Below are 72,089 nucleotides of genomic sequence, written 5' to 3' on the forward strand. Positions count from 1 at the left end.
CGTATTTCTCCTCATCCATGGTTTACGTCTATTTTGATGTTCAAAGTCAAAAGGTGTCTCTTTGAAATTTCTCTTTTACAGGTAGAGATTTCCCTAAGTTCAAACTCCACTTCTTTTTTGAGACTGTGGTTTATTTTCAAACTCCGGGTGAGTACAAAATGTATCCAATTTTTTGACACCATCTTCAATTTCAATGGTGAGAGATCCCAACATTACTTTTTCCTCCTCTATTAACAAATCCATTAGCTTTTTTGAATGCCTTAAACACTCCTTATTCCATTTCTTTAAAAACTCATCTCTTTTAAAGTGTGAGGCTGGGACTGAAATAAAATCCACCGTGAATGTGAAATAAACATTTTTTGTTAATTACATTTTTTTTATTGTTAAAATCTTAAAAAAAAAAAAAAAAAAAGTTGCCAAGACATTATTAGATTACTGTCTAATGCATACAATTAATTTTCACTTTGCAAATTTATTATCATTAAAGTGGATTTCCAGTCCCATAATACTGATCACATATTAATGGCCAGTGGATAGGCGACCAGTCGAGGTCCGACTTCCGGCACCCGCGCCGATCAGCTGTTTTAAAGGCATTCATGGCTCCTACGAGCGCTGCTTCCCCTTCTTTTCTACTGCTCGTATTGTGAATCGTTAACACACTTGTAGCGGCGGTTCAAAGTATTACAGCCTTCTCCTATCGAAATGTGTGAGATGGCTGTAATACTGTGAACCGCCGCAAGTGTGTCATGAATTTCACAGTGTTAGCAGTAACAGGAATGATCGAGAAGCAGTGATCACTGGAGCGCTGCGGCCCCTTCAAAATGGCTGATCGGGAGGAAGTGCCGGGAGTTGGACTCCCACGGATTACATATTGATAGCCTATCCGAAGGATAAGCCATCAAATTTATGGGACTGGAATACCCCCAAAAAGTTATTTCATCAGGAATTAAATGATTTATTCGTTACTCACCACCACTTAACAGTAATATTATTTATGTGTAAAATATATGAAATAAAGCAGTTTAAAAGCATGTACATAAATAGTACAATGAGGGAGAATAAATTGTAATTGTGAATAGTATCAATAATTAGGTTAACTATACCAGTAATAATATTTGAATGCAAGAAGAACAGCAACTGATTCCGGTTGATAGCTTCAATTAGACAAAAATGTATTTCTTTTTTGGTCTCTCTTCTTTTTCCATGATCTCTGTAATTGTATATATTCCATGTGCTAGGAACACTGCTACCAGGTGTCAAATACTTAACAAATACCAAAGTCAGGTCACATAAAAACATTAAGCATAGCCAAGCCATACACTGGCCAATAGTCCAAATACAAAATGGAAAGTTAACCATTCTGCGGGATATGGGTTCAACATAAATTTGAACTATGGTCATAATAATGAAGACCATAATAGACATTACTGTGAACTTAACAATTAATGCTATCCATTCTTTTACAAATACTCTTTTCTGTAGAAGATAAGATCCAATTTGAACTCCAAACATGTAAATTCCGACATAACCAATTATAGAGACGATCCCTTCTCTGTTTGCATTTAAAAAACCAAGTCTTGTGCCTTTGTTATCACTGCCATATAAGATAAAAGTCTTCAAATTAGTAGTTTCCAGAAATATTTGATAACTGAAAATAATCACTGTAGCCACAAACCAGATTTTTTCTGATGGAATAAAAGTAAGTATAAATGATGAAAACACCCTAACAACTGCCAATGTGAAAAAAAAGTTCCAGTGAACGCCATACTCTGATACGTGTTCATGATAATCTACGGCTTTCACACTGATAAGTCGTCCAAGTCCAAGAAAAACTAATGGCCACACTGCAATAAGTTGCTTTTTCACTCTGTGAAATGTAGATGTTTTTTCTTCATGTTTTGATCTAGCTTCTGGGGAAATAAGGGCATTTGCAAAAGTAAAACATCCCACACCTAGATCCATTACGCCAGTACCATATGTTTCTGTTTTGGCGTAACGCCTTGGAAAAATCGGAAAATCCACAGCTAAAATGGAAATTGCAGTAAGTAAATTAATGAAAACACGAAAAGTTGTAACAGATGGTACATTCCGGTGTTCAATCTGAGCGTTTAAAAAGGACTGGCAGATATTTAGAAGAGATGTGTTTTTGTGAGAAATTCTTTTTCTGTATATGATGTAAATCCCCAAGGCACACGTTATGGAAATACATACCACCACTATGTATAGGAAATCAGAGAGGATAGTGCAGGACAATACCTGTGGAAGTACTAACAGAAAAAAATCAAGAAAAAGGCAATATTTCCATGAATAAACAATTTCACCAAAGTTTTGAAAAAGGGATATAAGAATCAAACCCCTGCAAAGAATGCAAAGAGGGGTTATACTTAAGCCTAATGATATCTCTTTGATGCTGGTTCCATTGAGGTTTCTTACAAATGATTCTTTTAATTCTTTCAGATGCTTTTCAGACATCTGTAATAAAGATAATAAATTTAAGTTATGAAAAGTTGAATGCGAACTTAAAATTTCTAAAACAAAGTGGTTCTAATATATATATATATATACATATAGTACCTTTTTCAACAAAGCCTGTGTCTTCTAGCATTAAGAGCAAGACCTAAATGCATCAAACTTCAAATGCTTCCCTTTTTTTCGTGCAAGGACACTATACCTGTGTTAAGAAAAGATCAGTTGGTGGAAGCTACAGCACAGACACAGGAAAATTAAAAAAAACTTGACATAGTGGCCACATGTCAATTATTTTGTCATAGGGCTCTACATTTAAAATCTAGGCAAGACCAAGAGGGAAGAAACACACACACACCTCTCGCAGAATAAATTTGCAAAGAAACTTGAGAATATAAGATTTTTACAAGGTCACTTGCCACTTTCTTTTCTTCCTTTTACAAAGTAAAATCTTAGGATAGGGCTATACAGGGAGATTTTTGCAATTTCTTAAAAGGAACAGTGATGCTCACATTACAGGTTGTATTTCAGTGAAGTTTTTGTATGCATTTTTTGTATGTTGTTTTTTTTAAATTCAATGCCGGGACAATTTTCACAATGGACAAACACAAAATACATTCTCAGGGGAGGTATTTTGTTTTTTTCTCCAGAAAAGGAGTTAGAAGACGAACAGTGGATAATAGTATCACCCCTCTGTCTTATTAACCCCTTCCTGTCATTTGTCGTAAGTATACATCATGGAAAGCAAGCGCTTCCTGCATAATGACGTATACTTACAACAAAGAGGGAAGCTGTCACAGTGTTAAAATACACAGTGACAAAGTAAAGATGGCCTGCTATGGGGCGTGGCCTAGCAGCAGATGTAAGAGGACCTGTAGGAGCTCCCGCTGTGTCCATCCTGAAAGTACTGATTATCCCTGATTTACCCGGTAATATTCACCGACCTGGAGGCTGGAGGAGTCGATACCGCTTAGCACAGCTACAATGACCCGATCTAAGAAACCAAAAACGCTGCCGGCGAGTCCGGGGCCGAGAAGGCAAGATGGCGCCGAGGAGACTGAATGCAGGAGCAGACACATGCGGTCTGAAGCAGCAGACAGGCTGGAGAGATTTGCAAGAACCCCTCGTGCGAGCGGATCTGCAGCAGGCAATACGCCGGTGGCTAGCAGTGGGAAGGCAGACAGCATGGCCTCGGGCTCCAGATACTCCGTGCTGGGAGAGGACACGGTGAGTGAGGAGGAGGAAGAGCTGGGTAGTCAGCGGCGGGACAGGCGTGTTGAGGAAGATGGAGGCAGAACGCATCACAGGAGAGACCAGGTGAAGGAGCCTTCCCTCACAGACATACTTGCTGCGGTGAAGCAGAATTCCTCGATCTTATCTATGCCGACTGGGCAGGTGGGAGGCCTGAAGGAAGATATTCTGCTGTTACGAATTGATTTACAGAAAGTGGCAGGAAGAACCACAGTTGTTGAGGGGAGAGTGTCTGAATTGGAAGATGTTCTGCCGGAGCTCAGACGTGATGTACAGTCTCATTCCTTGGCGGTGGTAGCCCTGCAGGCTAAGGCGGATGATTTGGAAAATCGGTTACGCAGAAACAACGTGCGTTTGGTAGGAGTACCGGAAAAATTGGAGGGCAATAACTTGGATGAGTTTTTTGAAAAATGGCTGCTGGAGCAGTTTGGCCGGGAAGAGCTGTCTCCTTTATATGCTGTTGAAAGGGCGCACAGAGTACCTACCAGACCGGGACCACCGGGGAGACCCCCCCGAGACCGGTCTTAGTGAAGCTGTTACACTACAAGGACAGAGATAAGATACTGAGGAAGGCAAGGGAACGGCAGGATATCTCCATCAATGGCGCTAAAATATCCTTTTATCCGGATTTCTCTGCGGAAGTACAGAAGAAGCGGCTGCAATATTGGGACATAAAGAAGCGTCTGAGGAACCTGGCGATACCATATTCCATGATGTATCCGGCTAAATTGCGGGTGGTTGCATTTGGGACTGCTTCATTCTTTGAGAACCCCAGAGAGGCTGCCAGATGGCTGGATAGCAATGAGGCACGGCTGCAGAGAACGGCTGGAGAAGAGGATGCGTGAAAGCCCGCCTAGGCGGTGAAGTCTGGAGCCATGTTGGCGTTTGCGGGACTGTAGTGCATTATATGTTATTATGCAGTCCTTCGGTGTGTGAACACCCTTGTCTGAAACACAGCAGGGTGGTATCCTTTTAACAGAGTGGCCGCACTTGATGGCGATGTTATTGTGGGATCATTACTGGGTACCTAATGTATCTGTAAATTCTGCCGATTGTGAGGGATTGTTTATTACATACGAATAGCAGTGGGAGTCAGCGCTCACTGGAAGTGGTGAGAAAGTTAAATGGTTCAAAGGGAGATGCCAATAGGGCATGTTAAAAGTTCGCACTATGGTGCGTTTCTGCTGGATAGGAGAGACAGTACATGTCGCTCTGACCCTTTTCGGAGGGGAGGTTTTGTTGGGGGGGAGGGGGGGAGGGAGGGAACGCACGGCCTAATATCTTGACTGGAGCAGGCTGGAGTAGTAACAGATTTCTCAATGATATGGTGCCTGATGGGATCGGTTAAATGTCTATCCTGGAATGTCCGTGGAATACGGGAAGCTAGGAAACGACAGGCAATCTTTAACTGGGTTAAACAGCAAAATGCCCTGATAGTGGGGCTGCAAGAAACGCATCTGTCTAGAGAATCTGTGTCCTTATTGCAGAGAGTGTGGATCGCACATGGGTTTCACTCCTTTCATACGACTTATTCTAGGGGGGTGAGTTTGCTGATACACAGGAGTTTTCCCTTTGTTTGTCATTCGTCTTTCTCGGATGAGGAGGGGAGGTATGTGGGAGTGCACTGTACTATATATCACTGGGAGTGTATTCTAGTAGTGCTGTATATCCCTCCGCCTTATTCTAGCATTGTACGTAAACGAGTTACGGAGAAACTCTCCAGGTGGCCTGAGGTACCGCTAATCGTGATGGGGGATTTTAATGCAGTGATGTCTGAAAGGTTGGATAGGTTCCATAGGGGAGGGGGAGGGCAAAGGGGTGACCTGACTGCCTTTAGAAGAATAATGGAGGAATTGGGTTTGCGGGATATTTGGAGAGATAAACATCCAGGGGTGAGGCAGTTCTCGTGTGCATCGTCCACGTTTCAGTCTCTTTCACGAATAGACTTGGTAGCATGCTCAGCTTCAGCAGTGCCGTACATAGCGCAAATTGAATATCTACAGAGGGCGTTGTCAGACCACTCTCCGATGGCGGTGACGCTGGAAGTGGGTTAAAGGCCTACCAGGAACCCCGGGAATTGGAAGCTGAATGCGTTTTGGCTAAAATTGATGGATGGCGGGGAAATACGGGACTTGATAAAAGAATATTTTAATACTAAGTCAGTGCCGCAAGGGGTGTTATGGGACGCCATGAAAGCGTGGTTGAGGAGTATTCATTCAACATATTAAACGAATAAAAACCTAAATCTAGGCAATTGGGAGAAAGTCTAGGGGATCAAGTGACAGAAACAGAAGGGAGAAATGTAGAAGAGGGGTCCGAGGAGACACTTAGACACTGGGTTAGACAATGGCGGATAATAAACGCTTATTCCTTAAACAGAAATATTATGAAGGGGAAGCGGCGGGGAGGCTACTCGCTAGGATGGCACAGCCACATGGGAGTAATAATTTCACTCATGGCCTTAGGGGGAGGGGGGGAGGGTGGAGACAACCACGGGGCAAATCTTGCAAATATTTCAGAGGTTTTATACTGACCTATACACATCCAAAGTGCATTACGACACACAGCAATTGGACGAGTATCTGGGAAACATTAATTTGCCTACCTTGGGCCGCGATAAGGGATATGGCAAATGAGAAAGCTCCGGGTCCAGATGGGTTACCAGGGGAAATCTATAAGAAATATGGGACGGAGTTAGCGCCACACTATTTGAATACTTTGCAGGATAGCTTTGACAGAGGTAAACTACCAGACTCCCTAAATGAGGCGACGATAGTGGTTCTCCCAAAAGAGGGGAAAGACAGTCAATTACCGGAGTCCTACAGACCAATATCCTTGCTGACATCAGATGTTAAGATTTTGGCAAAGATATTAGCGCTGCGGCTGAATAGGGTGGTACAGCATGTTGTGCATGAAGACCAATCGGGGTTCATGCCCTCCAAATCGACGGCTGTCAACCTCAGGCGGCTGTTTCTAAATCTTCAGGCGACACCGGATGTTCAAGGAGGAAGGGCTGTGCTAACGTTAGATGCCGCGAAAGCGTTCGATTGTGTAGAATGGGGGTACTTATGGCGAGTAATAGAAAAGATGGGATTCGGCCCTAACTTCGTGAAGTGGGTACAGTTGCTGTATGTGGCCCCTACAGCCCGCATACGGGTGAATGGTGCATTGTCCGAGAGATTTTCACTGGCCCGGGGTACGCGCCAGGGGTGCCCACTGTCACCATTGCTGTTCGAATTGGCGGTAGAGTCACTGGCGTGCCTCATAAGACAGGAGGAGCGCATAAGAGGCTTGCAATATGGGGAAATGAAAAAATTTCACTATATGCAGACGATATTTTAATACATATGACGGACACTGAGAACACTCTGGAGGTAGTAATGGACACGATCACAAGGTTTGGGGAGTTCTCGGGATTAAATATTAACTGGACCAAGTCTGCTCTGATGCCACTTGACACGGTGAACATTGTAGATACTGGAGTGGGACCCCGGATTCCGATAGTCAATGAATTTACGTACCTAGGGGTTAAGGTGACGGCTAGGGTTCAAGACTATATGTCTTTGAATGTTTTACCACTGCTGCTCAAGGTGAACGCCAGGAACAGGCTCCCGCTCTCTGCTCTGGGGAGGACTAATCTAATCAAGATGATCCTTATGCCTCAAGTTTTATATATTCTTCATAACTTCCCAGTATGGATACCTAAGCACTGGTTCAGACGATTGCACAATCTCTTTCGGGATCTGGTCTGGAAAAAAGGGGTTCCAAGGATTAAATTGGAGAAATTGCAATTGCCTAAAGACGAAGGGGGGGTCGCGCTGCCAAATGCCTGGATATATTACCTGGCTGCCCAGAGCCAACAGTTTAAGGGGTGGGAGGACACAGAGACATGGGGCTCTAGCGCACGTTTATTGTCATATTTGGGGGGAGGACTCAACCCACTAGAGCAGGGGTCTCAAGCACGCGGCCCGCGAACCGCATGCGGCCCCTGGGGCTGTCTGCGGCCCGCGGGACACAAAGCCGCTAGTATCGGCTCTGTCCGAGACTCTGGAATTCCCCGACATCGCTGTCCACATATGTACAGCGATGTCTGGGGCTTCCCCAGAGCCGGAGTCCCGAGCAGAGTGCTGGTGTCGGCTCTGCTCCGGGACTCTGTGGAATTCCCTGACATCGCTGCCCATATATGGACAGTGTGTCAGGGTCTTGCCCATAGCGGAGCAGAGCGCTGGTGTCGGCTCTGCTTCGGGACTCTGTGGAGAATTCCCCGACATCGCTGTCCACATATGAACAGCGATGTCTGGGGCTTCCCCAGAGCCGGAGTCCCGGGCAGAGCGCTAGTACATGCTCTGCTCCGGGACTCTGTGGAATTCCCTGACATCGCTGCCCATATATGGACAGTGTGTCAGGGTCTTCCCCAGAGCGGAGTCCCGGGCAGAGCGCTATTATCGGCTCTGCTCCGGGACTCTGGGGAAGCTTCTGACATCGCTGTCCATACATCGACAATGATGTCAGGGGCTACCCCAGAGCAGGAGTCCCAGTGATGCAGGAGCACAGCTTGAGTCCCAGGAAGAGCCTACTAGCGCTCTGCCTGGGACTCCAGCTCTGGGGTTGCCCCTGACATCTCTGTCCATATATGGACAGTGATGTCAGGAGCAGAGCTGGAATCCCAGCCAGAGTGCCAGAAGCGGCTCTGCTCCGGGACTCCGGCTCTGGGCAAGCCCCTGACATCACTGGGGCAGCCTCTACAGAGGGCACTGGGGCAGCCTCTACAGAGGGCACTGGGGCAGCCTCTACAGAGGGCACTGGGGCAGCCTCTACAGAGGGCACTGGGGCATTATCTACAAGTGGGTGTGTGGCAGTATCTGAAGAGGACACTGGCATTATCTACAGAGGGCACTGCGGCCTTATCTACAGAGGGCACTGCGGCCTTATCTACAGAGGGCACTGCGGCAGCATCCACAGAGGGCACTGCGGCAGCATCCACAGAGGGCACTGCGGCAGCATCCACAGAGGGCACTGCGGCAGCATCCACAGAGGGCACTGCGGCAGCATCCACAGAGGGCACTGCGGCAGCATCCACAGAGGGCACTGCGGCAGCATCCACAGAGGGCACTGCGGCAGCATCCACAGAGGGCACTGCGGCAGCATCCACAGAGGGCACTGCGGCAGCATCCACAGAGGGCACTGCGGCAGCATCCACAGAGGGCACTGCGGCAGCATCCACAGAGGGCACTGCGGCAGCATCCACAGAGGGCACTGCGGCAGCATCCACAGAGGGCACTGCGGCAGCATCCACAGAGGGCACTGCGGCAGCATCCACCGAGGGCACTGCGGCAGCATCCACCGAGGGCACTGCGGCAGCATCCACCGAGGGCACTGCGGCAGCATCCACCGAGGGCACTGCGGCAGCATCCACCGAGGGCACTGCGGCAGCATCCACCGAGGGCACTGCGGCAGCATCCACAGAGGGCACTGCGGCAGCATCCACAGAGGGCACTGCGGCAGCATCCACAGAGGGCACTGCGGCAGCATCCACAGAGGGCACTGCGGCAGCATCCACAGAGGGCACTGCGGCAGCATCCACAGAGGGCACTGCGGCAGCATCCACAGAGGGCACTGCGGCAGCATCCACAGAGGGCACTGCGGCAGCATCCACAGAGGGCACTGCGGCAGCATCCACAGAGGGCACTGCGGCAGCATCCACAGAGGGCACTGCGGCAGCATCCACAGAGGGCACTGCGGCAGCATCCACAGAGGGCACTGCGGCAGCATCCACAGAGGGCACTGCGGCAGCATCCACAGAGGGCACTGCGGCAGCATCCACAGAGGTCACTGCGGCAGCATCCACAGAGGGCACTGCGGCAGCATCCACAGAGGGCACTGCGGCACTATCTAAAAAGGGGCTGCCCAATCTTGACATGTGTGCTAACTGAGCCGCTGGACTGCATTTAGCGACACTTAAAATTTTGTATTGCATCAAATTTGAAAGTAATGCGGCCTGTCAACTTCCCATTTTTTCTATATGCGGCCCACTTACCCGGCCGAGTTTGAGACCCCTGCACTAGAGGGTCTGGAAGCACATACCTTTAAGAGATTGGCGAGTGCTAAACCAACGTTACTCCTGATACATAAAATATGGTGGCAATGCAAACAGATCCTGGGAGTGGGAATGTGTACCAAATATACTCCCCTATGGCATAATCCGGTCCTGTGGGAATTATACCAATTAGAGGGCATGCAAAAATGGGAGTCGGCAGGGGTTAGGCGATTACAACACCTGTATGATGATAACATGCTGAGATCATTTCAGCAGTTGAAAGACCTATTTCCACTGGAGCACAGTATGTTTTACCAATATCTGCAGATCCGTCATGCCGTACAGGCGCAGGCGCATGTGGTGGACGTGACGGTTTGTGCTCTTGGGGTCCTAGAGTATGTGGGACGGGCTGACACGACCAAAGGCCTGATCTCAATGGCGTACAGGAGCTTACTGTCCAAACACCTGCGAAACCCGATGGTGCTGGTAAAGGAGAATTGGGAACAGGATGTCGGTCCATTGACCGAAGAGGAGTGGGAGGAGATATTAGCGTCCACATGTCACTTATCACTCAGTCTGGCGCAGAGGAGATCCCAACTCTTCCTGATACATAGAGTGTACCGCACCCCGTGGGTATTAAAACAGATGGGTATTAGAGCGGATGCTAAATGTCCTAGGTGCACGGAGGAGAAGGCGGACATATTTCATATGTTTTGGTCATGTGAGGCCCTGAGGACCCTAAGGGGGGAAATATTGGATCTGATAAAGCAGGTGTATGGTCGGGAATTGGCAGCAGACCCTAAAGTTATGTTGTTGGGAGCGATGGGAGAATTGGAGAGTGACAGAATGGCAAGGCTGGCAATTGCCCAAATATTATATCAAACGAGGAAATGCATTGCTAAACACTGGCTGGACGCGGAGCCACCAGGGATGAGGGAAATTGTAGGAATGTTGAATTATAATATCCTGATCTTCTGATATGCTGTAACTATTGTATACGATGTTGGAAAATTGAAATGTGAATGTCAATGTGTTATTTTATTTCTGTGTTCGTATCAATAAAATTAGATTGATTTAAAAAAAAGAAAAAAGAAGATGGCCTGCTATCCCTGACAGCAGGCCATCTTTACTTGTCACCCAGGGGGTCAACACGCCACCCCCGTCACCAATAGCTGCGATTGATTCTTTTAATTCAGACCGGCGAATCGCGGTGAAAACCAATCACTATGCCGCAGTGGAATGGTAGCGATTAGTGCGGTGTAGGACCGCACCAAACCCGGCTATGTGGGGAAGGTCTGATGGTGCCAAATCCACGATCGCTTTGATTGGTCTGTCTGTATAGATCGACCAATTGCAGCCATGGCAGGGGTTTCAAACAACCGTCACCAGTTCTGCCACCTCATGCCAGTTAGGAACACTAAGCAGAGCTGAGGCATAACTACCCTGTGCCATACTAAACCTGTATGGAGTCCTTGTGTGCTGCGATCGCTGTGTTACGCATCTGGATGTGATCACTTATTGAGTGATCATAATCAGTGCAATTTTTTTTTCTGTAGCTAACACACACACACACACACACACACACACACACACACACACACACACACACTGCCCTGTGTTAAAACTTAGTATTACACACACACCCCTAATAAAGATGTCCCAATCATTCCAAAGAATCTATTTAGCAAGAGAGGCATACGCCCACCTGGCCTCCAACACTGATATGGCCAGCGAGGGAGAAGAGGAATATTCCCGATTCCTCTTGTCCTTATCATCCACATGCAGTGATGAGGAAAACCCACAAAGGCGCCCCAGGACAAAAGGTGAGGCAACTGCCCAGATAAGTGATACCATGTGAAACCCACCCCTTGAGAATTGAGCCTCAGATTCTGGATTTCATAGGCAGATCAGGAATTCGGTTTGAGACTGCAGTCCTCACAGAAATGGACTTTAACCCCTTCTCTCTTTGGCCACTTTTGACCTTCCTGACAGAGCCTCATATTTCAAATCTGACGTGTCAATTTATGTGGTAATAACTTCGAAATGCTTTTACCTATCCAAGCGATTCTGAAAGATTGTTTTCTCGTGATACATTGGACTTTGTTACTGGCAAAACTTGCTCGATTACATTCAGTAGTTAACTGTGAAAAACAAAATTTGGCGAAAAATTGCTATTATTAGCATTTTTCTAAATTTAAATGTATCTGCTTGTAAGACAGATAGTAATACCACACAAAATAGTCGCTAATTAACATCCCCCATATGTCTACTTTAGATTGGCATCGTTTTTTGAACATCCTTTTATTTTTCTAGGACATTACAAGGATTAGAACTTTAGCAGCAATTTATCACATTTTGAATAAAATTATAAAAGGCTATTTTTGCAGGGGCCAGTTCAGTTGTGAAGTGTCTTTGAGGGCCTTATATATTAGAACCCCCCAAAAAGTCACCCCATTTTAAAAACTTCACCCCTCAAAGTATTCAAAACAGCATTTAGAAAGTTACTTAACCCTTTAGATGTTTAACAGGAATTAATCCAAAGTAGAGGTGAAACTTACAAATTAAATTTTTTGTTGTTGCATAAATTAATTTTTAATCCATTTTTTTTTGTAACACAAAGTTTTACCAGAGAAACGCAACTCAATATTTATTTCCCAGGTTCTGCAGTTTTAGGAAATATCCCACGTGGCCCTAGTCTGCTACTTGACTGAAAACACAGGCCTCAGAAGCAAAGGAGCACCTAGTGGATTTTGGGCCTCCTTTTTATTACAATAAATTTTAAGCACCATGTCGGGTTTGAAGAGTTCATGCAGTGCCGAAACAGTGGAAATCCCCCAAAAGTAACCCCATTTGGGAGACTACACCCCTTACAGGGAAGGGGTCATGAAATATTTTTATTTATATGTTTTTGCTTTTAGTAGGTTATTAAAAATAAATTTTATTTGTGTTTTACTTCTCTATGGGGGCTGCCTTTTTTTTTTTCATCTCTGTATGTGTCGATTAACGGCACATACATCCCCATAGTGAATGCGAACGGGAGCCGTTCCCACACAGACGGCGTACGCTATAGTGAATGGAGGGGCGCATGCGACATCCGGCGCCATTTTCATGTGGAGAGGTAGCCGCGGCCGGACAGTAAGATGACTACTTCCGGTCGCGGCTTCCGTCCATATGTTCAGAAGCAAGGACTAGAAGCGGAGGGAGCGGCGGCAGGAGCAGGTAAGTTATGTTTGTGTATGTTCGTGTTATACTGTGTGATTACCACTGTATCTAAGCCTACTACACTGTGCATTCGCTCAAAAAATTAACATTCAACCCCCTCCTTTCTCCTGGCACTAGCCAGGAGAAAGGAGGGGGATTGTTTGAGCACACTAGAGCGAGTGTGTCTTCTCCAATTTTGCAGCATAAAGCAATGACGTTGCTTTACCACATGCCAATGCTGCAATTTGGGGAATTGCTCCCTCTAGTGACCAGCACATTGAAATGTTATTAATTCGAATGTAATTTATAATATTTCCTGACTTGTAAAAAAAAAAAAAAAAATTAGAACAATGTGTAATCATGTATCTAACTGTTTAACTAAAAAAAATAAAATAAATTCTAGCGACACCTTCCCTTTAAGGAAATTATCTAGGGGTATAGTGAGCATTTTGACCATACAGATTTATTGCAGAAATTATTGGAAGTAGGCCGTGAAAATGGAAATCTACATTCTTTCAAAGAAAATGTAGGTTTAGCGAATTTTTTTCTAATTTCCACAAGGACTAAAGGAGAAAAAGCACAACAACATTTGTAAAGCAATTTCTCACGAGTAAAACAGTACCCCTTATGTGGTAATAAACGGCTGTTTGGACACACGGCAGGGCTTTCGGAGCGCAAATTTAGCAGGGATGGGTTGCGGAAGCCGTGTCGCATTTGCAGAGCCCCTGAGGGACCAAAACAATGAAAACGCCGAAAAAGTGACTCCATTTAGGAAACTACACCCCTTGAGGAATTAATCTAGGGGTGTCGTGAGCATTTTGACCTCACAGGTGTTTCATAGAATTTATTAGAACCGGGCACTGAAAATAATAATCCTTTTTCTTCAATAAGACATAGCTTTAGCTCAATATTTTTCATCTTCTCAATAAATAAAGGAGAAAAAGAACAACATTTGTAAAGCAATTTCTCCCGAGTACGACAATACCCCATATGTGGTCAAACTGATTTTTGGGCACACGTCAGGGCTCAGAAGGGAAGGAGCGCCATTTGGCTTTCGGAGTACAGATTTTGGTAGATTGGTTTCTGGTCGCTATGTAATAATAATAATAATAATCTTTATTTATATAGCGCCAACATATTACGCAGCACTTTACAATTTAGAGGGGACATGAAACAAACAATATCAGACATTACATAGTGACAAAGTTCATTTACAATTCAAATCTGGGGAGTGAGGACCCTGCTCGCAAGAGCTTACAATCTATGGGGAAATAAGGGAGACACAAAGTGTAATAGTGTTTGTTCTGTACAATGGTCCGGCCATTTTTATACACATGCGGTGGTAACAAAGCTGCATGAGCCGGTCACCAGCCGGTATCCGTGTATGACGGACATGAAGAGAAGGAGTGTGAGGGAATCTTATTCTGATGACCAATCTAAATGGAGGGCCATGGAAAGGAATCAGATTAGGGAATGTTATAGGCCTGTCTAAATAGATGTGTTTTCAGGGCACGTTTAAAACTGTGGATATTGGGAATTAATCTGATTGTCTGGGGTAGCACATTCCAGAGGACTGGTGCAGCACGAGAGAAATCCTGGAGACGGTAGTGGGAGGTTCGGATTATGGAGGATTTTAATCTAAGGTCGTTGGCAGAACGTAGAGCTCGAGTAGGGTGGTAGACAGAGATGAGGGAGGAGATGTAAGGAGGTGCAGCACTGTGGAGAGCTTTGTGGGTGAGAGTAATAAGTTTACATTTTATTCGGAAGGGGATGGGCAACCAGTGCAGTGACTGGCACAGATTAGAGGCGTTGGTGTAGCGGTTGGTCATAAAGATGAGCCTGGCTGCTGCATTGAGGATAGATTGGAGAGGGGAGAGTTTAGTGAGGGGAAGACCGACTAGTAATGAGTAACAGTAGTCAAGACGAGAGTGAATCAGAGCAACAATGAGAGTTTTGGCGCTTTCCGCCGTAAGAAAAGAACGGATTCTGGAGATGTTTTTGATGTGAAAATGACAGGAGCGTGAAAGTGATTGTATGTGAGGAGTAAAGGAAAGATCTGAGTCAAAAATAACCCAGAGACAGCGGGCGTGCTGCTTAGGAGTTATGATAGTGCCACACACAGAGATGGAGACATCAGGTTTAGGGAGGTAAGTAGATGGTGGGAACACAAGGAGCTCAGTTTTAGAAAGAGTCAGTTTCAGATAGAGAGAAAACATGATGTTAGAGACAGCGGACAGACAATCACTGGTGTTCTGTATTAGAGCAGGGGTGATGTCACGGGAAGAGGTATATAATTGGGTGTCATCAGCGTAGAGATGGTACTGGAAGCCAAATCTGCTGATGGTTTGTCCAATAGGAGCTGTGTAGAGAGAAAAGAGCAGCGGACCTAGGACTGATCCCTGAGGAACCCCGATATCAAGGGGAAGAGGAGAAGAAGTGGAACCAGCAAATGACACACTGAATGAGCGGTCAGAGAGATAGGAGGAAAACCAAGAGAGGCCAATAGAGTGGAGCATGTTAAGTAGGAGTTTGTGGTCTACAGTGTCAAAGGCTGCAGAGAGATCCAAAAGAATTAGGAGAGAGGATTTACCGTCCGATTTAGCCACCAAGAGATCATTTGAGACTTTAGTAAGGGCAGTTTCTGTGGAGTGTAGAGTGCGGAAACCAGATTGTAAGGGGTCAAGAATGGAGTTAGCAGAGAGATAGCGGATAAGGCGAGAGTAGACCAAGCGTTCCAGGAGTTTGGAGATGAAGGGCAGATTAGAGACTGGTCAGTAGTTGGCAGCGCTGGATGGGTCAAGAGTTGGTTTTTTCAATAATGGGTTTATAATGGCATGTTTAAAAGCGGAGGGAAAGATACCAGAGGAAAGCGAGAGGTTAAATATTTTAGTGAGGTGACTAGTGACAGCCGGGGAGAGGGACTGGAGGAGGTGTGAGGGGACAGGATCACTAGGGAAGGTAGTAGGACGAGAAGAAGAGAGGAGCCTCGAGACTCCTTCAGTTATTGGGTCAAATGCTGAGAGTGAAGAAGAGGGAGTGCGGGGGGGGGGGGGGGGGGGAAGGGGATGGATGTTACTAGGGGACTGGGAGATAATATCATGCCGGATGTTGTCAATTTTAACTTTAAAATAATTGGCCAGGTCTTCAGCACTGAGATCTGTGATTGGCGTCTGCACTTTAGAACTAAGGAGGGAGTGAAAAGTATCAAAGAGGCGTTTTGGATTATTAGATAGTGTGGAGATGAGAGAAGTGAAGTAGACTTGTTTGGCGCGGTGAAGGGCAGAGTTGTAAGTTTTGAGCATAAATTTGTAATGAAGGAAATCTGCATCCAAATGCGATTTTCTCCACAGTCGTTCGGCACATCTCAAGCACCGCTGAAGAAAGCGGGATTGAGGCGTGTGCCAGGGTTGTCGTCGTCTTTGTCGGGTGGTTCGGAGTGTAGTGGGGGCTGCTTCATCCAATGCATTTTTGAGAGTGTTATTGTAAAGTTTGGCAGCCAGATTGGGACAGGAGAGGGAAGAGATAGGGGACAATGAGGACTGTAGACTGTCTATGAGTTTCACATTGTTAGGCCTCATGCACACGACCGTATTTTTTCCCACCCGTAAATACTGGCGTAAATACGGGTCCGGTGTCACACGTATTCCACCCGTTTTGCACCAGTATTTACGAACCCGTGCTCGTAAATATGGGTCCGGTGTCACACGTATTCCACCCGTATTTACGAGCACGTTTTTGGCGGCAAAATAGCACTGCACTAATCGGCAGCCCCTTCTCTCTATCAGTGCAGGATAGAGAGAAGGGACAGCCTTTTCTGTAATAAAAGTTAAAGAAATTCATACTTTCCCGGCCGTTGTCTTGGTGACGCGTCCCTCTCTTCACATCCAGCCCGACATCCCTGGATGACGCGGCAGTCCATGTGACCGCTGCAGCCTGTGATTGACCTGTGATTGGCTGCAGCGGTCACATGGCCTGAAACGTCATCCAGGACGTCGGGCCGGATGTCGAGAGAGACGCGTCACCAAGGCAACGGGCGGGAGACCGGACTGGAGGAAGCAGGAAGTTGTCGGTAAGTATGAACGTCTTTTATTTTTATTTTTTACAGGTTTATACTGATCGGTAGTCACTGTCCAGGGTGCTGAAAGAGTTACTGCCGATCAGTTAACTCTTTCAGCTCCCTGGACAGTGACTATTTACTGACGTCGCTTAGCAACGCTGCCGTAATGACGGGTGCACACATGTAGCCACCCGTCATTACGAGAGCTCCATAGACTTCTATGGACTGTCCGTGCCGTTATTACGGCCTGAAATAGGACATGTTCTATCTTTTTCAACGGCACGGGCACCTTCCCGTGAGAAAACGGGAAGGCACCCGTCGCCAATAGAAGTCTATGAGCCCGTTATTAGGGGTCGTAATCACGACCCGTAATAACGGGAGTTTTTACGGTCGTGTGCATGAGGCCTAAATGGCATGTAGATTTCTGTATGTCTGATACGTAGGGATGACCTGAGGAGGCAGAGAATATTTGATAGTAAAGCAGAGAAGATTGTGGTCAGAAAGCGGGAGAGGAGAGTTAATAAAGTCAGAAACTGAGCAGAGCCGGAAGAAGACCAGGTCAAGCGAATGCCCGTCTTCATGTGTAGGAGAGTTAGTAAGTTGTGACAGACCTAGGGACGAGGTTAAAGATAGAAACTGGGAGGCAGATGAGGAGATTGGGTTATCAATGGGGATGTTGAAGTCACCCATGATGGGAGTGGGTGTTTCAGAGGATAGAAATTGTGGAAGCCAGGCAGCAAAATGATCCAGGAATTGGCGGGGTGAGCCCGGGGGGTGGTAGACAACTGCCATTCGGAGGGGAAAAGGGTAAAAGAGTCTGAGGGTGTGGACTTCAAAAGAGGGAAATGTGAGTGAGGGGACCGGGGGAATGACCTGGAAAGTGCAATGTGGGGAAAGAAGTATACCTACTCCTCCACCCTGCCTGTTCTCAGGTCTGGGGGCATGAGAGAACTGGAGACCACCATAAGATAGAGCAGCAGGGGAAGCCGTGTCAGACAGGTGTAGCCATGTTTCTGTAAGAGCCAGAAGGTTGAGAGAGTTAGAAAGGAATAAGTCATGAATAAGGGCGAGTTTGTTGCACACGGACCGAGAGTTCCAGAGAGCACAGTTAAAAGAGACAGGAGAAGACATACAAGGAATAGCAAGAAGATTTGCAGGGTTTCTATGTGTGGCAGGTAAGTGGTTGAGCTTGGCAGAAGAAAAGGGAGGACCAGGGTTGGGAGAGATGTCCCCTGCAGCTAGTAGCAGGAGAATGGAGAGAGACAGCAGATGGTTCTGTGATTTATGAGAGCGTTTTTTATGTTGGGCAGTGGGATGAGATGGGTTAAGTTGACTGAGGAAAGTGAATAGTAAATGGGAGCTGTGCATGGGGGAGGCCAGGAGAGAAGGACTGATGTGGACTGTTTTTTGACAAGGCTTAAATGGGCGATAGGATTGTAAAGCAAGAGCAGCTATAATGATGAGAGCGGTGGCAAACATGTTTGTTAACAGATAGTTAGAAATCTAATATTTAGAGCGTGTACTAGTTTGTTTGATTTGGTAATGCAGCTTACCTGTCACTGACCCTGTGCAACTGCCATATTGTGAGAACCATAACGCTTTAATTTTTTCGTCTATGGAGCTGTATGAGGGCTTGTTTTTGCGAGACTAGCTATAGTTTTTATAGGTAACATTTTTGGATACATGCGACTTTTTAATCACTTTTTATTTCAATTTTTGTAGGGCAATGTGACCAAAAACTAGAAATTCTGGCATTGTTTTTGTAATTTTTTTTTACGCCATTCAACGCGTGGAATAAATAACAAAATATTTTCATAGTTTAGGCCGTTACGGTCGCGGCGATACCAAATATGCATGGTTTATTTATTTCAATAATAAAGGACTTGATAAAAGGGAAAAAGGGCGCGATTGTGTCTTATTTTATTACTTGAAACTTTTCTTTAGTCCCCTGAAGGTCCAACTGTCAGATTTTTTTTTTCTAATACATTGCAGTACCTATGTAGTGCAATCTATTAGATCTGTCAGGCATTCACTGACAGCAAGCCGAATAGGCTTCGCCTATAGGCGGGGCCTAATCGGCTTCCGTAATGGCAGACAGGAGGCCATTGTTAGGTCTCCTGTTGCCATAATAGCAGTTGGCAACCACGCGATTGCAGAGCACAGCTGCCGATCTGCTAACAACCACAAAGATGCAGAGATCGCTGCATCGAAAAGGTTAATGGCAGGGATCGGAGCTAGCTCTGGTTCCTGCCGTTACAGGTGGATGTCAGCTGTAACATACAGCTGACATCCACCGCCGATTACGCCGGCTCATCTCCTGAACCGACGCCATCTTGCCGGTGGCCACTGATGCCTTTCAGGCCCCGCCACTGGCGGGGGCTGAAAGTTTTCCATGCCAGTATTAGGCCTCCGGTTGCCAGTATTAGGCCTCCGGTTGCAATTGCAGCCACCGACACCCCGGCTATTTCATTGCTGGGGTGTTGATGAGCTGCAAACACCTTAAATGCAGCGATCGCTTTTGACGGCTGCATTTAAGGGGTTAATTGCGAGGATCGAGGCTAACTTTGGTCCCGGCCATTACAGCAGGATGTCGGCTGTAAGATATAGCTGACATCCGGGGATGATGGCAATGACTCAGCTTCTGAGCCGGTGCCATGCATTTGTCGTAAGTATACGACATTTTGCTTGAAGCACTGGCTTTCCATGACGTATACCTACGACAAATGTCGGGAAGGGGTTAAGGTTTTTTTTCTTTAAACTTTACAAAATTCTCAATGGTGGCCCACACTAATTTATATACCCAGCAATTTTTAGCAGAAAACCCCATGTCATCATATGCTAGCTGGACCCCTCGTAGATACAGTGGAGATTATGACTTTTGGGGCAGTGCGCGACATATGGGCCTAGTGAAGAAGCCAGAGATTAGGCAATACTGGAGTGTGGATACTTTGCACAACACCTCAATCTACCACATGGAAAAGACCCAGGCACATTTTGAAATAATTCTGAAATGTTTGAATAATAGTGATAATGCACAGTGCCCACCCAGTGAGGACTCCACATATGACCGCCTATTCAAAATCAGGTCTGTCATTCATCAGTTCTGCACCAAATTTTCACAAGCTTACACCCCCAAAAAGAACATTAGCCCCTTGCACATTTTAAAAGGGAGCCTAAAATGTTGCTAATGCCTGCCTAGTAAGAGGGCGAGGTATGGAATTAATGTACAAGCTGTGCGAGAGTACCTAAGGGTACACCCACAATTTTAGGGTTTATGGAGGGAAGGACTCCATAATTGAACCCCTGGAATGCCCGCCCCTGTCCTGGGAGTAGGATTGGGTGTACGTCCTGCTGGACAAGGGTTATCACTTTTACGTGGATATCTTCTATACCAGCATTCCATTAGTTAAGTGTCTTTCCACCAGAAGAACTGCAGCATGTGGAACCATACGCAAAAACCAGAGAGTACTATCTAAAACTCTGATTGGGAAACCACTAAGAAAGGAACAAAGCAGGGAACTAAACAGCGAGAACATGTTGTTGGTCAAGTATAAGGACAAGAGGGATGTCCTTATGTTTACCACAATACAGTAACGGCAGCACCCAACCAAGTCAGAGATACCACTACAACGACTCCCAAGCCAGATTGTATCCTAGGTTATACTAAGTACATGGGAGAGGTTGATCTTTCTGATCAAGTACTGAAGCCGTACAGTCATGCGGAAAAGATTGATTACTTACCGGTAATCGGTTTTTCAAGAACCTATGACAGCATCCATGGAGAGACGTCCCATCCGCTGGACAGGAAATCTGAGGATATAAAAAGGGACACACCTCTCCACACGCCCAGTCTTTAGAAAGAACTATTAACCCGTTAGTGACCGCCAATACGCCTTTTCACGGCAGCCACTAACGGGCTTTATTCTGATGCATAGGCCTTTTCACGGCACTGCATCAGAATAAAATTGCGGCGCCGTGAAAAGAGATAGCTCCCTGCTCTCAGCTACCGGAGGTAGCTGAGGGCTTGGAGCACACTCTGGGGACCGTTGTTTGCGGTCCCCAAACCGGCGATCGCCGGTATTCAACGAATACCGGCGACCGCCGTTACAATTAACGCAGCGGTAGAAAATCGCCATTTTTATCTCCTCTCACCATGAATGTTTGGTGAGAGGAGATAAAAAACTAACCTGAAGGGCCTCCGATGCCCGCGATCGTGCCCCCCTTCTCTTCTCCTCCCGCAGCTGCCGGGAAGAGAAAAAAAATGGCGCCCGCGCATGCGGTAGCTGAGGGCTTGGAGCACAGTCTGGGGACCGTTGTTTGCGGTCCCCAAACCGGCGATCGCCGGTATTCAACGAATACCGGCGATCGCCGTTACAATTAATGCTGCATTGAAATCTAACTTTTTATCTCCTCTCACCATGAATGTTTGGCGAGAGGAGATAAAAAACTACTTGTTAGGCCTCCGATCGTGCCCCCCCCTCCCCCCAAACGCCGGAAAAAAAAAAAAAAATGGCGCACGCATGCGCTGTCAGTGAAAGGCAGCTATTCTGCCTGTAAATAGAAACTGATCAGGGACCGTTATAATTGGTCCCTATCACAGTGACAATAGTCTCATATTTTCAAAATACAGCACAAGATTTGTGCTCTTTCCCTCCCTCCTCTCACTGTAGTTGATCTGTGAGAAGAGAGAGAGAGATACTATACAAATCTTGTGCTGTGTTATACTGTAAAATACACCACATACTTACTCGCCAGTGTTCCGATATTATCCGAATATTGTCCGTAATTTACCCCAGATTACCCGTAATCACCCCAGATTACCCGTAATTACCCCAGATTACCCGTAATTACCCCAGATTACCAGTAATTACCCCAGATTACCAGTAATCACCCCAGATTACCAGTAATCACCCCAGATTACACGTAATCACCCCGTTTTTTTTGTTTGTATTCTAAAAAAAAACAATTATTAGTGTGGTGAACATGAACCGCAGAAGCCGCAGAATGTTCTCTGCAGAGCAGGCATACGCCATGCTGTGCTCTAGCGGTTCCGGCAGTGATACAGACACTGCGTCAGAAGCAGAACTTGGCTCAGAAAGCGACACAAGTTCTGCTTCTGCCACTGGACCCCCCAGCCCTATGGTGGTGGACGCAGCGGTCAGCGGTGAAGCGTCAGGAGACGGGCCTAGTACTGCAGTCCCTTCCGCAATTTGGGATCCTGCAATTGATTTCTCCCCCCAAGTTTTGCCATTTACAGCGACTCCAGGCATCAACGCAGATGTCTCAAATTCTAGTCCCTATAATTTTTTTCATTTGTTTATAGGCGATCAGGTCCTGGAACTAATCGTCCAGCAGACAAATTTATACGCCAGGCAATTTGGCACCCAAAATCCCAGGTCTTGCTATGCCAGAGGATGGATCCCCACAACAGTTTCTGAAATAAAAAAATTTGGGCAAATTACCCTAAACATGGGGATAGTAAAAAAAAACCTCTATCTGCTCCTATTGGGCTACCAGCGCTATCCATAGCACGCCTGTATTTGCAGCCGTTATGGCCCGAACGCGCTATGAGACTCTAATGCGTTTCATGCATTTTTCTGACAATACACAAATCCCCCCAAGAAGTGACCCAGCCTATGATCGCCTCAACAAACGGAGACCCCTAATCTCCCTCCTAAGTGACTCATTTTTCAATTTATACACCCCAGGCCAAAAACTAGCGGTAGATGAGTCCCTTATGTCCTTCAAGGGCCGTCTATCGTTTCGACAATACATCCCCTCCAAAAGAGCCCGATACGGAGTAAAACTCTATAAGGTGTGCGAGAGCACAACGGGCTACACCTGTGGCTTTTTCATTTATGAGGGCAGGGACCGCCACCTTAATCCCCCAGGATGCCCAGAGGATATTGGCATTAGTGGGAAAATTGTCTGGGAACTCATGGTGCCATTCCTACAAAAAGGGTACCATGTGTACACCGACAATTACTACACCAGTGTCCCCCTGTATAAGTCCCTCCATGCTGCGAATACAGGGGCCTGTGGGACGGTACGAAAAAATAGAGTCGGCTTCCCTCAACGACTGGTGTCCAGGCGACTAGTAAGGGGTGAGTCACTCTCATTTGCAAGTGACCAGTTGCTCGCTGTCAAATGGAGTGACAAAAGGACGTGTACATGCTCTCCACCGTGCACGAGGACACCACAGTGGCAGTAAGAGAGAGGGGCGCTACCTCTGATAAGAGGAAACCGGTCTGCGTGGTGGACTAAAACAAGTTCATGGGGGGAGTCGATCTATCTGACCAGGTCCTACAACCGTACCTGGTCAAGCGCAAAACTAGGGCCTGGTATAAAAAGGTAGCGATCTACCTTATCCAAATGGCCACTTACAACAGCTATGTGCTCTACAAGACCCAGGGAACGCTCAGTTTCCTCCAGTATCAGGAGAAAATTATAGAGCACCTCCTGTTTGACTCCCCCGCACCTAGAGACTCCTTCGTCAGAGGATGTCAAAAGGCTCACTGAGCGCCACTTCCTTCACCCCGTCCCTGCCTCTGTGAACCAAAGATACCCCCAAAAGAGATGCCGGGTGTGCAGTAAACACGGAAGGAGGAGCAATTCCCGGTTTTACTGCCCCATGTGCCCTTCAAATCCAGGCCTGTGCAACTACCCCTGTTTTGAGACCTACCACACCGTTTCTAATTATTAATTTTATCTATAATTTAGGGAAAACCAAAAAGGGTGGGGGGGGGGGGATTCTTTTTAGGGAGTCAATTTCATTTATGCATATTTTTTTGTTTAGTTTCTGGGCTTTCCAAGGGAGGGAGGGATTCTCATGGGGAGGTTTATTTATTTCAGACTGTAAAACGAAATTTCCCCTTTATGATTTTTTTATACAATTCTTGGACAATTAAATCCAGGACTTGATCACTCACAAATGAATACAGTTTATTGTGCAGGAGCCCACATCTGTCTATTCAGAACATGGACCCCACAAGTGTTCTTGAAATAAAAAATAAATGTGGGCATTGCATTTATTAGTAGATAAATCCAACACCTGCGGCCCGTGCCGCCCCTGAATCAGTGGAAGTCGTGCATTTTAGCAATGGTTACAAGAATAAATTGGGGATGTATTTCCTTTTTCTTATGACGATGTCCTGCCACATACGGCTGTTACATTCCTAATTCTGTACCGTGATACGGGCATGATATTTTTTTTTTGGAGGATCTCTAATAATCGAGCTGTTCCTTATCAATACACCATGGGCTTTGTTACGGTTCTTCTGGAAATACTGACATCATTTTGGGGATTAGTGATCCTTTACTATTCCTATAGATGGTTTTGGACACTGTCCCTTTATATATTCTGTAGGTGATTGGTTGTTTTGTGCACATAGCGGTTCCTACCTTGCCGGGCAGGGGCCTGTTATGGTGTACCGCGTCACTTGGCACATTCGTCCCTCATAAGGATTGATGGAGCTAAAGAGACGTTGTACAACCAGTCACTGAAAAAAAAAAAACCTTGTCTTGACAGCCCTGCAGGTGTTCTTCTATCTAGTGAACAGACTCGAGTTTGCAACATAGTTGGATACATTTTCCTACATTTGTTTGAAGATATTGCCCGTCACTCCAGTACAGTTTATTTTTTCCTCTCTGACTGATTTTATATTAGGACAGAATTCTGTCCACAATGACATCATAATGGCACCAACTGCTTCTTCAGCAAGACAAAGTCATAAGTACAGGCAAATACGTCTATAGCAACATGTATCCATTATGAAAACACGGCTTCACTTCTATTCTGTGCCGCACAAATTTATTAATGTGGCATATTTCTAACAAAATAACCTTCTACCACGTCTCCTCTATTTAATGTGGAAACGTAATAAGAGTTTGAAGAAAAAACATTATATACCCATAGTGTCTGAAATGATACCCATTATTTCCTCCTTTAAAACATTTTTGGTCCGCATGCCCACTACACCACTAGATGAATACCTTTAGGGGTTTAGTTTTTAAAATGGGGTCATTTCTGCTTTGTTTTTTTATTTGTTCAGGCAGCTCAATGCCTCTAAATGCATGATATGGGGCCTAGAATTTATTCAATTGTACCCTGAAAGCCAAAGGGTGCTCCCTCTTTTTTTGGCCCAGCCACACGTCTAATAAGCAGATTGGGGCAACAATGAGAGTATTTTTGAAAACAGGAGAAACAGGGTGATAGATTTTGGGGTGTGTTTCTTCAGTCTTATGGTCGCTTTACACAGAAATCGGTCTTCAAAGTGATATTTTTATGGAAAAAGTGATTTTTTATTTTTTTTCACCTGCTATGCATTAAATTTAGCAAAAAACTGTGGGGTCAAAATACTCACTACACCCCTAGATAACTACCTTAAGGGGTCTATTTTTCTAAATGGGGTCGTTTATGGGGAGTTTCTATCGTTCTGGTAGTTGAAAACCTCTCCAAATATACAGTGGGGCCTAAAACATTTTCAAGCAAAATATGAGTTCTGAAAGCCTCCGGGTGCTCCCTTCCTTTCAAGCCCTGCTGTGTGTCCAGGCAATGCATTAGAGTCACAATGGGGGCTTTTTTGAAAACAGGAGAAACAGGGTGATAGATTTTGGGGTGTGTTTCTTCATTCTCATGGTCGCTTTACAAAGAAATCGGTCTTCAAAGTTATACTTTTATGAAAAAAGTGAGATTATATTTTTTTACGCCTGCTTTGCATGAATTCTTACAAAAAAACTGTGGGGTCAGAATACTTACAACACCCCTTAATAAATACCTTAAGGGGTGTAGTTTGCAAAATGGGGTCACTTGTGGGGGTTTCCACCATTCTGACACCTATGAGCCTCTGAAAACCTGGCTTGGTGCAGGAAAACCAAATGTACTTCAAAATGTATAAAATTATTACTAAACTTGTAAGTCTTCTAAATTGCTCAAAAAAAAATTTTTTTCCCAAAAGTGCTGCCAAAATAGAGTAAAGAGATGGAAATATATATTTAATAAAATCTACTTTTACCACTAAAATAAAGTACAACATGTGACGAAAAAACAATGTCAGAATTACTTGGATATTCAAAACTTTCACAGAGTTATTCTCTGATAAAGTCACACATACCAGATCTAACAAATCTGGCTTGGTCATTAAGGCCCAAACAGGCCCGGTCATTAAGGGGTTAAATAGTTTAGTTTATATTGTTGTTGGTGTTTTTTTTAACCAATAGTGAAATTCCCTCACACCTTTATATATCCAAAATTTACAAGAAACGCTTAAATTTAGGTTAGCGTTCTACCTTATGAGGGCTCATTTGCCACAAACTGGCTAGTAGGGTAGAAATGACAGATTCTGAGAATCCTCTTTGCCTAAGGATTATCCTTTCAGTTTCCAGGCTGTCAGATGGAGTTTCTGAATGTCGGGGTGTATTACTGGGCCCTGATATAGGAGATCTGACATGTTCGGGAGAACCCATGGTTGGTCTGAAGACATTTTCCTCAACCACGTGAACCATGGTCTCTTTGGCCAGAAGGGGGCTATTAATATCACACTGGCCTGGTCTTCTCTGACCTTCCTAATCACTCTTGGGAGGAGGCGTAGTCCTTCTCTTGACTCCAACACTGGGAGAATGCGTCTATTGCTGTTGGGTGGTCTAAAGGGTTTAGGGAGAAGAATCTTTGGGTTTTTCTGTTTTCCTTGGATGCAAATAGATCTATTGATGGGGTCCCCCATTTGAGGATGATTTCCTGAAATACTGTTGTATTCAGGCACCATTCTGATTAGCGAAGCCTTTCTCGGCTTAGGAAGTCTGCCACCTGGTTGTCTTTTCCCTTCAGATGGACAGCTGATAGGGTCAATCGGTGGTGTTCTGCCAGAAAAAAGATCTGTGAGGATAAATCCATCAGCGAGGCCGATCTTGTACCCCCCTGACGATTTATATAAGACACTGTGGTCGTGTTGTCGGAATAGATCTTTAAGTGTCGACCTGAAATTGCAGGTATGGATCTCTTCAAGGCCTGAAGAACTGCAGCCAGTTCCCTGTAGTTGGAGGATCTCTGAACGGTCCGTTGATCCCACTGACCCTGAAGAGAGTCGTAATGAGCTCCCCACCCCCAAGGACTCACATCTGTGGAAATGTTGACAGTAGGGGTTAACTTCCATGGAATACCCCGCATGAGGTTCTCCTTGTTCAACCACCATCTGAGGGACAACCTTGCTGCGGAAGAGATGTGTAAGGGCTGGTCTAAGGAGAGACTGCTCCTGTCCCACTGATTTAAAATGTCCCACTGTAGGGGCCTGGATCTGAAGTGAGCCCAAAGTACAGCTGGCATGCACGATGTCATGAGGCCCAGGACAGACATAGCTTTCCTGAAAGAGGTCATATGGCCTAGGCAGATATCTGATATCCTGTCTATCAGGGGACTGATTTTTTCTTCTGGAAGGAAGGACATCTGCTTGGAGGAGTCCAGCAGAGTTCCTAGGAATACACATCTTTTTGATGGGTTTAAATTTGATTTTTTTAAATTTATGTTCCATCCTAATTTTGTTAGTATAGCGCAAACTATTTGTATCTGTAGGGTCAAGGTTTGAGATGTTTCTGCAACCAACAGGAAATCGTCCAGGTATGGGATCAGGAGGATGTCGTTCGTCCTGATGTAAGAGGTAATTTCTGCTATCAGTTTTGAAAATAATACCCTTGGGGCTTGTGAGATGCCAAAAGGGAGGGCTCTGTAATGTAGGTGAATTACGGACCCGTTGAGTGTCACTGCTACCCTTAGATATCTTTGATGATGAAGACATATGGGTACGTGATAGTAAGCGTCCTCCAGGTCTATTGAGGCCATCACACAATCCCCGGATAGGAGATTTATAGTTGACGCAATGCTCTCCATGCAGAATTTTTTTAAGTCAGATAAAGATTTAATCTTTTTAGGTTTATAATGACCCTGTGTTTTCCTCCTGGTTTGTTCACGAGGAAGAGAGGGGAATAAAAGCCTTGACCTGTCTATGCTTGGAACCTGAATTAGGACTCCTTTTTTTTATGAGTGACAGGACTTCTAATTCTAGGATCTTTTGTTGCTCTGGGTCCCTTAGGGCCCTTGTGGGAAAAAATCTGTCTGGGGGAAGAGACCTGAACTCTAGTACATACCCAGTTTTTATGATTCCTAGAATCCAAGGATTTGCTGATAGTTTCTGCCAATCCTTGAGAAACAGGGAAAGATGACCCCATCACCATAGACTCTATGGCGTCATTGTTGGTCCCTATTTTTAGGGTCCTTCTGGGGCCTGAAGAGAGAGGACTTATTCTTCCTAGTAAATCTTGAGGATCTAAAGTCCTGTCCTCTAGGGTTAGGTCTTTTGTTATTAGGCCCTCTGAGACAAAAGGAATCTCTTGTTGGCCTTGCTTGTGCAGGGAACCTCTTCTTGCTATCTGACGCTTTTTCAAGCAGGTCGTCAAGCGGGGGCCCAAAGAGAATCTGGCGAGCAGGGAATAGCGCACAGCTTCCCTTTAGATCCAGTGTCCCCTTTCCAGGTTTTCAGCCAGATAGCTCGTCTAGCAGAATTTGACAGGGCTGCTGGCGGAAAGGCATACAGAATCTACTGAGGCACAGCCAAGAAATCTGCGGCCTTGGAAAGTGTTGGAAGGGAGGATAAGATTTGATCCCGAGGGGTCTTGTATTTTAGATGAAGCTCCAATTTTGCGAGCCAAATTTTCAGAGATCTGGCCACACAAGTGGCTGCAATGCCTGGTTTAAAGGCCCCTGTAGAAGCTTCCCAGGTCTTTTTTAGATAGAAGTTGGCCTAACTATCCATAGGGTCAGACAAGGAGCCTAGATCTTCAAAGGGAAGGGAGTGTTTCCTTGAAATCTTAGCTACTGGAGCATCGAGTCTCGTCCTCAAAGGGATACTTCCTTTTGAGAAATTTGGGAATACCTGCTTTCCTATCAGGATTTTTCCATTCTCTTTTAATGAGGTTAGTTATGTTTCTATGGATGGGAAAGGTTCTATTCTTCTTAGGTCCTAGGCCTTGAAACATTATGTCCTGGACGGACCAAGGTTCCTTAGGATCATCTATGTTCATAGTAGCCCTTACTGTTTTAAGGAGTAGGTCTATGTCCTCAGTTGGGAACAAATTCCTTTCTCCCTCATCCTCACCTGAGGAATCTAAGGAGCTGTACTCCCCTTCTCCTAGTTGAGGATCCTCCTCAGCTGAGGAATCAGAATCCATCCGGCTAGAAGAGGCAGACGGAGGATCTTTTTTCCTCTTAAGGGACTTTAGTGAGTTTGTAACTTCAGCCCTCACAATATCCTTGATACTTGTGGCTAAATTTGTAGACTCTTCTGAGATGATGTGGTCTAAACATTTCTGACAGAGCCTTTTGTTAAAGGATGATGCTAGTGTCTTTTTACATATAGCACATTCCTTGTTATGGGCCTTATCCTGTTTTTTTCTAGGACAATCTCTAGCCTAAACATATGTACAAAATAAAGGGAACAGTATTTAGTAAGGAAGAGGGTTTTTTATCTTAGCCCATATTCCTGGAGTCCTCAAGTACCGGACTGGAGGATTTGGCATCTGAGCGGTCAGTGCGTCCTGGTGCTTCTCCTGGCGTTTCCATAATGGAGGAAGAAGACTGGAGCAAAGCTCCTGCTGTTTTAGGCCTAAATAGGCCATGGATTGGCTGGGAGGCCCTCAGCTCCGGACGCTGGAGCGCCTCCTCCCCGCATGGGTCACCGGAACCACCGCCTCCTGGAGTGTTGGACGCATCACCCCGCCGGAAGTGACGCGTCGCTGCGACCGGAAGTGCCTGTGGATGCGCCAGAAAGCCGCCAACGCTGGGCATGGTCCAGCTGAGCTGAACATGACCCCGGGAATCCGCTCCCCGCCAGAGGAAGAACCACAGTGTGGACCTTAAACCACCTCTGTTTGCAGGCCGCAGGAGGGAGGCGATAGACTGGGACAGGAGGGAGTACCTGTACCAGACTCAAGGTTGCTCCCTCCAAAAGGAGACTTATACCTTCCAGAGCACCCCTAGTGGAATAAGGTAAGACCTTGCTAGGGGGTCTGCAACCCTGGGAGATGTGCTTTTCCTCAGGACAATCCCTCCATCCGGAGGACAGGAAACCTGACTGGGCGTGTGGAGAGGTGTGTCCCTTTTTATATCCTCAGGTTTCCTGTCCAGCAGATGGGACGTCTCTCCAGGGGTGCTGTCATAGGTGAAAGGGTAACACAAAAGGTGTGGTACAAAAATCTGGCTGTGCACATGGTACAGTTGGCATCGTATAACGCTTACATGCTATCCCAATGTGCAGGCCACACCGTTTTGAGAGGTGATTATCAAGACATTTATATTTGGAAACCAAGAAGGGTAGTGCCCTAGTACATGTATTGTACCAGGGCAACACTTTCCCAGCGAAATCCCCTCTGCTGGTTAGAAGGGAAGGACCCAAAAAAGGTGCAAAATGTGTTACATTAGGGGGGAGAAGAAAAGACACCATTTATCAGTGTGATACCTGCCCTGAAAAACCTGGCCTGTGCATAAAGAATTACTTCAAAGTAAATCACACATCCATGGATTATCAATTTATCATTCATTGAACCCATTATTTTTTTAAAGCATCTTTGCACCCACAAACCAATCTTTGCTTTAAAAGCCAAATAGCGCTCCTTTCTTACGGAGCCCTGCCGTGTGTCCAAACAGTAGACCACATACCGGGTATCGTCGAACTTGGGAGAAAATGCTTTACAAACATTAGGGTCCTTCCCCCCCCCCCCCTAAGTTGTTGAGGTAACACATTTTTTTAGCCTAGCCTACATTTAAAAAAAAACAAATTGTTTAGATTTTATTTTCAAGCTTAATTCCAATAAATTCTGTAAAAAAACTGGTGTCAAAATGCTCACTATACCCCTAGATTACTTGAGAGGCGCAGTTATTCAAATTATGTCACTTTTGGGGGGGGGGGGGATTGCCCTGTTTTGGCCCATCAGGGGCTATGCAAATGCGACAAGGCCTCAGCAAACCATTTTAGCTCCAAAAGTCAAACGGCGCTCCTTTCCTTCTGAGCCCTGCCATATGTCTAAACAGTACTGTAGTTTATATATCCAACCATGGGGTATATGGGAGAAGTTGCTTTACAAATGTAGACGTGCTTTTTCTCCTTTATTGCTTGTGGTTTACTGGAAAAAGATTTATTTTTACAGCCCAATTCAAATAAATTCAGAAAGATACCTGTGGGGTCAAAATGCTAACTACACCCCTAAATTACTTGAGAGGTGTAGTTTCCAAAATGGGGTATTTTTGGGGTGTTTCCAGCACAAGACTTCTTAAAACCTGACACTGTGCCTAAAATATAAATTGAAAAAAAAAAAAAGCCTCAAAAACTACTAGGTGCTCCTGCTTCTGAGGCCTGTGTTGGGAGTCCAGTAGCATACTAGGTCCACATGTGGGATATTTAAAAACAAAACTGCAGAAACAGGGCAATAAGTATTGAGTTGTGTTTCTCTGTGTTACAGAAATAAAATGGATTAAAGTTGAATTTCACCTCCACTTTGATTTACTTCCTGTGAAATGCCTAAGGGGTTAAGAAACTAAGTGCTGTTTTAAAATACTTTATAAAGCCACTTAAAGAGGCTCTGTCACCAGATTTTGCAACCCCCTATCTGCTATTGCAGCAGATAGGCGCTGCAATGTAGATTACAGTAACGTTTTTATTTTTAAAAAACGAGCATTTTTGGCCAAGTTATGACCATTTTTGTAGTTATGCAAATGAGGCTTGCAAAAGTCCAAGTGGGTGTGTTTAAAAGTAAAAGTCCAAGTGGGCGTGTATTGTGTGCGTACATCGGGGCGTTTTTAATACTTTTACTAGCTGGGCGCTCTGAAGAGAAGTAGCATCCACTTCTCTTCAGAACGCCCAGCTCCTGACAGTGCAGATCTGTGACGTCACTCACAGGTCCTGCATCGTGTCGGCCACATCGGCACCAGAGGCTACAGTTGATTCTGCAGCAGCATCAGCGTTTGCAGGTAAGTCGATCTTACCTGCAAACGCTGATGCTGCTGCAGAATCAACTGTAGCCTCTGGTGCCGATGTGGCCGACACGATGCAGGACCTGTGAGTGACGTCACAGATCTGCACTGTCAGAAGCTGGGCGTTCTGAAGAGAAGTGGATGATACTTCTCTTCAGAGCGCCCAGCTAGTAAAAGTATTAAAAACGCCCCGATGTACGCACACAATACACGCCCACTTGGACTTTTACTTTTAAACACACCCACTTGGACTTTTGCAAGCCTCATTTGCATAACTACAAAAATGGTCATAACTTGGCCAAAAATGCTCGTTTTTTAAAAATAAAAACGTTACTGTAATCTACATTGCAGCGCCTATCTGCTGCAATAGCAGCTAGGGGTTGCAAAATCTGGTGACAGAGCCTCTTTAAGTACTGAACTGGTCCCTAAAAAAAATAGGCTTTTGAAATTTTCTTGAAAATGTGAGACTTTTCTGCTTAACTTATGAGCCTTGTAACGGCCTAGAAAAATGACGGATCCCACAGAGCATCATGGCTTCTGTTATAAACAGAAGCCACAATGCAGATGTGTTCAGAGCCTAACACTGACAAGTTTGGGAGAACAAAAACAAAAGGGAGTGACAGCAAGAGGTGCGCGGAGGCGAACCTCTGCACGGATGGCTCATTGGCAGAATGGAGGATAGTGATCTATTCTGTACTGCAAGGTGAAATTGGACGTCACAACCCAAGCCTAGGGTGGCAACCAGTGTCGACACAAACCATCAAAAGGTGCTTACACGACATTGGGATATGAGCCAGACGTCCAGCTACTGGCGTTCCTTTGACCACATGCCACCGCTCTCAAAGGCTATCATGGGGCACAGCAAGATGGCAATAGAGGTCTATCCTCTTCTGTGAGGAGTCCCGTTATTGTCTCAGATGCAATGATAACCAGAGATCGGTCTGGAGACCACATGGGCAACGCCATGAAGAGGCCTTCACAAGGGAATGTCACACCGGTCCTACTCCAGGGAGTATGATGCGGGGTGGCATAGCGTACAGTAGTCAGACCCCTCTAGTCTTTGTTTCAGGTACACTAATAGCTCGGTGTTACATTGATTTGGTCGTAGAACAAATGGTACAACCATTTCTCCAAAGAGTCCCAGAAGCAGTTTTTCAACAGGACAATACCAGGCCGCATGTTGCACGTGCTACTGTGAGCAGCCTGCATGGCCTAAACGTGCTACCATAACCTGCAGCATCTCCAGACTTCTCTCCCATCGAGCACATCTGGGAAGTCATTGGTCGGCAATTGCCAATCTTGGTGATTTACATACCCAAGTGCATTCAGTGTGGCATAACATTCCTCAGACAACCATTAATGACCTCATTGATAGCATGCAATGGCGTCTAAGTGTGTGTGTATTTCTGCGTGGCACTCAATAAATTAACCCCTACCCGCATGACTCAGTAACTATACGTCGTCATGGGAGGTTACATCCCGCACAAGGACATATAGTTACCGAGTTGTTCCCGGTGTACACAGCCGGTGACTGTATGCACCAGTACCCAAGAAAGAAGCTGTCCCTGACCGCTAACACTCCCTCGTTACCGGATATGGACCGCAAATAGACCGATCACATTGGACCGCTATTAGTATAGATCCACCAATCACATTTTTTTTTACTGCAAAAGTTTTTAAAAAAGTTCCCGGGACTTGTAGTTATGACCTGCAATGCACCAATAGCGGCGGCCCATTGCCGGCAATCGCTGTGATCGGTAGAAAATACCCCCCCACCGACAGCTTACACATGTCAGTCACCGGCATCGGTCGCATAAAAGCGGTCCAATGCTAGCGATCGATGGATCTTTACAGATCCACCGATCACATTGTTTCCTCCCTAAAAGTTATAAAAAACATTCCCGGGAATTGTGGTTGAGCCCGGGAAGTTACTGTAGTCCCGACTCCCATGTGACCGGTAATGGACCGCTGCTATTGGTCCATTGCTGTGATGGGTAGGTCTGGAACCACCAATCGCAGTGCGTTTTCTGGAGCGGGTAAAAAATACCGGAAAAGGCTCTGATCTCTTAGACTTACACACGACAGTATTTTCATCTTTACGGTTCCATAGACATCCGTATTTCATCTGTATATACGGAAGGGTGTCTGTAAACACGGTCCGTATTCATGAATCCATAAAAAAAAAAAAAGGAGGGCGGATGCCATATCATCAGCACGTTGCACAGCAACGCTTCCGTAAATACGGACAATATACGGATGCACAGTCGTAGCCGTCCGTATTTACGGAAGCTCCCATAGGCTTCTATGGGAGAGTCCGTGCCATAATTACTGACAAGAATAGGACAGGTTCTATAATTTTTTCAGCACAGACACCCATCAGTAAAATTACTGAATAGGTGTACGTGGTCAATAGAAATGAATGTGTCTGTAATTACGGTCAGTAACTACTGATGAAAAATACGGTCTTGTGCATGCAGCCTTAGGCCCCATGCACACGAACGTATTTTTTTCCTCCCGTAAATACGGGTCCATTGTCACACGTATTCGACCCGTATTCCACCAGTATTTACGGACCGGTTTTCTCTGCACTAATCGGCAGCCCTTTCGAGCAGAGTTTCTGCAGCATTTGAAAGTAAAAAAAAAAAAAGTTCTTGTCTTGGTGACGCGTCCCTCATTTGACATCCAGTCCGAACTCCGTGGATGATGCTGCAGCGGTCACATGGAAGGGAGAGCAAGTGAGAGGAAGGGGAAGAAGGAGGAAGAGGAAGAAGAAATGGGTAAGTTAACTTTTAATACTATTAAAGAGACTCTGTCACCAGATTCTCAAATCCCTATCTCCTATTGCATGTGATCGGCGCTGCAATGTAGAAAACAGTAACGTTTGTTTTGTTTTTTAAAAACGATCATTTTTGGCTAAGTTATGAGCAATTTTATATTTATGTAAATGGACCTTTGTAATGGACAACTGGGCGTGTTTTCTCTTATTTCCAACTGGGCGTGTATTGTGTTTTTAGCAACTGGGCGTGTTTACTTCTTTCACTGCACAATCACACTGTGCTGTGGATCATGCTGGGCTGGAACAATGAGAAGTGTAGGACACTGATTAGTCACTGATTGGTCAGCCTCATACACTCCTCTGTACAACACCCAGTTGGTAAAAATTAAAAACACACCCAGTTGTCCATTGAGAAACTCATTAGCATAAATCTAAACTAGCTCATACCTTGCTCAAATATGATCGTTTTTCAAAATAAAAACCACTGCTGTTATCTACATTACAGCGCCAATCAGATTATGTAGGAGATAGGGCACTTATAATCTGGTGACAGAGCCTCTTTAACTCCAGCGGTAGTCACTGTCCCGGGTGCTGAAAGAGTTACTGCCGATCAGTTAACTCTTTCAGCACCCTGGACAGTGACTATCCCCTGACGTCGCCTAGCAACGCTCCCGTTATTACGCGTGCACACACGTAGCCACCCGTAATTACGGCAGCCCCACAGACTTCTATGGGGCTGCCCATGCCGTTATTACATCCTGAAATAGGACATGTTCAATATTTTTCAACGGCACGGGCACCTTCCTGTAAGCATACGGGAAGGTACCCATGGCCAATAGAAGTCTATGAGCCCCTAGTTACGGGCGTTTTTACGTTCGTGTGGATGAGGCCTCAGTTGGTGTTTAGTAGTTTGAGAGATCAGAGCCTGTATCGTGTTGTCAGCCCAGTCATAGCGAAAATCGTTAACCCCTAATTTTCACTTCCCCTGTTCCCCACCACCACCCAGTGTATAAGGGAGATTTTTTTTTCTCTTTTTTTTTGATCACTAAAATAATTTGATTTAGTTCTTAGGTAGTAGTCTAGCTCATCTACGTCAATTTGTCGCGTCAGTCAATGTCAATCCGTAGCGTCCGTGTGATGCAGCCTCAGTAAGTTTTACCAATTGTTATAAAAACGGAGATTGTTTTCTCTTGACACATTGGACTTCATGTTACTGCCAAAATTTGCTCGATATATTTAGTATTTAATTGTGAAAAACACCAAAATTTAGCGAAAAATTTGCATTTTTCTAAATATAAATGTATCTGCTTGTAAGACAGACCGTTATACCACACACAATTGTTGCTAATTAACATCCCCCATATATCTACTTTAGATTGGCATCTGTTTTCTTTTTAACATCCTTTTATTTTTCTAGGACGTTACAAGGCTTAGCAGTAATTTCTCACATTTTCAAGAAAATGTCATTAGGCTATTTTTACAGGTGCCAGTTCAGTTGTGAAGTGGTTTTGAGGGCCTTATATATTTAAAAAAAAACAATAAGTCACCCCATTTTAAAAACATCACCCTCAAAGTATTCAAACCAGCATTTAGAAAACTTCTTAACCCTTTAGACGTTTCACAGGAATTAAAGCAAAGTAAAAGGTGAAATTTACAAAGTTCACATTTTATTGCAGAAATACAAAAAAAAAAAAAAAAATGGATTAAAAATGTAACACAAAGTTTTACCAGAGAAATGCAACTCAATATTTATTGCCCAGGTTCTGCAGTTTTAGGAAATATCCCACGTGTGGCCCTAGTGTGCGAATGGACTGAAGCAAAGAGCACCTAATGGATGTTGGGGCCTTCTTTTTCTTAGAATATATTTTAGGCACCATGTCAGGTTTGAATGTCTCTTGCAGTGCCAAAACAGTGGAAATCCCCCAAAAGTGACCCCATTTGGGAAACTACACCACCTCAAGCAAATTATCTAGGGGTATAGTGAGCATTTTGACCTCACGGGTTTATTGCAGAAATTATTGGAAGTAGGCCGTGAAAATTAAAATTTACATTCTTTCAAAGAAAATGTAGGTATAGCTAATTTTTTCTCATTTCTACAAGGACTAAAAGGAGAAAAAGCAGAGCAAAATTTGTAAAGCAATTTCTCCCGAGTAAAACAATACCCCACACGTGGTCAGAAACGTCCGTTTGGACACGACAGGGCTTAGAAGTGAAAGAGCTCCATTTGGCTTTTGGTGCTCAAATTTTCCAGGAATAGTTTGCGGAGGCCATGTAGCATTTGCAAAGCCCCTGAGGGGACAACACAGTGGAAACACCCCACAAGTCCATCCATTTAGGAAATTACACCCCTTGAGGAATTAATCTAGTTGTGTAGTGAGAATTTCTACAGGTGCTTCATATAATTAATTAGAATTGGGCAGTGAAAATAAAAACAATCTTTTCTTCAATAAGACGTAGCTTTAGCTAAAAAAAAATTTTTTATTCTCAACAAATAAAAGGAAAAAGAGAACCCCAACATTTGTAAAGCAATTTCTCCCGAGTACGGTAATACCACAAATGTGGTCATATACAGCTGTTTGGGCACACAGTAGGGCTCAGGATGGAAGGAGCAGCATTTGGCTTTTGGAGTGCAGATTTTGCTACATTGGTTTCTGGTCGATATGTCGCATTTGCAAAGCCCCTGTGGAACCAAAACAGTGGAAATCTCCCAGAAGTGACCCCATTTTGGAAACTACACCCCTCAACATATTCACCTAGGAGTGTAGTGAGCATGTTAACTCCACAGTTTTGCAGAAATTAGTGTGCACTCGATGTTGGAGTGAAAATGGTATGTTTTCCATAGATATGCCAATGTGGTGACCAGCTTGTGCCACCATAACAAGACAGCTCTCTAATTATTATGCTGTGTTTCCTGGTTTTAGAATCACCCTACGTGTTGCCTTAATCTTTTGCCTGGACATTTGACAGGGCTCAGGAGTGACAGGGTGCCAAGTAAAATTGAGGCCAAATTTGGCGATTTAGAAAGTATTGGTTCACAATTGCAGAGGCTCTGATGTGAAGTAGTAAAAGAAACCCCTGAGAAGTGAGCCCATTTTGGAAACGACACCCCTCAAGGCATTTATTAAGGGGTGTAGGGAGCATTTTCACCTCCACAGGTCACACCCCCCAAAAATTGTTAAAAAGAGTTGTCCGGGGTATGGCGATGCCATATAATTGGAAGTAAACTCCCATTTGGGCACACTGTAGGGTTTGCCATTTGGAGCGTGGATTGTGCTTGGTAGCAGTTTTGTTTGGACTCTTACTGGCATTTCAGTTAATATTGGAGTACATGTAAGCTGGGCAGAGTACATCAGGGGCATAGTCAGGTGGTATAATAATGGGGTAAAAAAAAACAATCAAATAATCCATAGATCTGTGCTACGCTGTGAAGCAATCCTTTCTGCACAGGCCAGTGTCACACTGATAAATGTCCTTGGTTATCCCCCTTTTGGTCCACTCTCCGCATCTTTGCAATTTGGGGAATTTTTTCTGGGAAGTGTTGTCCTGGTATAATACGGACACCCTCACTTCCAGCAGATATGTTTGGGCCTTACCCTTTCTGGTTCCCAAATTTTAAAGCCTTGATAATTTGCCTCTTGAAACAAGAAATGTTCACTTCGGGCCTGCACAAATGCATATTTTTTCTTTCCTGATTTATTGGAGCCTTAACGTATTTTATTTTTTCATAGACGTAGTGCTATGAGGGCTATTTTTTTGCGGGACAAGATGTAGTTATTATTGGTATCATTTTGGGGTACATGCGACTTGCTGATCACCTTTTTATCCTATTTTTTGGGAGGCCTGGTGACCAAAAAACTCCAATTCTGGCATAGTTTTTTTTTAATCAGCGTTCACCATGCATTATAAAATTACATGTTAACTTTATTCCGCGGGTCAGAACGATTTCGGCGATATTAAATTTATAGCACTTTACGTTTTACAACTTTTTGAACAATAAAATAACTTTTTGTAAAAAGAATGTATTTTTTCTGTCGCCAAGTTGTGAGAACCATAAACGTTTTAATTTTGTAATAGACGGAGGTGTATGAGGGCTTGTTTTTTTAGACATTTTTGGACACATGCGACTTTTTGATCACTTTTCCAAAAACCAGAAATTCTGGTATAGTTTAAGTTTTATTTTAACGCCATTCACCACGTGGAATAAATCAAATTTTTATAGTTCAGGCTGTTACGGTCGCGGCGATAGCAAATACGCAAGTTTTTTTTAAATAAAGTACTTGATTAGGGAAAAGGGCAATTGCATTTTATTACTTGAAACTTTTATTATATGTTTTTTCACACTTAATTTTTTATTTTTTTTTAAAGTCACACGGTCTATTTTTTTTGTTTGTTTTTTTAATACCCAACTACCTATGAAGTGCAATGTATTAGATCTGTCATTCACCGACAGCAAGCGGGGCCTAATCGTCTTCCGTAATGGCAGAGAAGATGGCCATTGTTAGGCCTCCTGTTGCCATAGCAGAAGTCGGCAGCCTAGCGATTGCAGGGCAAAGCTGCCGATCTGCTAGCATCTAAGGGGTTAATGGCAGGGATCGGAGCTAGCACCGGTTCCTGCCGTTACAGGTGGATGTCAGCTGTAATATACAGCTGACATCCGCCGCTGATGATGCCGGCTCAGCTCCTGAGCCGGCGCCATCTTGCCGTCGGCTACGGAAGACTTTCATGCCCCACCTCGGGGCGGGGCCTGAACGGCTTCCGTGCTAGGCAGACCAGGAGGCTACCATTAGGCCTCCAGTTGCCACTGCAGCAACCGGAACCCCGGCAAATTCATTGCTGGGGTATCAATGAGCGGCAAACGCCTTAAATGCAGCGATCGCTTTTGACTGCTGCGTTTAAGTGGTTAATGGCATGGATCGAAGCGAACTTCGGTCCCCGCCATTAAAGCAGGGTGTCTGCCATAAGATACAGCGGATGTTTGGGGATGATGGAACCGACTCAGTCATCGTAGTTAGGTTTAGTCTCAGGGAAGCCCACTCGTTCTATAAAAACCACAACATTATGGTTGGCTAGTTTAGGTAGCAGCCTATTGCTCCTATTTAGGGAAGCATTTTTTATTTTATTTGAAGTATAAATAATAATAGATTTTACACGTGTCTAAGCACAACATAACAAATATGTCCCAACAGACTTTACTGCCGAAGAGGCATATTCATTTCTTGACTCCGACAGACTCGTTGGACGGTGAGACGGTTTTATTTATCATCCTCCTCATCCAGTGTTGAAGAGGGACCCCCTAGGAGACGCCACACCACAGTTGAAACCTCAGAGTGAAGTGACCCCATTTGGACCCCTACACCAGACAATTATGAGCCCAAAATCCCAGTACATCGGCAGCCCGGGCATCAAATTTAATACGGCAGGGCTCAGTGAGATGGACTATTTCACTGATGAGTTTATAGAGCTTATGGTGTCCCAGACAAATTTAAATGTCCAAACAGTATATTACTAAGAACCCCACATAGTTTTATGCCCAATCCCACAGGTGGACCCCTGTAGACGCAGCAGAGTTGGGCAAGTTCTGGGGACTGCTCTTGAACATGGGGTTTCTGAAAAAAGCCATCCATTAGGGCCTACTGGAGCACGGACATCTTATACCACACCCGATATAACGTATGGCCGTGTCCAGGATGCGTTATTAGGTAATACTTTGCTTCTTACGATGTGCTGATAACGAGCAGTGCCTACCCAGAGATGACCACAGTTTTGACCATTTGTATAAACCGAGACCCCTATTAGATCGTTTCAGTGCCCGGTTTGCCAAAGCATAAACCCCCCGAGAAGTGTATTTCTATTGAGTCCCTGGTAAATTTTAAAGGGAGGCTTCAATTCCGCCAGTACCTGCCGGGTAAGAGGGCAAGGTATGGCGTGAAGATGTATAAGCTGTGCGAGAGTGCATGGTATACGATATTGTAAGTATATTATCATAGGAAGGGAAAGACATCAGTATTCAGCCCCCAGAATGCCCCCCTTACTGGGAGTTAACACAAAAATTGAACATGTGAGGCGTGTCCCAAAAAACCAGGGCTCTGTATAAAAGTGTTTTAAAATGTATCATACATCCCTTGATTGTCAATTTACCCATTTTACTTACCTTGATGCACCTGCCGCACAGCTTATCCCTCTCATCTTTCCCTTCGGAGCTCTGCCGTATGCCCAGGAAGCAGATAGCCACATGTAGGTTACTGCCATACCCGGGAGTACCCACGTTACATTTTATGGGGTGTATGTCTCCCAGTGGCACATGTTTGGCAAATTATATCGGACACTGAATTGGCATATTCTTAAAGAAAATTGCAAATCTCACTCTGAACCATCTGCTGCGCATTACCTTTTAAACAATACCTGTGGAGTCAAAATGCTCACTCCACCTTTACATGAATTAAGGGGTGTAGTTTTTAAAATGGGGTCACTTCTTTGGGGTTTCAACTGTATTGGTATCTCAGGGGCTTCTGCATACATGACTCAGCACCAGAAAAGCTCCAGTAGGCAAAATGATGGTCCTTCCCTTTTGAGCCCTCCCATGGGCCCAAACGGTAGTTTATCACCACAAATGGGGTATTGCTGTATTCAGGAGAATTTGGGCAACAACATGGGTATTTTATTCCTTGTAAAATATTTCATTTTTTTTTTTAGTTCACAGCCCAATTCAAATATGCTATGTGAAGAGACTGTGGGGTCTAAATGGTTACAACACCCATAAATAAATTCCTCAAGGGGTGTAGTTTCCAAAATGGGGCCACTTTCATGGGATTTTTACTGTTTTGGCACCACAAGACCTCTTCAAACCTGGCACAGTGTCTAAAATAGATACATATTTAGTAGTGTTTCTCTGGTAAAACATTGTGTGGATTAAAAATTTATTTCTTCACGAAAAATGACATTTGCAAATTTCACCTCCACTTTGTTTTAATTCCTGTGAAACACCTAAAGGGTAAAGAAGCTTTCTAAATGCTGTTTTGAATACTTTAATAATGTAATAAACCACACGGGCCTGCGTTACTATAGTAACTGACAATACTTACATTCCTCTTTCCGGACCGCAGTAGCGGTCCTGACGTCACATCGCTGTGCGCAGTGCACGATGTCAGAACGCTGTGCACAACATCATGACCCTAGATGGAGTCGAGACCTCCGCTGTGGCCGAAGAGGGTAAGTTTTATACCACTGTCTGCTGGGTCAGGATCCGACTCCCGGGACCCACGTCAATCAGCTGTTTTGAAGGGGATACAACGCTGGTACGAGCGCTACTTCCCCTTCATTCCGATCACTTTCTCACACCGAATCATGAACACGCGTTCATGATTCAAAGTGAGCACGTAAGGGAAATGAAGGGGAAGCAGCGCTTGTAATAGTGCTGCACCCCCTTCAGAACAGCCGATTGGCCGGGGTCCTGGGAGTCTGACCCTGACCCACCAGATATTGATGGTCTATCCTGAGGATAGGCCATCAATTTTTAGGGACTGGACAACCCCTTTTAAGCCTTCCATGTGGTAGGCTTAGATACAGGGCCCCTTCAGACAGTAATCTTGACGCAACCGCTAGCGCAGTCAACTGATGGAAGGATAGCTGTGATGTGAATAGGCCCTTACTAATGCTTTTTTTTTTTTTTTTTTTTTAAAGGTTCGGTCATTGGACTACGTCCAATTCGAGGACTACTTCGATGCCTGCTTTTTGTTTATTATTATTTATTTTTTATTATCAATAAAATGGTTAATGAGCATTGTGTGGGTTTTTTTTAATTTCAATAAACCTGTTTTTTCTACGTCTGTATTTTTAAAAAAAACTTTATTACTACTGCCTTAGTAATAGCTGCTGGCTGATTGTCAGCATCCATTACTAAGGCGGGGCTTAGTGTTAGCTGTTGCAAAGGCTAACCCCCGTTACCACCCCGGTACCCACCGCCACCAAGGGTGTCGGTACGATCCACTACCCGACCATCTGTAGTGATGGTCGGGCACTGGGGAGGCCACAAGATGGCGTTATTAGGCTGGGAAAGGCCAAAACACAGTGGCCTTTCCCACCCTGGTAATGCAATGCTGCTGCTGCGTTGTATCTGGCTGGTTATGAAAAATAAGGGGAGATCCCACTTAATTTTTTTTTTCAAAAATACATAAATTGGAACGAACGATGTGGGGTTCCCCCATTTTTATAACCGGCTTGATACAACATAGCAGCAGGCTAGCATTACCAGGGTGGGAAGTGCCACTGTTTTTGGACATTCCCAGCCCAATACCAGCCTGCGGCCGTGCCAGTACCCAACCATCACTACAGATGGTCGGGTACTGGATCGTACCCAGCTCTTCCCGGTACCCCTGGTAGTGGTGGGTACCGGGGGTTAGTGTTAGCCTCTTCATGTCTAATATTAAAGCCTCACCTTCGTAATCGACTTGTCAATTAGCCAGCGGCAATTACTAAGGTGGTAATAATAAAGTTTAGAAAAATACAAAGACATAGGAAAAATATTTTATTGAAATACAAATTCCACACAATCCTCGTTATCCATTTCATTGAGAATACAAAACACGCCGTCAAAGTATTCCTCGAATCCAAAGTAGTCCAACAACCGAACTTGTAAAAAAAACACACACACAAAAATAATTAGTAACATAAAAAAAGCAAAACAATTATTAATCTTACCTTTCCCGGGTCCAGTGCTGAAGCCACAATGTCAGCGAGCTGGGCCCTATATCTAATCCTATCATGTGTGATACTGTCTGCTGAGCCACTGTATCTAATCCTATCCATAGCTATAGGGTGGTAGTGCTATAGATATGCTGTCTCCTATATACACACACATTCTAATTCATTGAGAAGGACTAGTATATCTAAAAGTAAATTTCAGTAATTAAAATTCAAAAAGTGAAACTCATTATATAGATTCATTACACACAGTGATCTATTTCCAGCATTTTTTTCTTTTAATGTTAATTATTATTGCTAACAGTTAATGAAAGCCCAAAATTTTGTGTCTCAGAAAATTATATAAGCCCAATTTCAAAAATGATTTTTAATAATGAAATGTTGGCCTACTGAAAAGTATGTCCAGTATATGCACTCAATACTTGGTCGGGGCTCCTATTACATGAATTACGGCATCAATGCGGTGTGGCATGGAGGCGATCAGCCTGTGGCACTGCTGAGGTGTTATGGAAGCCCAGGTTGTATGATAGTGGCCTTCAGCTCGTCTGCATTGTTGGGTCTGGTGTCTCATCTTCCTCTTGACAATACCCCATAGATTCTCTATGGGTTTTAGGTCAGGTGAGTTTGCTGGCCAATCAAGCAAAGTGATCTTGTGGTTATTAAACCTGGTGTTGGTACCTTTGGCAGTGTGGGCAGGTGCCAAGTCCTGCTGGAAAATGAAATCAGCATCTCCATAAAGCTTGTCAGCAGAGGGAAGCATGAAGTGCTCTAAGATTTCCTGGTAGACGGCTGCGCTGACTCTGGACTTGATATAAATAAGACAGTGGAATAACACCAGCAGATGACATGGCTCCAAAAACCATCACTGACTGTGGAAACTCCTCACTGGACCGGAAGCAACTTGGATTGATGCCTCTCCACTCTTAATCCAGACTCTGGGACCTTGATGTCCAAATTAAATGCAAAATTTATTTTCATCTGAAAACAGGACTTTGAACCACTGAGCAACAGTATTTGTCCACTGTGTTATATCAAGTCCAGAGTCAGCGCAGCCGTCTACCAGGAAATTTTAGAGCACTTCATGCTTCCCTCTGCTGACAAGCTTTATGGAGATGGTGGTTTCATTTTCCAGCAGGACTTGGCACCTGCCCACACTGCCAAAGGTACCAACACCAGGTTTAATAACCACAAGATCACTTTGCTTGATTGGCCAGCAAACTCACCTGACCTAAAACCCATAGAGAATCTATAGGGTATTGTCAAGAGGAAGATGACACCAGGCCCAATAATGCAGACGAGCTGAAGGTATTACAAATTACTTTTGAAATTGGGCTTATATAATATTCACATTTTCTGAGACACAACATTTTGGGTGTTCATTAACTGTTAGCCATGATCAACATTAAAAGAAAAAAAATGCTGTGAATAGATCACGCTGTGTAATGAATCTATAGAATATGAGTTTCCCCTTTTTTAATTGAATTACTGAAATAAATTAACTTTTTGATGATATTCTAATTCATTGAGAGGGACTAGTACATACACACATGGGGTATATGTATTGGGGCTGTTTCCCCTGACGTTTCAAGATCTTAGTGACGCCCCTGGCTGCTAGTGCTGCATCGTTGGATCACTTAGGAAACCCAGCGACGCAGCTGAAAGCTGCAGGCCATCGGCCATGAGTAGTTTAGGGGGGCACCCCCAAGAAGAATCTTTGAATCGGGGCCCATAAGCCTTTAGCTACACCCCTGGCCCTTAGAGAGGGCAGGAATTTCTTCAGCAGCACTATATGGATGGAGGTTCATAGAGGAAAAATGAGGGTAGAGCTGGGTGGGGAGGGGTCTCAGAGCTGCCAGGAGGGAATTGATTAGTGATGACGTAATCCTGTAGTACACAGGAAGTCAGCCACAGGAGGAATGACCTCCTGTCTACACATAAGCAGGGCCTATTCTGGTGGTCAGACTGAGATCACATGATACAGCTGCCCATAATGAAAGGATTCACAATACATCGGATGCAACTGAGCTGGGAAAAAAATGAAATAAAAATGACTGCTAAAATATGGCTGGTGAGTTAGTATAATATAGGGCTGGGAGATTTTGCCAAAAAATGAAATCATTTTTTTTCAACACTTCGATTTGAATCTAGATTTTCTTATTTTTTTTTTGTTTATTTAACAGTAATACTAAGAGATAATTTAATACATTTTCTTTATATGAATAACTAACACATATTGCTATAATTATTGTACGTAACTTCACAACTTTTAACCGCTGCAAATACTTTATTTGATCATAAATATCATTGGAGAATTGTCTATCTAATTGATTATAACTTCTGTGTTCCCCGGCAGGGAACAGCTTAACAAAATCTATAATCAATGATGCGCTGCGTGCACTAACAGCCCTCTCTACCCGTCACCACCTCAGCCAGTCTCAGACATTGCCGGATTCACACGACCAGGATTGGACCGTGAAAAATGGTCCATGCGTCAGCCGGATTTCGCAGCCCGATCACAGTACATGTGAACAGGACTCCTGGCATCTTAGTCATCTTGGCTCGAATCGCATGAAAGTGGGAAAAAAAATGGCCATTAAAAACTGATCACTGGTCAGTTTTTCATGTCCATTTTGCATCAGTGTTTCCAAATGCTCATCCATTTCCAGTCCGTCTTTCATGGCCGTTAAAAATGTCAGGGTAGATAGTGCCACAGGGCCCATGTAGACCGTGCCAAACCCCCTTGTAGATAGCACCCCCACCCCTATGTAGATCGTACCCCACCTTGCAGGTCGCAGCACCACCCCCTTCCTCGTAGATCACAAGGAGAGTTCGCCGACGCTTTGGTCGGGGATTCACCTCCTAGTGGGAGCAACAGCAGCGCGATCTACAAGGGCGGCGGGGTTGTGGTGCCATCTACAGCGGGGCAGTATCTACAGGGCGGTGTGGATATGTACTAGGAGTCCCTGCTTCCCCACGGAACTGCTGTTCCGTACTGTATCATTTTGTTCACTACAGAACAGCAGTTACGTGGGGAAGCAGAGAAAGAATGGAACAGGAAGTGACAAGAAAGCAGGGCAGAGCTTCCACCTGCAGCGCGATGCGACTAAAGAATCGATTCTACGATTCTGTTAAAAAACAGAATCTTGAGAATCCTTGAGGGCGAATAAATTCGATTCATCGCCCAGCCCTATTCTTATATATGCAAAAAAAAACAAAAACAATAACTGGAGTGCTTCTTTAATGAGGACCTAAAATTAAAAATAGGCTAAAAGTTAGTCGTTTAAAAAAAAAAAAAGTTATATGTAAAAATAACTCAGTGCAAGAGGTGCTTTCATTATGTAAATGACTCGACTCTACGCAGGAGTATGAGAACTTGCATTCTGTCTGCTCTATTAATGGGATTGTCCACTACCGGACAACTGATGACCTATCCACTGGATAGGTCATCAGTATATAATCTGTGGGGGTTCGACACCCGTACTCTGCGCAGATCAGCTTCTTCGGTGGCGTACGGGCACCAGACATCAATGCCGGAAGCAGTTGGCTCCGGTCACGGAATAGCAGCCGAGATGCAGTAATTGAGCTTTGCTCCTATTCAAGTTAATAGGAGCAGAGCTGCTATGCAATGACATCCGGTTCCACTGAATAAACTGATCGGTTTCGGGGTTCGGTTGTCAGATCCACACCGATCATATACTGATGACCTATCCACTGTGGACAACCCCTTTAAAATAGAACTTCTCAATATATATTTTTAAGTCTGCAGCATATCATTTTCTGTGGCAGAAGGAGCACTGACTTGTTGCAGATAATCCCCAATGCAAGCGAATTGGATATTTTATGCCCCTTTCACATGCTCCAGAAAAAATAAAAATCAGATGAAATAATAAACGTACTGCAGATTCCCAAATATGCAGCATGTGCTGAAAAGTCATGTATTAGCACGATTGAGTTAGAACGGAGCTAATATATATATATATATTTTACTTCATAGACCCTCTGAATGAATTTAATGGATTTCTGATTGTATTACTAGGTATGCTATTGCCGTTTCAGGACTAGTTCACATCCGTCCTCTCCTTTCGTCCGAAGTATACCTCAGACGGAAGTGGAATACGTCGCCCCAAGCAGAGCCATATCTGAAGCACTGTGCCCGATGAAGCTCTTGACGTTATTGTCCACGTGTGGACAGTGATGTCAAAAGCTTTGCGATCCTGATTTCCCCGCCTAGAGAGCCAGAAGTACTCTGGCCGGGGATTTCAACTCTGGGGAAGCTCCTGACATCATGGTCCATATAGGGACAGTGAAGTCAGGAGCATGTGAATGCTGGAGTCCCTGCCAGAACATTGCAAATGCTTTGGCTGGAGACACCACCCGCACGGTGACGTTATATCCCACGCGACCACAAGAACTGCAAAGCCGCTGGACTGCAGCTGTATAGGGTTATGGGCCACTGTGCGGACAGGCAGGCTCTGCGGCGTTAGGGAGCTCCAGCGATTACTATTCATATATGGACAGTTACATCACTGGAGCTCCCCAATGCATACGTATAACGGAGGCCTATGATGGATGCTTTACAGTGCCATCCGTCACCCATACGCCCCCATGTTGAACGAGGGCATACTTATTCTGCAGTATCCCTTACGATGGAATAGCGTAGTCTTAATACATCTAAAAAACGTCTGTCAGCAACGACTATGGCCAATAGGACGCTAATTTGGCCACAGTTGAGCTAATAACTCACCATAACTAGCTGAGTACGTCTGGTATATAGGATCAAGCGCTAGGCTAGATTCTATATTTATTTCATAGCGGTTTTATTAGTTATTTTTATATTCATGAATGACGCTTGTTTAACTACTTGCAGACACAGGATGAGAATACTCGTCCTGAGCGCCAGGTACTAAGCGCATTAGGACGAGCATTCTCATCCTGTGTGACAGCCGTGTCCGCGCACGTTCAGGAGCAGGGCAACGGCTGTAATACAGAGCCGCAGCCCTGCTCTAACGTCGGAGAGAAGAGAAACCTCTCCGCTCTGCCGTTTACCCCTTGTATGCCGCGATCAAAGCTGATCGCGGCACTCAAAGTATAAAAGAGAAGAGGGGACCACCCTTTGATCGCGTCACAGTAAATCCCTGTGATGTGATCAAAGCCCATAACTTGTAGCCTATAACAGACAGCCTAGAGTCCATGGCTGCCTCACCACATTTCCTGTTAGGGGATACTGAGGTATGCCCTAGCAACTGCTTGTGTAGAATTAGTACACAGGCTAATGTACTGGCATATAGACATAGGTCAGTACATTACAGTTAAAAGATAAAAATGAAAAATCCCTCTGTGATTAAATTTATATATATATATATATATATTATATATATAAAATAATAATGAAAAAAACAAAACCAGATATACACTTTTTTTTTTACAATAAACTTTTTAAAATATAAGTCCCAAAACATGACATATTTGACATCGCCACGACCGTAACAAACTGTAAAACAAAATGTATAACATTATTTATGATGATCGGTGTATGGAGTAAAAAAAATAAAAACTGCAGCAGAACTGCTTTTTTTCTGCATTTTCGCCAAAATAAAAATTGATATAAATTAAACGATAATGTATTTGTACCAAAAAAATGGTACCTACATAAAGTACAACTCGTCCCGCAAAAAAACAAAGTCTCATACAACGACGTCGTACAGAAAATAAAAAAAAATAGTTATGAGTGTAAGGATGCAAAGAAGAAAAAATAAAAAAAATTGTTCTGTCCTCAAGGCCAAAATTGTCTGTGTCCTTAAAGGGGTTAAAGGGCTATCATTTTATTTACCTTATGATATTAAGGCATATGAAAACCACAAAAGGGGGTCCCCCGCAAGTAATGCTCCCTATTAGCTTGATTGGACAGCGGCTGCAAAAAGTGGGGGTTTTTAGGAGACTAGAAAAAGGTTGCGCTGTGATACCAGACACTGTCCATGGACAATAGTGGCCTTGTTTTCATGACGGTACAATGTATTATATGGTTTAACAAGTCTATAGAATCGTTATTTTTACAGACAACTAACTACAATGAACAGCTTTCGCTTATATGCTCTACCTACAACCAGTTTGTATAGCTGGAGAGCCCAGAATCCAATGGGTATCAGTCAGAAATTTTAACCTATCAAAAGAGATTTGTAATGCTTCCTGATGACACCGTGTCGGCATCTAGTAGCCACTTTAGCTCATGACAACCTAGAACACCATCACCCCGGCAACAATAATCCACATAAAAACGAGTAGAACGATGGCTTCCATCAACCTGTTATATCTAGTGAGGTGAACACATAAGCGTGGAATACCGCACACACGAACAAAAAAAATATATACTTTTTGGAAATTAAACAAATAAATATCTACTCCGTCTGCAACTTTTCTTAGTATACAAATATCATACATTACTTAGATTTATAGGTTTGCTAGCGCTCGTCCTCAGACCCTAGTTTGGCCGTTATGAGGTTTCACCGGTTACACCGTGTATGGAGACTGGTCGGAAGAACGTCGGGGAAAGTACAATATTATTATAGCATGAAATATGCAGCGTTGTATGAACGGTTTACCTCAGAATCGCACTAGTCGCCCTACTGTGAAGAGCACTGAATACGTGGGACAGAGATTGTGTCATTTCATCCAGGCGAAGCACCCACCCGTCCTAAAGAAGTCTATCTTGAGAACACAAAGATGGCGGCCCAACCAGTTCCCTCAGAAACAGCCCGCATTCTCACTGGTCCGGGCTTCCGTCTGGTGACGCTGACCATTCAGAACAGGGCGCTAGTATTACGCAGCTGACGGCAGGCTGGGTTTGATCCACAGTATGACTTCCCTCGTCCTTCAGGCGCTAGGTGTGTTACACAGCAAGTATCTGTAACATATGGATATATGCACCATAAAACGCTGCTTATAATCAGTCAGGCGGAGCTGCAGGTAAATTACCGCGCGTGTATATGTGCTTTATGCGACTCATAGTTTTCACAGAGTGAGATTAGTTTTGTGGCACCACCAGCTCCTCCTTCTCGCAGCAAAACGGCCTCACTATATCTTTATTTCACTATATCTTTATTTATTTCACTATATCGTTATTAGTGTAGCTTTGAGGTTATAGGCGATATACACATTTTTTTTTATTTTTGCTTTAAAGAGGCTCTGTCACTAGATTTTGCAACCCCTATCTCCTATTGCAGCAGATAGGCGCTGCAATGTAGATAACAGTAACGTGTTTTTTTTTTTTCAAAAACGAGCATTTTTGGCCAAGTTATGACCATTTTTATATTTATGCAAATGAGGCTTTCTTAAAGGAACAGTGTCACCACAAATTTTTTTTTAATATGTTAAAGATGTTAGTGCTTTATTAAAAACGTTTGGATTAATTTGTGTGTTTATGTGTTACTTTTTTTTATTTTTACACTTTTTCTTCCCTATGGGGGCTGCCATTTTTTTTTCCATTTCTGTATGTGTCGATTAACGACACATACAGACATGGAATACGGCAGCTCCAGTCCCATAGGGACTGCGAACGGGGCCCGTTCCATCCACTTTCGTGTACGCCGCTGTGTGGGAACGGCGCATGCGCCGCTCCCACACAGTTCAATTTGAAATGCGCGCCGTCCGGCGCCATTTTCCTGTGGACCGGAAGTCGCGGCCGGACAGTAAGATTACTACTTCCCGTCGCGGCTTCCGGACTTGTGCACATGGAGCAGCGGCAGCAGATGGAGCGGAGGGAGCGGCGGTGACTGGAGCAGGTAAGTTATTTCTATGTATGTTCGTGTTTCAGTGTGTTTACTAGTGTATGTTAACCTTCTACACTGTGTGCTAGCTCAAAAAATGGCGACACAGTGTAGGAGGTTAGACCGTTCAAACCCCTCGTTTCTCCCGGCACTAGCCAGGATAAAGGAGGGGGGATTCTGGGAGCTCACTAGAGCGAGGGATTTTTACCCAATTTTGCAGCATAAAGCAATGTGGTTGCTTTAGCACATGCAATGCTGCAATTTTGGGAATGGCTCCATCTAGTGACCAGTGCTGGGAAATATTATAAATTGAATCCAATTTATAATATTTCCTGACTCGTGAAAAAAAAAATTAGAACAATGTTTAATCACCTACACACGAACTGTTTAATTTAAAAAAAAAAAACATATTTTGCTGGCAACACATTCCCTTTAAGTACAACTGGGCGTGTTTAAAGTTAAGTACAACTGGGCGTGTATTGTGTATGTACATCTGGGCGTTTTTACTTCTTTTACTAGCTGTGCGTTGTGAATGGAAGTGTATGATGCTGACGAATCAGCATCATCCACTTCTCTTCGTTACCACCCAGCTTCTGGCAGTGCACAGACACAGCGTGTTCTCGAGAGATCACGCTGTGATGTCCCTTCCTGCCCCAGGTCCTGCATCGTGTCGGACGAGCGAGGACGCATCGGCACCAGGCGACAGAGGCTACATCGACTTACCTGCAAACGCCGATGCTGCTGCAGAATGAACTGTAGCCTCTGTCGCCTGGTGCCGATGTGTCCTCGCTCGTCCGACACGATGCAGGACCTGGGGCAGGAAGTGACGTCACAGCGTGATCTCTCGAGAACACGCTGTGTCTGTGCACTGCCAGAAGCTGGGTGGTAACGAAGAGAAGTGGATGATGCCGATTCTTCAGCATCATACACTTCTATTCACAACGCCCAGCTAGTAAAAGAAGTAAAAACGCCCAGATGTACGCACATAATACACGCCCACTTGTACATAACTTTAAACACGCCCAGTTGTACTTAAGAAAGCCTCATTTGCATAAATATAAAAATGGTCATAACTTGGCCAAAAATGCTCGTTTTTGAAAAAAAAACAACGTTACTCTTATCTACATTGCAGCGCCAATCTGCTGCAATAGGAGATAGGGGTTGCAAAATCTGGTGACAGAGCCTCTTTAAAGGACAGGTGTCGCAAAAAAAATTTTTTAATATAAATTTGCTTTTAGTGTGTTATTAAAATAAATTTTATTTATTTGTGTTTTTGTGTTTTTCTTTTTTCTTTATTTTTTTACTTCACTATGGGGGCTGCCATTTTTTTTTTCATCTCTGTATGTGTCGATTAACGACACATACAAAGATGGAATACGGCACATACATCCCCATAGAGAATGCGAACGGGAGCCGTTCCATTCACTATAGTGTACGCCGTCTGTGTGGGAATGGCGCATTCACCGCTCCCACACAGTCCAAAAGGAAGGTCTTCGGCCGAGCGACATCCGGCGCCATTTTCATGTGAACCGGAAGCCGTGGCCGGACAGTAAGATGATTACTTCCGGTCGCGGCTTCCGGACATATGTTCAGAAGCAAGGACTAGTAGCGGAGGGAGCAGCGGCAGGAGCAGGTAAATTATGTTTGTGTATGTGATGTGTGTCTATGTTCGTGTTATACTGTGTGATTACCACTGTATCTAATCCTACTACACTGTGCATTTGCTCAAAAAATGGCAGCACACAGTGTAGGAGGTTTGAACATTCAACCCCCTCCTTTCTCCTGGCACTAGCCAGGAGAAAGGAGGGGGATTAATTGAGCACACTAGAGCGAGTGTGTCTTCTCCAATTTTGCAGCATAAAGCAATGAGGTTGCTTTACCACATGCCAATGCTTCAATTTTGGGAATTGCTTCCTCTAGTGACCAGCACATAGAAATGTTATAAATTAGAATCTAATTTATATTTCCTGACTTGTGAAAAAAATTCAAAAAATTAGAACAATGTGTAATCATACTAACTGTTTTAATTAAAAAATAAATAAATTCTAGCGACACATTCCCTTTAATCCCTTCAGGACACAGTCTGTTTTGTCCTTTTTTTTTTTCTTAAATCTGACGTGTTACTTTGTGTTAACTCTGGAATGCTTTTACCTATCCAAGTGATTCTGAGATTGTTTTCTCATGACACATTGGACTTTGTTAGTGAAAAAATTTGGTCGCTAAAATCAAAATTTATTTGAGAAAATGTGCAGAAATTAGCGCTTTTCTAAATATAAATGTATCTGCTTGTAAAACAGATAGTAATACCACACAAAATAGTTACTATTTCACATATACTATATGTCTACTTTATGTTGGTATCGTTTTCTTGAATGTTCTTTTCTTTTTCTAGGACGTTACAAGGCTAAGGCCTCATGCACACGAATGTAAAAAACGTAATTACGGGCCCATAAACTTCTCTTTGCCACGGGTACCTTCTCGTTTTGCTTATGGGAAGGTGCCCGTGCCGTTGAAAAATATGGAACATGTCCTATTTACGGGTGGCTACTTGTGTGCACCCGTAATTACGGAAGCGTTGCTAGACGACGTCAGGGGATTTCCCTGTCTGCAGGCCACAGCCTCCATTTCTTAGCAGAGTGGCTGAAGAGAATCTGATCAAAAAATGGCACTCACCAAACTTCAGGTGGAGAGTCTCATTTTATTTGTGGAAGACTACCCAGTGATATGGGACAAACGCCTGGAGGAGTACAAAGACACTGTGGCTAAGGAACAAGCCTGGAACGAGGTGGTGAAGTCCCTCCACCCGGAGGAATGGGTGACGGTGAGAGAGCCACCCCTTCACCCAAATGTTATTGCAATCACCCTTTTTTTAAATGAAAACGTATACTAAAAATCTGTTGTTTTTTTTTCCCTTTTCCCTTACACAGTGGCCAATGCTAAGTCGCGATGGAGCACCTGGCGCGACCATTTTTCGGCGCAAGATTGTCTCAAAAGGCCGCAGCGGGGAAGGACAGATGAAGAAAAGGCCATATGTCTACACCCAGCAACTGCAGTTCTTGAAAGCTGTGATGGACATTGGGCCGTAAGTATACAATTATGTCAAATGTCACATGCTATTGTGTTTATTTTATATGCATGGGGATATGTTATGTCCCCCAGATACCTGTGACATCGCATATCCCCATCCGTCACACCTTGATATGTGGCCAGGAGACATGCTATTGTGTTTAATTTTAACACATGTGGATATGTTATGTCCCACAAGCACTTGTGTGACATCACATAGCTCCTTCCGTCTTTTGTTTTATCACCTTTAACCCGTTAGTGACCGCCCGATAGTGTTTTTACGTCGGTCACTAACGGGCTTTATTCTGATGCAATAGACTTTTTAAGTCGCTGCATCGGAATAAACGGAGCAGGGAGCTGTCAAATCTAATCTGCCTGCTCTCAGCTGCCAGAGGTAGCTGAGAGCTGGGGGCGTCCCTGCTCGAACATGTGAGATCGATATTAGTATCGATCTCACCCGTTTAACCCTCCAGATGCGGTGCTCAATAGCGTGCACCGCATCTGAGTGGTTTTGGAGAGAGGGAGGGCGCTCCCTCTCATCCCACTGACACCCGGCGATAAGATCGCCGAGTGTCCGTGTCTCCGATGGCAGCCGGGGGCCTAATAAAGGCCCCCAGGTCTGCCTGTAGTGAATGCCTGCTAGATCATGCCTCTGGCATGACCTAGCAGATGCCTGTCCGTTTTACACGGACAGGCATAATATACTGCAATACAGAAGTATTGCAGTGTATTATAAATGCGATCGGATAATCGCATAGTGAAGTCCCCTAGTGTGACTAGTAAAAAAGTGAAAAAAAAAAGTTTAATAAAAAGTGGAAAAAAAATGAAAAACCCACTTTTCCCCCTTACAAACTGCTTTATTATTAACAAACAAAATAAAGTTAAAAAGTTACATATATTTGGTATCGCTGCGTCCGTAACGACCCCAACTATAAACTTATTACATCATTTAACCCGCATGAAGAACGTCGTAAAAAAATAAAGTAATCAAAAAATGCAAAAATTGCTGTTTTCTTTGAATCCAGCCTTAAAAAAAAAAAAAAAATGGGATAAAAAGTGATCAAAACTACAAGTTGTCCCCCCCAAAAAAAAGCCCTCCTACAATTGCATCGGCGAAAAAATTAAATTGTTACGGCTCTTCAAATATGGAGACACAAAAACAAATAATTTTGAAAAAAAAAAGTGTTTTCACTGTGTAAAAGTAGTAAAACATACAAAAACTATACAAATTTGGTATCGTTGCAACAATCCACTGAATAAAGTTATTGTGTTATTTATACCACACGGTAAACAGCGTAAATTTAGGACACAAAAAAGTGTGGCGAAATTGCTGGGTTTTTTTTCTATTCCCCCCCCCAAAAAAAGTTAATAAAAGTTAATCAATAAATTCTATGTACCCCAAAATGGTGCTTTTAAAAATGACGTGTCCCGCAAAAAACAAGACCTTATACAGCTATGTCGACACAAAAATAAAAAGGTTATAGCTCTTAGAATGAGACGATGGAAAAACGTAAAAAAGTTGGCTTGGTCATTAAGGTCTAATATAGGCTGGTCACTAAGGGGTTAAAAAAGCTTTAGTAATATTTTAGCTACCTATATTGAACTGATTCAATACTTTTATTTTAAACATAGAACTAGCAATAATCTTCAGGAAGTTGACTCTGACGCTACGTTGGTAGAGTTTCTGTCAGGGACCACGAATCCCCCCTTAGAGGAAAGTATGCCTGTGCTGGAGGATAGGACATCGCCCCCACCACGTCGTCGTCGTCGTAACAGAAAACGGTAAGAAGGGGAGAGACTCTTGTCCATAGACGCTCAAGTGCTGGCCCATCTTCAGCGAAGATCAGAGGACAGTTTGGAGGACGTGTTTGGCAAAACAGTGGCTCAACATCTGAAAAGGATGCCGTCTGAAAGGCAACTTCGATGCCAATTGGCAATCCTTGGCGTCCTGGATGCATTCATGAACAATCATGCTCCGATGGAACTCTGCAATGCAATAGAGTTTCATCGGAGCAGGCATGTCATGCAATTTTCCCCTATCACCACTCAACCCCCACCGCCGCCGTGTGCCTCCACCTATCGTGTATATGTGCCCTCCTCCCAGCCTCAATTCAGCTCCAGGATCGGCCGACGTTCAGTGCCCCCGGTCAGTTTCCTGGTGGCCAATACGTGTATCAACAAGTGCAGGGAGGGGAACTGCAAGGTGCTAATGTGGCGGGGCCTTCTAATGAGGACTTTGTCCATTTGTAGTTTTTTTTTTTTTTGGTTATCTGACTGTTTTTGTTGTTTTTCTTAAATTTGTGCTTGTTTTACTAAAAAATTTGTTGCACCAAAATACTTTGTTTTTTTTTTTGCTTATTAGGTACAATACATTTCACATGTACGGTAACGAACGTTGTATGTATTTATGTAGATTTCCACATTACACTTCATATTGTCCTGGATTTTCGAAAAAAAAATCTGAACGTGTTATTTTTAACGAACAACCAAAATTATCATTTTCATTGTATTTGCATTTTTATTTATTGAAAAAGTGAACATATCATAATTGTAATGAGGTATTTCTTAAAGGGTCCTCATTGGCTTGCGAGTCCCTAACTAAACTCCAACCAGTATCAACTAACTAAAATAAACAGTCCGGAACCAATTAAAAAATGATAACTTTCCATATCCAACTAATTTGCGGTGAGGATTGCATCTATCTGCCAAGTGACCGCACCAGCAGAGGACACAAAGTAGTCCGCATATAATTCCCACGGCAACAGTCCTGCTGCTTCTGGTCTTCCACAGGGATGCAAGAATTTGCAGGTACATCGTCCAGGTCAATGTTTAGTGTTGACTCGTGAATCCTGCAAAAATTGTGCAGAATGACGCTGGCTTGGATAACCAGCATCACATTCTGGGGATCCAATTGAAGGGGGCTCTGGAATAAACTCCATTTGTTGCTCAGGATCCCAAAGGCACATTCCACATACCGTCTCGCATGGGTGAGCCGGTAATTAAAAATGCGCCTCCGATCATCAAGATCACGGCGGGGGAATGGCTACAACACATGGGGTGATAGTCCAAACCTTCATCTGCCACGATGACTAATGGCACTGGCGGTCCTGAAGATCCAGGTAGTTGTCTTGGTTCAGGAATGGCAAGCTCGTTTGGAGAGAAGACGTTCACCCATTTGGGAAGCCCTGAAGATGCCAGCATCCAAGGAGCTCCCATAGGCCCCTATATCAACAATCACAAACCTGTAGTCGCTGTCAGCCAAGGCCAACAGCACCACCGAGAAAAACTGTTTGTAATTGTAATATAGGGACCCAGAGTGAGGCGGCTTCTTCACATGAATGTGTTTCCCATCCAGCGCTCCCACACAGTTGGGAAACTGTGCAGATTGATAGAAGCCCTCAGCAATCCGTAGCAAATCTTCTGCCTTGGGTCATGGCATCACCGACGCTCTAAGATGCTGCCAGATGACTTCGCAGGTCAGACGGATGATCTGCGAAATTGTTGAGCAACCCAGTAAAGGTACAGGGTGACCGGACACCAGTTTCACACAGGGGCCAACTACGGTTATGTAGAACATGACGGCAATGGGCACAGGGTACAAGTACGGTTCTACTAACTGTCGCAGGGCATGGCAGGAATGGGCACAGGGGACAAGTAGGGTTATACTAACTGTCGGAGGGCATGGCAGGAATGGGCACGGGACGGAGGTCCGACAACAGACGGTCAAAGCTGGAGACATGCGGCAGAAGTTGTGAAACTTCCCGGGTGCTTCCGCAGGTCATTGTATAGGGTATGGAAATGGCCCTTCCTGGAGCCAATACCTCCTTTTCTTCCTCAACGGTCCCTCGTCCAGCATAGGTCGCTGTCCAAATCGCCGCGAGACAAGCCAGTACAGCAGAGCATCATTCACACGAGTGTCTGACATCCTTGCTGTGAAATAAACGTCAAGATCCCAAACTATCTCAGCACAGGAATCGCACACCGCTCTTATAGTGCGCAAATGGCACAATAAATGGCATTTTAGAGACCATGTGACTCTTTTAAGGGGTTTGGACATGATTGTGACATCATTTCCAGCCCCCACTTTTTTTTATGGGTCCATATGTATGGGTAGAATACGGGTGCCAACAGGACCGTTTTCACGGGCACGGGTCCGTAAATACGGGTGGAATACGTGTGACAATGGACCCGTATTTACGGGAGGAAAAAAATACGTTCGTGTGCATGAGGCCTAAGGCATTTTTTCCCGTCCGTTATTACTGGAGTAAATACGGACCTGTTTTCTCTGCTATATTGCACTGCACTAATCGGCAGCCCCTTCTCTCTATTAGTGCTGGATAGAGAGAAGGTGCAGCCCTTTCAGGCAGAGTTTCCGCAGCGGAAGGCAGCGATTGAAAGTAAAAGAAGTTCATATGTACACTGGCCGTTGTCTTGGTGACGTGTCCCTCTTTTGACATCCAGTCCAACCTCCCTGGATGACGCGGCAGTCTATGTGACCGCTGCAGCCTGTGATTGGCTGCAGCGGTCACATGGGCTGAAACGTTATCCCAGGAGGCCGGACTGGAGGAACAAGCAGGGAGTTCTGGGTAAGTATTAACTTTTTTTTTCTTACGGGTATAGTGTGAGCGCCGCGCATGGTACTCACAGCGGTAGTGGTGAGTCACTGTCCAGGGTGCTGAAAGAGTTACTGCCGATCAGTGCAGCCCCTTCTCTCTATCCCGCACTGATCGTTTAACTCTTTCAGCACCCTGTGCAGTCACTATCACGGGACGTCTCCTAGCAACGCTCCCATAATTATGGGTGCACACACACGTAGCCACCCGTAATTACGGAAGCCCCATAGACTTCTATGGGCCTGCCCGTGCCGTAATTATGGCCTGAAATAGGACATGTTTTATATTTTTCAACAGCCTGGGCACCTTCCCGTAAGCAAACAGGAAGGTACCCGTGGCCAATAGAAGCCTATGGGCCCATAAATTATGGGCGTATTTACGTTCATGTGTATGATGCCCTTAGAACGTTAGCAGTAATTTCTCACATATTCAAGAAAATTTCAAAAGGCTATTTTTTCAGGGACCCGTTCAATTATGAAGTGGCTTTGAGGGGCCCATACAATACAAACCCCCATAAATCACCCCATTTTAAAGACTGCACCCCACAAAGTGCAAAACAGCATTAACCCCTTCCCGCGATTTGGCGTGACTATGTCCAGAATCAAAGTGATTTCCCGCAATAGGGCGTACAGTTACGCCCAACCTTTAAACTGTCACCATGTCAAGAGACACGGTGACAGCGTTCTGATCGCAACTGTCATAGACAGTTGCTGAGCAGGACTAACGGCACAGGACCAATCAGAATGGTCCTGTGCCTGCAAGCTCTGTGATTTGCCAGTCAGTACTGACTGGCCAATCAACGTGGAAGAGGCTTGTTTTGTCGGCATCTCCGGCTCTGACAACTCATTTCTGTCAGAGAGCTTGTCAGAGTCGGAAGCCAGTGAAAAGACAGAGTATGAGACAGAGTAAAAGAGTTATAAAACCCCAAAACCCAGCGAGCTGCACCTTTTCTGCCCACTGACCAGTGATTATCCCCTTTGGTGCCCACTGGTTAGCAAATATATAATTTCAGTCACCCACAGTGTCCTTCTGCTGTGCTGTGATCTGTGCCCAGCTATCACATGTCACAGTACCCGGTCGCCATCACCCTGCTGTGTCCCTAGATTGTCCACTAAGTTCCCTGTTAGGTAGCAATGCCACGTCACATTTAGTTTTTCCCCTGGTAGGTAGGGTACCCTTACTCATTCAATACAGCTGGGTCGACGGTGTGTTCTCCATTCCTCAGTTGGGTGTAGCGCTGTTTATTTTTTGTTAAAAAAAAAGTTGTTAAAAAAAACAATTGTTAGTAGCTGAACTCAATTATTCAATATGGCTAAAAGAGTCTTCTCAGCTGAGGAAGCATATCAAATGATGTGTTCCGATACGGACAGCACAAGTGAAGGTGAAGCGCAGTTCGTTCTTTCATCTTCATTTGTATCCAGTGATTCTGAGTCTGCACCACCCCGTCAGCGCAGAAGAGCCGTAGGTCCTGCTCTGCCTGAGCTGACATGGGAAGCTGCGGACAATTATACTCCCCTCAGGAATTCAAATTGACACTTAGGGTTTTAGCCCCATTGATTATTTTAAAGTTGTTTTTTTTGGACGCCCTTTTAGATTTAATGGTCCAGTAGACTGTCATGTTGGGTACGTGGACGCACTGGGCCGTACTGGCTTGACGGTATGGCAGCTGGCCAACAGGACACAGGTCACAGTCTATAGTTCATATAGGTGTATCTGTGGTAACTCAGACAGTAGCAAGACAGGCTCGGCTGGGACTAGGCAGCAGGCAGGCACCAGGCGTGGTGTAGCAGGACAGGCGTGGTACTCACTGCAGCACGACTCCAATTTCAATACGGCACTTGGACTAGGATAGCACGGGATACAGGTAGCAGGAACGGGAAACACTGGGAACTGGAAAACACTTAGGAGACCATTTGCAAAGACAGACTAGGGTAACGACAATAAAGCTCAAATGCAAAAAGGGGCAGAGCCCTTCTTATAGTCCAGGGTGCTCATGGGCTAATTTGGTACTTTAACTCAGGTGCACGCGCTGGCCCTTTAAGAGTGGGCAGGTGCGTGCACGCGCACCCTGCGGGACCCAGCCGAGAGAAGCGGAAGTGAGCGCTGGCGTCTCCTAAGGAGCAGATGAGGGCCAGCGCTCACAGATCCATGGCTGCGGCCATCAGGAAGTGAGTGAGCCTGACGGGCCATGGGCATGACAGTATCCCCCCACTTATGCCCCCTCCTCTTGGGGCCAGAGCGAGAGAGAAACTTCTTCAGAAGGGTAGGAGCATTGAGGTGCTTCTCTGGCTCCCAGGACCTCACTTCAGGACCTTCCACCCACTCTCTTGGTATCCAGGATCTCCTTAACCTCAAAAGTATCTGATTAGCTGCTGCAGGACTAGGAATCTTGGAGTAGTGGTTCAGGACCACAGGTTTCAGAAGGAGGACATGGAAGGAGTTGGGGATGTTGAGGGTAGGAGGCAGCCAAAGCTTATAGGAGACAGGGTTGATTTGTTGCAAAATCTCGAAGGGTCCGAGGAACTTGGGAGCAAACTTGTACGATGGCACCCTCAGCCGGATATTGTTATAGGACAGCCAGGCCTTAGTGCCTGGAAGAAACTGGGGAGGCTCTCGTCTTCTTGTGTCTGCCTTTCTTTTCATGCGGTCGACTGCCAGCAGAATAAAAGATCGGGTCTGCTGCCAGATTTGTAGAAAGTCCCTGAATATAGAGACAGCTGTAGGTACCTGGGACATAGTGGAAACAGGTAGAGGTATTTGTGGGTTTTGGCCGTAGACAATGAAGAATGGGCTGGAGGTGGTGGACTCACTAGTGTGGTGGTTGTAGGAGAACTCAGCCTAAGGAAGCAGCTGCACCCAGTCATCATGCTGCCTGGAAATAAAGTGTCGTAGATAGTTCTCCATAATCTGATTTATTTTCTCGACTTGACCATTGGACTGGGGATGGTAGGCTGAGGAAAAGTGCAACTTTCCACCGAGGAGTCTGCAGAGGGCTCTCCAGAACTTTGAGGTCAACTGAACCCCCTGACACAATATGCAGAGGCAAGCCTTGCAGACGGAAGATGTGTTGGATGAAGAGATTGGCAAGTCGGGAAGCAGAAGGTAGGTCGGTGAGTGGAACAAAATGAGCCATCTTGGAGAATCGGTTCACCACCACCCAGACCGTACTGCATCCAGCAGAGGGAGGCAGGTCTGTGACAAAGTCCATAGCAATATGTTGCCAGGAGGCATCGGGCACAGGCAGCGGCTGGAGAAGGCCAGCTAGTTTGGAGTGGGCAAGTTTATTTGCTGCACACACCGTGCAGGAGTAGACAAAGTCTGTGATATCATTGGGCAGCGTGGGCCACCAGAACTGACGAGCAATCAGGTCTCGGGTCTTATGGGCACCCGCGTGACCTGCCAGTTTGGAACTGTGTCCCCAACGGAGTATTTTTCCTCTGTCTGCCAGACGCACAAAAGGCCGCCCGGGGGGAATGTCTCTAACTTGCAGAGGGTTGACGGGGATGATGCAGGAGGGATCAATGATATTCTGTGGAGACTCCATAGTGTCCTCTGTCTCGAACAACCTGGACAAGGCATCGGTCCTCACATTCTTGTCAGCTGAACGGTAGTGGAGCTCAAACTGGAACCGGACAAAGAACAGTGACCACCTGGCCTCACGGGGATTCAGTCGTTGGGCCGTTTGGAGATAGGTGAGGTTCTTGTCGTCCGTGAATATCAAGATGGGATGAACTGCGCCCTCTAGTAGATGTCTCCACTCCTCCAATGCCAATTTGATGACCAGTAACTCCCGATCTCCAATCGAGTAGTTGCGTTCTGCGGAAGAGAAGAGCTTGGAGCAATAGCGACATATCATAGTCTTGCCCTTGGAACCTCTCTGGAACAGGAGTGCACCAGCACCGACAGAGGAGGCGTCCACCTCCAATGAGAACTGTCGAGATACATCTGGATGATGGAGGACAGAGGCTGAAGTGAAGGCACTCTTCAGGCTATTAAATGCGGATTCATTCAGGCTATTAAATGCGGTGTTCATGCTTTTATTGGTGAGGATAGAGATAGGAGATGTCAGTGAGGAGAAGTTTGGAATGAACTGTCTGTAGAAATTAGCGAATCCCCGGAAGCGCTGTATGGGCCTCAAGCCTTGAAGGCGTGGCCATTCCAGGACGAGTGTTGCCTTCTCAGGATCCATCTTGAGGCCTTGATCCGACATGATGTAGCCCAGGAAGGGTAGAGCAGTTTTCTCCAACACGCACTTCTCCAGCTTGGCGTACAGGCAATTCTCCCTTAACCGCAGCAAAACTTGACGGACATGTCTCTGATGAGTCATTGGATCTGGAGAAAAAATCAATATGTCGTCAAGATAAACCACAACACAAACATAGAGGAGGTCACGGAAGATGTCAATAACAAACTTTTAGAAGGCCGCGGGAGCATTACACAGGCCGAAGGGCATTACTAGATTTTCATAGTGTCCAGCATGAGTGTTAAATGTCGTCCTACATTTGTCACTCCGGTGAATCTGGATTAGATTGTAAGCCCCACACAGGTCTAGCTTCGAAAAAATCTTGGCTCCTCGTATTTGATCAAGCCGTTCAGAAATCAATGGCAACGGATATTTGTTTTTTACCGTAATCTGGTTGAGACCCCGGTAGTCGATGCAGGGACGCAGAGAACCATCCTTTTTCTTGACAAAGAAAAACCCGGCTTCTGCCGGGGAGGAAGACTTCCGTATGAAGCCCCTCCCCAAGGTTTCCTTAACATAGGCAGACATGGACTGAGTCTCTGGCAAGAAGAGAGGATATACACTACCCCGGGGAAGGGATGCACCAGGAATCAGCTCGATAGGACAGTCATACGCCCGGTGTGGGGGCAGCGTCTCCACCTCTTTTTGCTGAAGACATCCGAGAATGCGAATAATGACAAGGCAATCCTGCCAAGGACTAAGGCAGAGGAGGCTGAGCCGGATGAACCTGTACCAGGCAGCGGTTGAGTCACTCGGGACCCCACTGGAGAACCTCTCCAGAATTCCAGTCCAGGACTGGGGCATGTAGTCGGAGCCAGGGCAAGCCCAGCAGCACAGGATTGACAGCGTTAGCCAGGACAAAGAATGAGAGGAGCTCGGAATGGAGGGCTCCCACTTGGAGCCTCAACGGCTTGGTCACAGCTACAACTGGTTCTGGCAGAGGTAGTCCATTCACAAATGCAACCATCAAAGGTCTCTCCAGAGGGGTTGTGGGCAACTGGAGAAGATCCACCAGGTTTCTCCGAATGAAGTTAGCTGCGGATCCAGAGGCCAGATAAGCAGCGACCCGGTGCGTTTTTTCGCCGGAAATTATGGTCACGGGAATAGACAGTTTAGAAAAAATAGCTTCTTCACCCAGGGTCCTCCCTCCCGGCGAGCCTCTTGGAACCGTTCTCGGATCCTAATATCAATCCGGGTGGCCAGAAGGATGAGGTCATCCAGGGTAGACGGCAGATCTCGGGCAGCAAGCTCGTTCTTAATTTCAGGAGACAGTCCATGCCAGAATGTAGCCACCAGGGCCTCATTGTTCCACAACAATACTCCCGCCAGGGTGCAGAAATGGATGGCGTACTCGCCCACGGAATTTTCTCTCTGGCGTAGGTTCAGCAAGGAGTCGGCTGCAGACGAGACTCGTCCAGGCTCCTCAAACGCCATGCAAAATGTCCGTAGGAACCCCTGGAAGTCACCGGTCTCTGGTACTTCCCAGATAGGCTTCGCCCATGCAAGGGCCCTGCCGGCGAGGAGAGAGATGATGAAAGCGACCCTTGCGCCATTAGTCGAAAATGCCATTGCCTACAGCCTAAAGTGGATCTGGCACTGGTTCAATAATCCACAGCAGGTCTTTACGTCTCCATCATAGCAGTGAGGTAGCGGCAAAGAAAATCTGGGATCAGCACTGCCAGTTGGTGTTGTCGGAGGATCTGTACTGCCAGAAGGTGTAGTAGGAGGAACGGCCGCTTGCACATCCAGCCGATGTGCAATAATGTTCAATGCCTGGAGGAGTTGGTCCTGTCGAGACTGGAGGTCTAGCATATCCGCCCGCATCTCTTGTGACGTTGTCACGGTCTTGGATTGACCTGCAGGGCCCATGGCCTGAGCTTACTGTCACGTTGGGTACGTGGACCCACTGGGCCATACCGCCTTGACGGTATGGCAGCTGGCCAACAGGATACAGGTCACAGTCTATAGTACGTATAGGTGTACCTGTGGCAGCTCAGACAGTAGCAAGACAGGCTCGGCTGGGATAAGGCAGCAGGCAGGCACCAAGCGTGGTGTAGCAGGACAGGCGTGGTACTCAACACAGCGCGACTACAGCTCTTGGACCAGGATAGCACGGGATACAGGTAGCAGGAACGGGAAACACTGGGAACTGGAAAACACTTAGGAGACCATTTGCAAAGACAGACTAGGGTAATGACAACAAATCTCAGGCAATGCAGAAAGGGACAGAGCCCTTCTTATAGTCCAGAGTGCTTATGGGCAAATTTGGTACTTTAACTCGGGTGCGCGCGCTGACCCTTTAAGAGCGGGCACGAGCATGCGCGCGCACCCTACGGACCCGGCCGAGAGAAGCAGAAGTGAGCGCTGGCGTCTCCTGAGAAGGAGATGGGGGACAGCGCTCACAGATCCATGGCTGCGGCCGTCAGGAGTTGAGTGAGCCTGACAGCCTGCGGCCATGGGCATGACGCAGACCAAAATCTATGCGGAACAGCTTATCTCCCAGAACCCCGACTCTTTTTAATGCAGTGCAAATGCAGTGGAATTACGGAAATTTTGGGCTTATTTTTAAGCTTTGGGCTCGTAAAAATCCCAGTTTTAGAAACTATTCGTCCCTTGATATTTTATACAACACCCCCCGTTAACGCACAGTAATGACAAGGATGCGATTTGATGCCATCCTAAAGTTCCTGCATTATTTTATAGAGCCTATCAAAATTTGGGTCCTGTGGGGGTGGGCAGTGACTATTGTCATTGTAATGCAGGAACTTTAGGATGGCATCAAATCGCATCCTTGTCATTACTGTGCGTTAACGGGGGGTGTTGTATAAAATATCAAGGGACGAATAGTTTCTAAAACTGGGCTTTTTTACAAGCCCAAACCTTGTCCCAGTACGCAGATCCACCACCGAAGTTCCCAAACCATTTTGTGAACAGGAGTACAATAAATATATAGGTGGCGTTGACCTGTCTGACCAGGTCATTAAACCATACAGCGCCATGCGCAAGACCAAGGTATGATATAAAAAGCTGTCTGTGCATCTTACACAGATGGCTTTATACAACACCTTTGTCCTCTGCAGATACGCTGCAATTTCAGGAAAAATTCATCAAGGCCCTGATATTTGCTGACCAGGTAGGAGAGGGCAGTTCATCTGGCTCTTCCATCAGCAGGATAATTCCGGGCCAGCATTTCCCCACAGAATCTCCCCCCCCCCCCCACTGAAAAAAAACAAGCCCCAAAAAAAATGCTGTGTGTGTGAACCAAGCGAGGCATTCATAAGGACACCACATACCAATGTGAGACTTGTCCCACAAATCCCAGCCTGTGCATGAAAAAAATGTTTAAAAATATATCACACCTCCTTGGATTTTTTATTTATTTATTTTTCATTCACCTTTTCTATCTCCCATATTAGCCATGACAAATTTATTATTTTTTTATTGACCAGCCCCATTTAAAATTTGTAAAAAAAAACACCTAAAACAAAACTAAAAATTCTCACTATACCAAGAACCCGAGGGAGTGTCTTTCTCACCTAAGTTGCAAATCTGGGTGAGCAGAATAAATCCAGATGAGATTGGTTGTCTGAGCAAATCTTTTTTTGCTTAGGCCTTTGATTTATTTTTTTGGGCTGGATTTTATGGAATGGTGGGGAGGTTGGTAGTGGGACCTGCTATTCCCTTTCCCTCCATTGCGGGTTTTCCAGGTTGTCCTCCTTAGTTACTAAAATTAAAGCATTTCTTATTATACCCCTAGATGAATACCTAGAGGGTTGTCACTTCACAATTTAAAGAGACTCTGTCACTAGATTATAAATGCCCTATCTCCTACATAATCTGATCAGCGCTGTAATGTAGATAACAGTGTTTTTTTTATTTTGAAAAACGATCAATTTTGAGCAGGTTATGCACAATTTTAGATTTATGCTAATTAGTTTCGTAATAGACAACTGGGTGTTTTTTTTACCTTTTTACCAACTGGGCATTGTAAAGAGAAGTGTATGACGCTGACCAATCAGCGTCATACACTTCTCTCCATTCATTTTTAGCTGTGCTCGCTTTCAGCCAGGATGCGATGTCTATTCACACTCCCGACACTTCGGTAAAGTTTCTGTGGGACTTACTCAGACAGCACAGCGTGATCTCGCAAGATCACGCTGTGCTGTCATTCACAACGTGTCACGTAGGGTTCGTGGGTCCACTGGGCCCTACCGCCTTGGCGGTATGGCAGCTGGCCAACAGGGTGCAGGTCAGAGTCTATAGTTCATATAGGGTACCTGTGGCAGCTCGGACAGTAGCAAGGCAGGCTTGGCTGGGACTAGGCAGCAGGTAGACGTCAGGCGTGGAGTAGCAGGACAGGCGTGGTATACAGCACGGCAACAGCTCAGCACGGCACTAGATCAGGATACAGGAATGGAACACTGGGAGCAGGAAACACTAGGGGACCATTTGCAAGACAAACTTAGAATACGACAACCACGCTCAGGCATGGGTGGATGGGGCTGGGACCTTCTTATAGCCCGGGGTGCTCTGGGAGCAATCAGCTCAATCTCCTACACTCTGGCTTCTTAAGTCTGGACTGAGCTTGCGAGCTTACCCTGATGGTCACTGTGAAAGAGGGCGGCCGTATGTGCAGACATCTCTGGAGAGAAGGATGTCGACTGGATGGAAGGAGTTCGTGGTCAGCGACCAGGACTTTACAGTATCCCCCCTCTTATGCCCCCTCCTCTTGGGACAAGAACGAGAGAGAAACCTCTTAATGAGGGTAGGAATGTTGAGATTCTCCTCTGGCTTCCAGGACCTCTCTTCTCGACCAAACCCCTTCCAATCTACTAAATAAAAGGTTCTTCCTCTTACTTTTTTAATGTCCAGGATCTTCTTAACCTCGAAGGTGTCTGAAGGACTGCTGGAGGAAACCGCAGGGCTAGGAGTCTTTGTAAAGTGGTTCAGAACCACTGGCTTCAGGAGGGAGACATGGAAGGAGTTTGGGATCCTGAGGGTAGGAGGCAGCCGAAGCTTGTAGGCGACAGGGTTGATCTGCTGTTGGATCAAGAAGGGTCCGAGGAACCTGGGAGCAAATTTGTACGTGGGCACCCTCAGTTGAATATTCATGGAGGACAGCCAGACCTTCATGCCAGGAAGAAACTGAGGAGGTTCTCTTCTCCTTTGTCCGCCTTTCGTTTCATGCGGTCGACCGCCAGCAGGATGGAGGATCGAGTCTGCTGCCAGATCTGCAGAAAGTCCCCAAAAGCCGTGTCAGCAGCTGGCACCTCGGACGTAAGAGGAACCGGGAGAGAAATTAAAGGTTGCTGGCCTTAGACCATAAAGAACGGTATCTTGTGTGTGGACTCGCTGGTGTGATTATTGTAAGAGAACTCAGCCCACGGAAGCAACTGCACCCAGTCATCATGCTGTTTGGAGATGAAGTGGCGTAGGTAGTTCTCCAAGATCTGATTGATCCTCTCGACCTGACCATTGGTGTAATGATAGGGGTAGGGAAACGGACAAGTGAGCCCTAATCTACCCACCACTCTGTCCCTGCCTACTTGCAACGACCCGCCCTAGGCGACTGGGTACAACTGGGCAGCGGTCCCTACGCTCAGTAAGTGCACGAGACAAACAGACAAGGGTACACAAAGATAAGGGAAATGGAGCAGTTGCCCACGGGAACACCGTGAGCAACAAGAGAGGTGAACGAGCCGAGTCAAACCAGGAGTGTACGAGGTACCAAACGCAGAGCAGGAGAGTAGTCAGTAAGCCGGGGTCAATATGGAGCAGGATCAAATAATCAGAAGCTGTAGCTGGGCCAGGAAACCACACGAGAAGAATCACAAGCAAGGAGGAACAGGAAAGGCAGGTATAAATAGACAGAGGGCGGGAGCTAGCTCCGTCTGGCCAGGCTGCGATAGGCTCTCCCACTCCTAAGCCTGCCAGCCTGAGTGGTGGAAGCTGGAGTCCGTCTCAGAGACATAGACTCAGGTGACGACTGATTACCTATGGGCGTTAACCCCGAAGCTGTGCCTGGCAGATCCTTTACAGTACCCCCCCTTTTATGAGGGGCCACCGGACCCTTTCTAAGTGGACCTGGTTTATTGGGAAAACGAAGGTGGAACTTCCTGACCAATACCCCAGCGTGAACATCCCAGGCGGGTACCCAAGTCCTATCCTAAGGCCCGTATCCTCTCCAATGGACCAGGTACTGGAGGGAGCCTTGGACCATCTTGCTGTCCACAATCTTGGCCACCTCGAATTCCACCCCCTCAGGGGTGAGAACGGGAACAGGAGGTTTCCTCGAGGGAGCCAAGGACGGGGAGCAGCGTTTAAGGAGGGAGGCAAAAAACACGTTGTGTATTCGAAAAGATGGGGGCAACTCCAGTCGGAAGGAGACAGGATTGAGGACTTCAATGACCTTATACGGCCCAATAAACCGGGGAGCAAATTTCTTGGACGGGACCTTAAGGCGCAATTTCCTAGACGATAACCACACCAGATCCCCGACCATAAACAAGGGGTTAGCAGAACGTCTTCTAACAGCCTGAGTTTTTTGTACGCTCTGGGACGCCTCTAGGTTCTTCTGAACCTGGGCCCAGACTGTGCACAGTTCCCGATGAACGACCTCTACCTCGGGATTGTTGGAACTACCAGGTGAAACAGAAGAGAACCGTGGATTAAACCCGAAATTACAGAAAAAGGGGGAGACCCCTGAAGAGTTACTGACCCGGTTATTGAGGGAAAATTCGGCGATGGGAATGAATGAGACCCAATCATATTGACAGTCAGAGATAAAACACCTTAAATATTGTTCTAGAGATTGATTAGTCCTCTCAGTTTGGCCATTAGTTTCAGGATGGAAGGCAGAGGAGAAGGACAGATCAATCTCCAACTTTTTACAGAAGGCTCTCCAAAACAATGAAACAAATTGTACCCCTCTGTCCGAAACAATATTGACAGGGACCCCATGGAGACGCAGGATGTGTTTGACAAACAAGGTAGCTAACGTCTTGGCATTGGGTAGTTTCTTGAGGGGCACAAAGTGGCACATCTTACTGAAGCGGTCTACTACATCCCACACCACCGACTTGCCTTGAGATGGAGGCAAATCGGTGATAAAATCCATGGAGATATGTGTCCAAGGTCTCTGGGGAATGGGCAACGAACGTAGTAAGCCCGCTGGTCGGGACCTGGGAGTCTTGGACCTAGCACAAACCTCACAAGTGGCGACGTAGGCCTTAACGTCTTTAGGCAACCCAGGCCACCAATCGTTTCTGGCAATGAGGTGTTTGGTACCCAGGATGCCTGGATGACCAGATAGCGCGGAGTCATGATTTTCCCTAAGTACCCTTAGCCGGTATTGCAGGGGAACAAACAGCTTGTCCTCAGGAAGGTTCCCGGGAGCTGAACCTTGATCAGCCGCAATTTCAGAGACTAAATCAGAATCAATAGAAGAAATGATTATACCGGGAGGCAAAATACAAGCAGGATCTTCCTCCAAAGGAGGGCTGGCCATGAAGCTACGCGACAGTGCATCGGCCTTAATATTTTTAGACCCAGCCCTATAGGTAACCAAAAAGTTCAATCTGGTAAAAAATAGCGCCCATCGAGCTTGTCTCGGGTTTAGCCTCCGGGCAGATTCTAGGAAAACCAGATTCTTGTGGTCGGTAAGGACCCTTTACCTGGTGCCTAGCCCCCTCCAGGAAGTGGCGCCACTCTTCAAATGCTCATTTAATGGCTAAGAGTTCGCGGTTGCCAATATCATAGTTACTCTCAGTGGGCGAAAACTTCCTGGAGAAGTAGGCACAGGGACGGAGATGGGTGAGGGACCTGGTACCCTGGGACAAGACAGCCCCTACTCCCACCTCGGATGCGTCAACTTCCACGATAAATGGCTCCATTTGGTTGGGCTGAACCAGCACCGGGGCCGAGATAAAGCACTTCTTAAGGACCTCAAAAGCCTGGACAGCCTCAGGGGGCCAGTGGAGGAGATCAGCACCTTTGCGAGTGAGGTCCGTAAGAGGCTTAGCGATGACCGAGAAGTTAGCAATAAATCTCCTGTAATAATTAGCGAACCCCAAGAAACACTGTAACGCCTTCAGGGAGGCAGGTTGGACCCATTCCGCCACAGCCTGGACCTTGGCGGGGTCCATGCGGAATTCATGAGGAGTGAGGATTTGACCCAAAAATGGTATCTCCTGTACCCCAAACACACATTTTTCGGTTTTCGCAAACAGTTTGTTTTCCCGAAGGACCTGGAGCACCTTCCTGACATGCTCAATGTGGGAGGACAGGTCCTTGGAAAACACCAGTATGTCATCAAGGTACACTACAAGAAAAACCCCCAGGTAATCCCTTAAAATTTCATTTATGAAATTCTGGAAGACCGCAGGAGCATTACACAACCCATAGGGCATGACGAGGTATTCGAAATGACCTTCGGGCCTGTTAAACACAGTCTTCCACTCATCCCCCTCTTTGATGCGGATAAGGTTATACGCCCCCCGTAGATCAAACTTAGAGAACCATTGGGCCCTCTGAACCTGATTAAAGAGATCAGGAATCAAAGGAAGGGGATACTGGTTCCTTACAGTGACCTTATTCAAGTTACGGTAGTCAATGCATGGCCTAAGACCACCATCCTTCTTCCCTACGAAGAAGAAGCCAGCACCTACCGGAGAAGTAGAGGGGCGAATGTAACCCTTGGCCAGGCATTCCTGGATATACTATCTCATGGCTTCACGTTCGGGACAAGAAAGATTAAATATCCTACCCTTAGGGAGTTTAGCTCCTGGTACCAATGCGATAGCGCAATCGTATTCTCTATGAGGAGGTAACACTTCGGAGGCCTCCTTAGAGAAAACATCAGCAAAGTCCTGAACAAACTCAGGTAGCGTGTTCACCTTCTC

General features: G+C 45.4%; 1 protein-coding gene across 2 annotated transcripts; it reads right to left on the reverse strand.

Moving 5' to 3' along the window:
* Positions 1-396: 396 nt before the first annotated feature.
* Positions 397-50,486, reverse strand: PIGW (phosphatidylinositol glycan anchor biosynthesis class W). Of its 2 annotated transcripts, XM_075853525.1 has the most exons (4): positions 50,104-50,486; positions 11,808-11,895; positions 2,575-2,671; positions 397-2,472 (listed from the first exon to the last, which is right to left on the reverse strand). In XM_075853525.1, the coding sequence occupies exon 4, from the start codon at positions 2,470-2,472 to the stop codon at positions 967-969; it is 1,506 nt and encodes a 501-aa protein (XP_075709640.1). In that variant the 5' UTR covers positions 2,575-2,671; positions 11,808-11,895; positions 50,104-50,486; the 3' UTR covers positions 397-966. The 2 variants fall into 2 exon arrangements, with proteins under 2 accessions (XP_075709640.1, XP_075709641.1); XM_075853526.1 differs by lacking the exon at positions 11,808-11,895.
* Positions 50,487-72,089: the final 21,603 nt, after the last annotated feature.

Source organism: Rhinoderma darwinii, chromosome 2 (genome assembly GCF_050947455.1).
Source record: "Rhinoderma darwinii isolate aRhiDar2 chromosome 2, aRhiDar2.hap1, whole genome shotgun sequence".
Classification (NCBI taxonomy): domain Eukaryota; kingdom Metazoa; phylum Chordata; class Amphibia; order Anura; family Rhinodermatidae; genus Rhinoderma; species Rhinoderma darwinii.

Excerpts from the sequence above, each read along its gene's own strand:
- PIGW (XM_075853526.1), bottom strand. The coding sequence starts at position 2,472 with ATGTCTGAAAAGCATCTGAAAGAATTAAAAGAATCATTTGTAAGAAAC.